General features: G+C 41.5%; 1 protein-coding gene across 5 annotated transcripts; it reads right to left on the reverse strand.

The window, feature by feature from the left end:
• Positions 1–31741: 31741 nt before the first annotated feature.
• wu:fa11c10 (protein FAM110A) lies at positions 31742–59847 on the reverse strand. Of its 5 annotated transcripts, none has more exons than XM_005938102.3 (4): positions 59707–59847; positions 58930–58999; positions 36595–36990; positions 31742–36306 (listed from the first exon to the last, which is right to left on the reverse strand). In XM_005938102.3, the coding sequence occupies exon 4, from the start codon at positions 36294–36296 to the stop codon at positions 34905–34907; it is 1392 nt and encodes a 463-aa protein (XP_005938164.1). In that variant the 5' UTR covers positions 36297–36306; positions 36595–36990; positions 58930–58999; positions 59707–59847; the 3' UTR covers positions 31742–34904. The 5 variants fall into 5 exon arrangements, with proteins under 5 accessions (XP_005938164.1, XP_005938166.1, XP_005938163.1 ...); XM_005938104.3 differs by having other exon boundaries at positions 58922–58999; XM_005938101.3 differs by lacking the exon at positions 58930–58999 and having other exon boundaries at positions 59707–59846.
• Between the last annotated feature and the right edge of the window lie 12242 nt (positions 59848–72089).

Raw genomic sequence — 72089 nt, forward strand, 5'->3', positions numbered from 1 at the left:
TTTTCTTTCCAAGCTCCTTTGACTACCACAATACTGCAAACTGCCCAGTTTATCCTGCACTCACTGTCCAATAAAACCTTGAACAACATGGTATTATCATCTTTGGTTTTTAAAATAATTTCAGAATATGAAATATACAGATACAATATCTGATTTAGTAGTGTTTGGTTGTGTTTTGGCCAAGAGAACATTTTTAAAAACTAACAGTTGTTTTGGGCTTATAGTTCTTCTCTCATGAGCTTTACTTATTTCATTGTTTCAAATAGTCAAAAAATGTTACACACAGTGAGATGTTAACCTAATCCCTCTGTTTACCATAAACTCTTCACTAGCAGCCTGCTGGATGTTAGGCTGTGTTTACAATACCAGTGAAAAAGGAAATGGCTACGAGTAATTGTTAAATGGAAAACAACAACCAAACAAACTCAAACGCACTATCTTTGGCTGCTGGACAGACATCATATGCTATGTCACACGCTAAGTATTATAGCTGAGCTGGCCTAAACAGTGAAGTGTGAAGTCATCATATGCTTCCATGTTTTCAAACACAACCAAACCCATTAAGAAACACTGCAACAGTGACTCAGCAACAATGTAATGCGTCATGACAGGCTGATTTGTAACTTTGACACTGGCGGTGTGAACACAGCACAAGAGTCCCACTCTGTCTGTCTCACAGAGACTGTCTCTCAGCCCCTTGCTTCCTGCTTCCTGCTTTCTTACTTGACCAAGTAGCAAAGCAGACAATGACATGGTGTAACTATAGAGCATGGTTACATTTCGTTCATTCCAATCTGAGTATTACTAAATTCTTCACAAGAACACACTCTCGTTTCTTTAGCAGAGACTTGAATGTATGCTCATAAAGAGTGCCAGGGCTTATCTCTAAAATCAATCGGGCCTTTACATGCTTAGTACGTTGGCATGTGTCATATTTTTAGGTGAGTTTTTACCAGTTCAGTCAGGAAGCAGAGTATGTGAAGAAGCAGTGATGTAAAATAGTATTTACAGAAACTGAGACGTCATACGTCTCATGCTCGCTCACAGAGAAGTGGGAATGTGGGAAAGGTACCACTGATGACTCACAGGACATTCCACAATATACCTGTGTGGAAATGCTGCTATGAATCAATGGACAGTGTTTGGGGTTTACATTAAGCCATGTGTACCATGTGGTGAAGGAGTTAACAGTTGAAAGCAGACTAAAGAGCAGACCTTCTGCGGAGACTGCTGCTTGATATATTTCAACTTTAAATTATATTTTTGTAAATCGGTTCCTGAATCGCAGATGTTCACAAGGTGTAATTCAAATCAGTGCAGCTCAAGTCATTTGAGTCAAAGCAGTCCAGTGGTGGAATATCATATACATTTATCAATGTTTTTATGTGGACATCAAACTGAGAAGTTTCTGAGCTGAGCTTGTGCCTGCTAGCAGTCTTGGTTCAATTTCCGAGCTCTAAGTGGCTTTGGTTTTGCTGCAGCAGGAAGCTATTATGTATAATATTACAGAAAACGTTTTACTCAGATTTAGACAAACTTAAAGACCAGTGTGCACAGTGCCACTGGTTCAGTTGTCGACTGGCTGACAGCTGGTGGATGTCTTCTATGACCCTATTTTTATTCTCCAGTTGCTGGTGTCCCTGTAATGAGAATAAAATGTGCTACATGAGTAGCCTAACATATAAGTCCTACATATAATGTGTGTTTTTCTCTGCCTTTTTCCACCCAATTTTGAACTCACCCAATGTAGTGCCAGCTGCTTGGTCTAGTATTCAAGTGCAGATTTATGGAACATGTTTGCGTAGCTCATGAGGTAGAGCAGGTCATTTACTAATCAGAAGGTTGGTCTGCATGCCAAAGTATTCTCAGACAAAATTCTAATGCCAAGTTTCTATCTGACGCATTCATCGGTGTGAGAATGTTAGTAAGTGCTTGGGTGAATGAGGCGAGTCGAGTGCTCAACTTGAGTAGAAACGAGCTACTTATAAACCAGACCATTTTCTGAGAACTGGCTTAGAAAAGGCACACCAAGTCCAGGAAGTTGTTATAGTGACTGCATTTTGAAGTTTAAAATTTATAAACTGGCATTTCTACATCGCTTTTTATAATAGCAGGTATCCCAGTGTACTCCTAAAACCAGCCCCAAATCCAGATAAATGGGAAGGGTTGTGTCAGAAAGGGCATCTAGTGTAACATTTCTGCCAAATCAGACAAGCAGATAATCATGAAAGAGATTTACTTATCAGATCAGACAGCTACTGTTCCCAAAGATTAAGGAAGAGGAGAGGGGGAAGGTATGTTAGGAGGCAGTGAGAGAGAAGGAACGGGAAGAGGGTGGAGGTGAGAGTAGAAACTTTAAATGTAGGGACTTTGACTGGTAGAGGAAGAAAGCTGGCTGATATGATGGAGAGAAGGAAGGTAGATATTTTGTTTGTGCAGGACACCAGAAGGAAGGGAAGCAAGGTCAGCAGCAGGTCAGTGGACTGAAGTTGTTCTACCATGGTGGAGATAAGGAAGAGAAATGGAGTTGGGGTAATCTTTAAGGAAGAGCATGTGAATAGTGTGAAGGTGAAGAGAGTATGAAACAGGATCATGAGTGTGAAGCTTGAAATCAAAGAGATGATGTTGAATGCTGTCAGTGCATGCCCCGTAGGTTGGATGTCAGTTGGAAGAGAAAGAGGAATTCTGAAGTAAGATGGATGAGCCGGTAGAGTATGTCCACAGGGGTGAGAGATGGTGATTGAAGCAGACTTTAACAGACATGTGCAGAAGATGAAGGGAACAAAGGTGATGAGCAGGTGTTGGGTAGGTAGGATTTTAAGGGGAGAAATGCAGAAGGACCATTAGCAGCGGACTTTGAGAAAAGGATGGAAATGATGTGCACATACTTTTTTTTTCAATCTAAAACAGGAAGTTAAGATGTTTTAATGTGCTGAAAATATTTTCAGGTAATAAGGCTGGTATGCAAAGATCACTCCTCCATCTCTTTTAGTCGACTACAGCACTAGAAGACAGTCCAACTATGAGAAATATAATTTTTTACTTTCTGATTAGACGAATAACCAAAACACAGCAAAAAGGACAGCATATGCTGCACTCACATCAGGTGAATAATTTGTATCATCACTTTCCCCTGTGACAGGTAGTGTAAAGGATTACAGTGGAGCGTCAGTCGGTGCCAGCCAGTGCAGGGTGGAGAACTGCTTCAGCGTTCCATGACTTTGTGCTACTGAATAAGAGGACACGGATTAGACGACTGCAGGTTGAGTACTTGTAAGAGGATTGGTCATGTGTCCTTTAGTCTGTGGGGGAAACAGATGAACAATAAACCAGCTGTAAGCCAGGAGTCAACAACAGTTTATCATAATCTGCCTTCATCTCTTCCTCGACCAACAAATTCATCTTCTTGCCCTCACATTACACTAAAAGAGTTTTGCAAAGAATATAATCATTGGTTTATCATAACATATGTTCTATCGCTCTTCGTTCTCTGTAACCTCCATGGTCTTCATCTCCTGTCTCCTAAATCTCCTTCTTTCTCCTATCCAATACTCCGTTTAACCCCTGTACCCCCCAACCCCCACAGTTCTCTGGTGTGCCCAGCAGACAATATGAAAGAGGTTTACTATAATCATTACTCTAATCACCCTTTCCCCTCTGAGTACCCCCATTTCTCTTCAGTATAATGAGGAAAATTGTAGGTCATCAGGCAGAAGCCTTTGTAAGCTGAACTGTTCAAGATAGGCATTGGCAAATAGAATCCCTGGAGTTTAATCCATAACATAAAAAGCACCACTATCGAGGTTTTAAACTAGAGAAATGGCAGTGTTTGCAGAGTGTAATAATAACATGACAACATCTTGAAGGGTAGAATTATTTGTTCTGCTTTTCATATTCTCATTAAAATGCAAAAATAAAAAAACAGAGAGAAAGAAAGAAATAAACACAGTGCTTTCTTCATTGTATTAAACTATGTCTCAAAAAAAAAAAAATACCAAAGACTGAGGGAATAAAAACAGACAAAATGCACAATAGACAGAGACATGTAATAGGGTACAGCTGAACTAAATTAGATACTATAAAAGGTGGGGGAAGTACAAAGGAGGCAAGTAAAACTAGAAAGCCACTGGAGAAACTAACTTTCAACATAAAGCAGGAAGTAAACTGAATGGGAGACCAAATATAAGCTGCCAAAAACAAAAACACCAAGGCAAAGACAGATGATGGGGTGGAAACACCTTCATGGACACAAAGAACAAGAAGGAAGAAAAAGGAAAAAGGAAAAGACTTATGAAAGAAACCGTGGACAACTAGAAAAACACACAGGGCTGAGATAGGTTTGATTAGGTAAAGAGGTTTGATCAAAAATAAACAGGTGCAAAATGACCACTAAGACACAAACCCCCCCCCTAAACAAAACAAATTCAGATGATCAAAATAACACCAAACGGCATCATTGTTCGTAGTGTGACTGAAAGCTAACTTAGAGAAACACAAAACAGCTGAACAGGGATTCAAAATGACCAAAAAGAGACACAAAACAGTCACAGAGACATAATCACACAGCATAAAGATTTCACTTGTTTGTGAACTCTGGTCTGAAAACCTCGAGATGTCCTGTCCCTTATCTTTGTTGTTTTAAAACTGAATGTGATGAGAGAGGGGTGGTTCTTACAGTGCAACTCCGCACTCATTGGTTAATGGCTCGTCCATCACAAGTCATTAGCCAGTGAACATAATATGGATAATCCTCCTTTCTGGCTCCAAAATGTATAAAATTAACCTTGTGTTTTATTTAGTACAACCCGAAATGAGTGACTGAGCCTGTACAGACATCAAGAAATTGTTTACTGAGGTCAGGAGCTGTTTGCCCATAGACTCCAGCAAGCATTTGAACAATGGATAACTGTTGGCTGGCAGTCTTTTCTCAAAGTCTAGTCATGGTTGAAAAATAGCTTCAGTGTTGTGACTTCAGTTCGAGTTACTTACAGTTAGGTCCATATATATTTAGATACTGACACGTTTTGTCTTTTTTACCTGTTTACTGAAACATATTGCAGTTATAGTTGTGTACTGGACGTGGACATAATGTGTACACTTTCATTTGCAGGTATCCACATTTAAATTGGATGAAGGGTTTAGGAGTTTCAGCTCCTCAGCATGTGCCACCCTCTTTTTAAAGGGATCAAAGGTAATTGGGCAATTGACTCAAAGGCTATTTCATGGGCAAGTGTGAGCAATTCCTTCGTTGTGTCATTATCAATTAAGCAGCTAACTTCAGGCTGTCATTGCCAGCAAAGGGTTTTTAACGAAGTGCTTGAAATGAACATTTTATTTTATTTTATTTTTAACTTGGCCAATTACTTTTGGGCCCCTGAAATGAAAGGAATGTGTTAAAAATGCTTTAGTTGCTCATGTTTATATCCAATCAATTTGTTCAACACTCTGAATTAAAGCTGAAAACCGGCACCTCCACTGCATCTGAGATGTTTCGTTTAAAATTCATTGGTACAGAAACAAAATGAGAAAAACACTGTCTCTGTCCAAATATTTATGGATCTAACTGTATTAAATGTCACCTCGTTGTTAGCCTTCCTACTAGGAGAATGCTTGTGTTTAAGAATTTCTCACTAAAACAAATAAATAAGAAGACATACCTCAGTTGTCTATGCTAATAGCCTGCCTTAGCTGCATAGGCTAATAAAGTTGCTAGAGTTAAGAGTCAACTAGCCGACTCGGTCCAGACTTCAACAATCCATTTCTTTAGTATTACACCTGCTTTGAAGCTTTATCAGAATCAGAATCAGAAAGGGTTTTATTGCCAAATGTTGAGCAGGTTTACAACATCAGGAAATTGCTGCGGTACTTAGTGCAAAACATACTGTCAGACAACACTTAAATAAACATAAAAATTAAAATTAAAAATGCTAAGTAGATAGATATATACATGAATGCAGGTGGTGATCAGTGCAAAAATGGAATGATGTAGTGAACACAGTGTAGGGTCATGTGTTTGTGATGCGAACAGTCACATGGTTATTGTTCATAAGTCCAACAGCAGAGGGGAAGAAACTGTTCTTATGGCGAGAGGTTCTGGTGCGAATGGAGCGGAGCCTCCTGCCTGAGGGGAGCAGGTCAAACAGACTGTGTCCAGGGTGAGAAGGGTCAGCTGTGAACCGAGCTGCACGCCCCAGAGTCCTGGAGGTGTACAGGTCCTGCAGAGTCCTTATGCTATGCTAAGCTGATCAGCTCCTGCCTGTAATGCCATGTTTAACAAACGGACATGCAAATGGGTTCAGTGTTTTAATGTCATTTTTGCCAGTAAAAATATGGATTTCCATTTTTAATATCAAAGAACTGCTTTGCAGACAAAAAAAAATGTAATAACGAGTAAAAATGATTCAAATTTCTATTCCAATTCCATATACTTGTAAGCGTTTGAAGTGACAGCTAGTAAATGAAAGTGGGTCTCATCTTGTCAACAAATCAAGCTTTTCTGTAATTCAAAGGAGATGTAGATGAGTGTGTGTTTTGCTGCTGTCCCCACAGACTGAAGCTCTGTGTTGATGTTGAAAGCTGCAGAGCTTCTGTCTGGACTTGGAATTTCATCTTGTAGCATCTTTCTTTCACTACTCAAAACTGCTACACCCTCACACAGGCATATACAGTACATTAAAGCCTTCCCCCATCTGACATGTTATGCATTAGCAGATATATTTCTTTTATGCTTATTCTCTGATATTGTTCAAACTTCTTTTCATTTTCACAACCTTCAATTTCTGGAAAAATGTTTGGGCAAAACCCTTTGACTGATAAAATCGCAGTCCTCCAAAGGCTTGACTTTCTATTTTCATGTAGCGCAAAGAAATTCACATTCTCATAAAATCCTTCCACATGGGACACATGTCCTTTTCTTTTTCTCTGTGATCCCCTCTTGTTTGACCCTCTTTGCCTGAGCCCCTACTCCTTTCCCATGCTAATATCCTCCCTTTCACACCCACAGTTTTATCTCTCTATCTTTTTTTGCCACTTTTGAAGCTGATAGTGGTAATATTTAAGAATCTTTTTTTTTACCTGAGCAGTGCATGCTTGGTTTTTTTGCTCTTTCCTTTGCCTTGTCTGTTGCTCAGTTTATCCTTTACATTAGAAAAGTGTTGTTTTATTTTGTGTTACTCATTTGTTAATCTATTGATTTTCTATTGTGTTAGAGGGGAAATAGTCTAAGCAAAGATGTCCTCTTCCCAGCCATCTCCTTCACTTTATTTAGAGGGATACCAGAGGTCACCTAGAAGGATGGAAAAACCATTTTACCTGGCTCCTTATGGGTGCTTTTTTTGCCTCCCACTGTCCAAATACATGCACATTGAGAAAATCAGTGATGATGTGAGATAAATCCCTCACACACAGAAAGTGATTTGTGTTGTAAAGTTGTAAAGTTTAAATATTTAAACAGTGGATCTAAATGCCAGTTCATTGCATTTTAGTCACAGCAGTGGATATTTCCCATGGTTATTGAGAGTTATATTTACATTCTTCACCACCCACCGTGCATCTTAAAATATTGCTCCATTATACTATGTAGGAAGGCTGTCAGATATTTTGAAAGTAGAAACACAGAGCTTGCTTACCACACGAAGAAATCATAATAAAATGGAGAAAAAGCATCATTACAGTAAATGTATGTAGTTGCAGACAGCACAGTGAACATATGGCAAAAACATCCCAGCTACAGGTGTACTGGTATGTGAATTCATAACAATCCAGTACATGACGTGTAGTTTAGGATGTGATTTTTTATGTTTTTGTCTTGGTTCAACAAGTCCTGTTAGCCAGTTCTCGATAAATTTCTGTTTATGACAACATAGCACACTGGGTAAGCAGTGCTTCTCTTGCTTGCCCTTCCTGACAGAATGCCACCCCTAATAATTCTTTGTGTATTAGTTGCTGCACCAGTTCTTTGCTTACTGTTGTGCTCAATCCCCCTGACAATCACAACAGTGTTGGATGGAAGAGATGCTAAACTGTGTGTCCAAAACTGAGGTACATAGCAAACTTTGATACTGGATAGCACTGTACATAGCAAGGGCTATACTAAATATTTGATGGTTTATAACATTTTTATTACAACATGCTGACATCAGCCTGTTTTTATTACAATATAATGACATCAGCTTAAAGGTCAAGGTCAGTTTCTTAGCCAAACAAGGTACCTAGGTACTAATGTCCCCAAGGACTAATTGAGTTTCACTAAGTTAAATCAGCTCGAGTTGTTATTGGTATTTACAGACAGACAAACAGAACTGATTACATTCTCCTTCCCTTGTGGGAGAGAATAAGTAGTCAACTAATGAATATTTTCAACATATTTTTTAGAGGATCCACCACTCACTTTCAGCTCTATATTTTGATTCTTGAGTCTGAAATAAGCTGTTTCAGCGCCTAATTCTTTAGAAACAGAAGGTTTGAAATCTAAAAGTAGACAAAAACTGTCTGAAACTAGATATTTAATCTGAAGCTTGAGTTTTGGTTCACGGGGGCACTGACCTCATTACTTGAGACCTTGGAGATGTTTACTTATGAGAATTCACTGAGATGTGGTTATTCTACTGCTACACCTACCATTTTTCAGACAGGCAGGTCACCCCAGTGAATGAAGAAAATACTAAAAAATACAAAGAAATAATATACTGAGTTTCATAGAAGCACATTCCCACCCCACTATCTCTTCCAAGTGCCTTTAATGCTTTCATTTTCCACCACTTTCATGCATCAGCTAAACAGCTGAAATGTGAGCTGACATCCAAGATTTTTTATTAACCAGTACTATTTGAGGCGTCTACTTTTCACATGAGAATCTTTTTTATGAGCAACCAAATTTGCCATTTTCTGCTTTTTTGATCCCCTCAGCCACATGTAAGGCCATGTGGGAAAATCATACTAATGGGGTACATACTTGTCCCTCTACTAGTGAATTCTGCAGAAAACCCACATGCATTTACTCAGTTAATATGCCAAATCTGAACAACCAGTTTCTGTTCTAAAGTCATGGGAGAGCTCGATCTTGCTAAGGGAATGCACTGTGTATTAACAACCATATTAGTGTGTCACAGTCCCTCAGCATGCATGCACAGTCAGGTCAAAGAATGTAAACAATGTTCATCAGCTGCTGCTACAGTTGCTACTCTTCTAAAAGCTGGTGCATCCATAATTCATCCACACATGCATCCAAACACACCCATGCATGTCTGAAGAAACACTTCCACACCTATCCAGATGCACAGACTCACACCGAGGGCCAGGGTTACAACCAAACTGCTTACGGCATCTCTGTTTACATATTTCATGAGTTCGCTGTGCAAGAGTGTGTCTTAAAGAGAAATGCTGCTAAATTATGAGCCCAAAGGTGGCATGTTTCAGAGATCACATGCTGAGAAAAAAACAGCCAAAAAGCCATGCATATATTATGTTGTCTGATTGATAGTAAGATACTGAAAGGCTCATGGGACCTTACCTCGTCAGATGTAAAAGCTTCTCAGGTCTGGCACTTAACAAGACTGTTATCTTCACATGCAAGAACCCCTGCTGTTTCATAGCATTAGCATTAGACACACATGCATACTTTTAGCCCCCTTAAAAGCCACAGTTAAGGGAAAAAAGGAAAGAGCCTCTAAAATTTTGACACCTTTTGCCAACAGGACACATCGATCAGACAAAAAGAGATATAGTGGGGGGCAAGGTAACATTCAGTCATTCCACCTCGTCTTCACAGGAGGCAGCTGTGCGATCGAATGCTATGGCACAAGACCACTTAGGTTAAAGGCATACCCATAATCTGTCCATCCTCTTTTCTTGCCATGTTTTAATCCCCATTTACCCTCAAATCTGCACAAAAAATTCCCAAAAAAGTGGCAAGGGAAAAAAGAATCCCATTACAGCATTTTTCCAGCAGCCACATTTTGATGGTGTTTCCCGAATAAACCAGAATCATGCAGTCAGGCCACAGCCAAAACACCTTAATAATGCACTGTTTTAGCCCCCTTCCACATATCCATGCACATACAATACACACAAACTTTCTTTCCTGTCTTGCAAAAATTCCTTGGCTCATTCTGGCGACCTAGTTTACAGCCCTCGCCTCTGAGCCACAGAGACTTGGTTCCTTTTGAAGATGCATTGAGCAGCACAGCATGACAAGCCCATTATAGAGCCGGAGGAGGAGAAACCGCTCAATTACCAACTGGCAAATCAGAAGGGAAAAGCAATGTGCGCTATTCACTTAGCCATATCAGTTTTTATGACTTAATAATAAATATTCTCAAGTGCTAGGTTACACACAATGAGTACAGTATTTTCTCTCAGCGAACGACAAACTCACACAATATTCACCAATCTCACTGGTTTGGACATTTGGACATATCATCCAGTGTGGAAACACTAGCTGATTTATCTGCTTCTGTATCAGATAAATGCACTTATGTCATTGTGTTATTGCATTTTAACTCTCACTATCAACACTCATACGCTGCAATTTCCCCAGCGCCTGATATGTTGCAAAAGTCAGCATTTGAGAGTAACAAATATGATATGATGAGTGCCAGAGTGGTTAGCCGCACACTATTGTGTCTAATTTTATACCCACAAATATGCAATCAATGCTACCATAGATAAAGAGGCGTTAGGAGTAACTTCTTTGCATAGTAGAACTGCTCTGACTTTATTCAGCACATATTAGACAATAAGCATTCAAAAACCATTTTTCTTTATAACCTTACGGAAACAATCACAATCTAACAGTCATTACTCCTTTGGAAAATTACTTTTGAAAGTAAAAACGAGCTTCAAGTCTCGTCGGGTTATCGCTTGGCCACACCAAAACATGACACAGTAAAATTACATGCACATCACAGTGATTGTCACAAAAATCAAAACAAAAATGCATGTAGCCACACTGAGCCGACCGGGTAGACACAGGGACTTGTCAGGATCTGGAGGTTTGACTGGAAAGTTCCATCAGGCACCTGAGTTCCTTGGTCTCCAGCCCATCAAACTTGCTCTGGAAGAATGGCGTCACCTATTAGAGGGAGTGGAGTACCCATTTGCTATCTTCACCGACTACAAGAACATTACCTACCTTAAGACAGCAAAACAACTGAACGACCCCCAGGTGGTCCTTGTTTTTTGATTCAGATTCTCAATCTCTTTCCGTCCAGGCTCCAAGAACACAAAGACCGACGCCCTCTCCCGGCAATACAGTCCAGATGAGGAACATCATGAACCGGCTCTGGTGCTGCCTGCTTCCTGCCAGGTGGGCTTCCTGTCTTGGAGTGTGGAAGAGACCATTCAGCAGGCCCTGCAGACAGAGCCCGACCCAGGAACGGGACCCCCGGATCGTCGTTTCATCCCTGCAGCTGCTCGCTCAGCAGTGATCAGGTGGGCCCATGCTTCTCGTTTCTCTTGTCACCCTGGAACAGGTCGCAGCATTGCTCTCCTTAAGCTCCATTTTTAGTGGAAGACCTTGGAACGGGATGTGAGGGAGTATGTTGCCGCATGTGAAATCTGTGCCTGAAGCAAGACCCGGACTCAGCGACCCTGTGGACTCCCACAACCTCTTGCCATACCTTCTCGCTCCTGGTCACACATCTCTTTGGACTTCATGACTGGGTTGCCCCCATCCGCAGGTAAAACTGTTGTGCTTTCTGTAATAGACAGATTTTCCAAGGCCGCACACTTCATTGCTCTAAACAAACTTCCCACCGCCACAGAAACTGCTAAGCTAATGGTTGATCATGTTTTCCGGCTTCATGGAATCCCTGTAGAAATCACATCAGACAGGGGACCTCAGTTCACTTCTCAGGTCTGGAGATTGTTTTGCTCTGCCATAGGTGCTCAAGTCAATCTCAGTTCCAGTTACCACCCGCAAACCAATGGTCAAACAGAGAGACTCAACCAGGAATTGGAATCCACTCTCCATTGTGTCACCCAGCCACCTGGTCTGCACACCTATCATGGGTGGAGTATGCACACAATTCTCATGTCTCAGCTTCAACTGCTCTGTCCTCATTTGAGGCTTCCCTAGGTTAACAATCTCAACTGTTTCCTACTGAGGAAGCCGAATTGGCTGTGCCCTCGGTCCAACACCATCTCCAGCGTTGCCGGAATGTGTGGACCCGAACACGTGAAGCCCTGAAAAAGGGCTGCCACTGCCAATACGAGGACCGCTTTCGAACTCCAGCACCCAGATACACCCCGGGGCAGAAGGTATGGTTGGCAGGTAAGGACATTGCTCTCAAGGTGTCATCTTGCAAACTGGCACCATGGTTCATAGGACCGTACACCATTTACTCCATTATCTCTCCCAGCGCTGTCAAACTCACTCTCCCGGCATCTCTACGGATACATCCAGTTTTTCATGTTTCCCAGTTTCAAGCGGTCCACTCTAGTCCTTTGTGCCCACCTTCTGACCCTCCTCCACCTGCCCGGCTCATCAATGGTCACCCAGCTCACACTGTCGGGAGGATCATTAATGTGTGCCAACGTGGTAGAGGTCGCCAGTTCCTGGTCGACTGGGAGGGCTACGGTCCCAAGGAGCGCTCATGGGTTCCTCGCTCTTTTATTCTTGATCCCGCTCTGATTTCTGATTTCTACAGGTCGCAACGGAGTCTACAGCCTGGTCGGTCGCCTGGAGGCATCCGTTGAGGGAGGGGTACTGTCTCTCCTACAGTCCTGCACACTTGAGGCTGATTCTGGGTAATCACGTTGAAGATTTAAGCTCCACTGAGACTCTCCTTCACCACCAGTTCGTCAACGACCTCACGTTGGTATCGGCTCTAAGGTTTTTTCATGCTCTTGCTACTTGGTTTGTAATTTACTCTCCTTGGATTATTCTCGCATTCCAGAACAATACGAAGGACCTCACCTGCCTGCCCTCCAGCCACCACTCACCACCTCGGACACAGCGGAACTCAGGTCAGCCAGCCTTTGCCACTACTCACCTGGATCCTCACCGCCTCTCCCTCAAAGCCAAGTTCACCCCGACTACCCACGCACCCGCTCCATCCCCGTCGCTACCTGCCAATTCCCCGTTCACCCCACTGACCCATGGCCACACCATTAGCAACACTTTGCCACAAATTCACCTGCTGACCTAATAAATGTAAATATACGAGCCGTCTCTGTTGTGTTTATCTGCGTTTGAGTCCAGTTTAGCTATCAGCCTGAGGCCATTGTGACAGGGACCCTGACAGACAGTTGGTTCTAGATGGCTGCTAGTGGCCAAACTAGTGACCATTCTTTAAGTGTGTTAGCTAAATATTAACAGACTTGGGAGCTGCAAATTTTATTATCATGAATTATTTTACTAGATGATCCTGCAAGTATTAAACACTCACAGTTAAAGTCAACGTTTGCTAGCCTGATTGTGTTTGACTGTCGGTTTCTATCCTCAGTGATGTAAAAGTAAGGATTATGTGTGATTATGCCAGATTTTTACACAGAGGCTCTCATTGGTTGGTCTGACTGATGTAAATTTCATCATCAGAGAGTGTGTGCAGAGGTCTGTGTGGATGTCCGCATGCCTGCCTTTTGTTTGTGACCATGAGGATTTATTCACAGATAATTTACATCACAATGCACCAGTGGACTTCAAAGAAGTACAACATGAATGACTACTCAGCTGTCGGGTCTCCAGCTGTCCCTGTCTGTGTCTGCAATCAGAGTATAATTAGGGCATGAGACCTGCTTGTTTTGGAGACAAGAAAATAATACTCTGTTGACACATATGAATACTTTTTAATGTGTGTCAGTTTTCTATTACTTTCTTTATCCCCTGATTGCAGCACTTGGGAGAACAATTTTAAAACAACAAAACAAAAATTATATATTCTGATAGCATAGGTCAAGACAATAATGACTTAGACCTTAGAGAATTAACCAAATTGTTCATTGTGGCACAGTTATTGTTGTAACCGGGTGCATCCTAACTAAAAGCATGGATTCCTAAACCAAACCAAGTAGGTCAAAGTACCTAAACTTAACTAGTAAGAGACGGGCACATACTCCAGTGTTTGTTTTTCTTAGGGCATATTAGTGCTACAGGGTCCACCAAACACTCTTAGATAAACAGCCCTTCAAAGAACTGTTTGGGTTTTTTTGCAATGTTGTGGGAAGTCACAAAGCTGGTCTTGACTACCCCCCCAACACCCACACCTCCAGTTGTGTAAAGCTCGGTCCTTGTTGCTTTTGCAGCTTTGCATCAATCCAGTTCGTGTTTTTTCCTGCATGTTTAGACATGTAATAGTAATTCCAGTTTTAATCCTTAAAGGTAGAAATCTGCTCTAAAACCAAGCACATGACATTACGTCTGACTTCAGTAAATAAATACTTAGAAGTTAATGTCTTGTTAAAAACTCTACATTCTACATCAGTTTTTATTTTTGTCATGTGAGGTAAAAATCGTTTGTGGCTAGCAAACAAACATCTCTCCTAAACGTGTGTTCCAACATTTACGGGGAAGATGTATTCGAAGCTGTATTAAATCAAAGCAACAAACTTGTACTGTGTAGTAAGCCATTCTCTGATGGACAGTTTATCAAAGATTGTTTGGTCACTGAACTGGGGCAAACTGTAAGGTTTATATTTATTTACATCTCACGCAGGTCGCTCAGGGGAAACAAACAGGGCTCATGTGGCCTGTAGAATATGCAGTGCCTAGGTCTAGTGAAGGGACATGTACTGCAGTGGTTATTAACCAGAAAGGACATAATGATAACCTTTGGCCTGAGAAACTGATGATAGCAAACATACATTGCATCCACACTTGAGCACACACCCACACAAGTGCACTGAAGAAATTCACTGAAGCACACAGTATTTTAGATGCAGCCACCTTGCACTGATGAAACTGCAAGCATACACACACGCACATAGAGTTAAGCCCCTGCACATACAGATCTAAATGCACGCATACACACATGAGATGAGTACTCATTCTCAAACACACACACACAAATCCATTGTACAACAATAGTGAAATATTAATCTGGGTTCACAGGCAGACTCTTCCTCAGTTAGATGAGCCGACGAGACGAGAAACAACATTCAACAGTAACCTACATATCATGCTGGTTCACCGGGTTACGTCACATTAAATCGCTCCAGTTATTTTACTGTCTTCCACAGCTCTGTGATAATTTAGCAGCAGTCTTTTGGCTGTGTAATGCTGACTTGGAAGGAGAAAAGAAGCATTAAAATAGAATAAAACCTGTGTGACAAACTGCTATGACTGCTCCTTTTTAATCAGTTTGTAATGCTGGTGAACTGACATTTGATGAAACTGAATCCTGAATATCTGGAGCCACTGCAGTGTGTGTTACTGCAGCTCTAGGTCACCACGCACAGCTTGGATGTGAAACCGTACATGATAGGATGCTGCTGCTCGTACTGTGTTTCATTCACCACAAAATCCTTCATTCTCTGCTTCAAATGCTCCATCATCATCAAAGCATTTTGTTGTGTGTTTCTGCACCATCAGAGATATTTTTATACATGTGTAATAAAAGGGTTTAGTGTCCAGGTGCATTGGGTATATGCGTTTGATGTAAGACACATGAAATTAGACTGCAGGAGAAAAAGCTAATGTGTTTGTGAGATGTTCTGCACGCTTAAGTGAAACAAAAGAGATTTAGCTTCATTGTGCAGCCTAGTATAAGCTGTGCAGCCTCATGCAGGCGGTTTTACAGACATAAACTCAAACATAGTCAAAAGTGGGTTAGCTTGTGCATGTGTAACTAGAAGAGGGTTTTTGCTTTGTCTTCTCAAAGGATGAAAACACAGCTGAAAGAAGTGAAATAAAAAGCTGTCACTGTTTGTATGTGTGTGTGTGCATTATTTACATGGTTTGAACACCCTGAGTGTGTTTCTGTCGCCGTGTGCGTCTATGCTCCAGGCTCTTCCTGTCTGGCTTTTTTGGTCCCAGCTGTTCTCAGATAGAGGGAACAATTCAAGCTCGCTGGATTACAAATTCTGGTCAATTTGTGAAATCGCAGTTTGACCCTTGAGAGGTTTCCAGACACTTTAATGTCTCGGCAGGGAAACGGCACCCAGATCAACTTGAATATTTTTACCCACTGGGAAAAGCTCCCCTGCGGGGGACATTGCTTAAAGTTGAGATGAAGCCATCAAGCTGGTTTTATCAGCACAAGTGTTTTTTTATCCACATCACATATAAAGTTTTTGCATTTTAATACAGACGCAACATCCTTAAGTAGGATTTTCTAATCCACAACATCATAGCTGGCATAAACACACTTGGCAAAGAAGACTTGGCTGGCGATCCTCTTTATTAAATGCTTTCCCATAGTTGAGTTCAAATGACAGCTGTACATGGGCGATTTACTGTATTGCTGAATACCAGCTGTGATCCAACGGTCAAAGACAGCTGGCATGCAGATATACATTTCCTGTGGCCATGAAGGCCCCATAACCAATCACCATAATGATTCTAGTAGCACACAAGGAGTCTCTGGAGGCACACGTGTCAAGCACTGGCACAGATATCTCAAAAAACAACCCTGCTCAAGTAACGCATTATCACTTCCAACTCGTCACAAACTGATGCTTAGTCAGGAACCCCACTCGCCATATTTTTACACATTTTTACTCATTTTCTGACTCACAACAACACTCCTTTATCACTGATGAGGAAGTCCCTAAATGCCAAGACTATTGAAGACCTTGCAAAAAACTTACATAATAAACATGAGCAGCAATACTGATGTTCCACGACATTATAGAGTCTGTGAAGACTCATAGAGGAGTTCGGTGCCTCCTGAAGATAGCATTCTGAGTAAATCCCATGCATATAACCACAATATTAAAAACCTCTGACCTCGAAGTGAAGAACGCTGATCATCTTGTACAGTGCAATCTAGTGAAACTTTGGAACTTGACATTCATGCAAATGTTGGATTATATTTAAATACATGTTAAATATTATGAAGAACATTAGTGTTTTAATATGTGAAATATAAGTTATGAATATAAATTATTTTGGTATGAAGTAATCTAAAATACTTTATTGAATATTATGAAATTTAATGTCTAATTGCATTATGAAATGAAAGCATATCACAACTAAGCAATTGGAGTTTTATTCTTTCTACAATAGAAATCAAATATTCTTCAGAAAGTTCTTCCCATATCTGTTTGCAGAAGTTCCCATGAACATGTGGCACTTGTAGGTTGCTTTGCTTCTGTCCATTTCATCCCAAACAAGTTAGATGGGGTTTAAGTCTGGAGACTGTGCTGCCACTCCATGTTTTCAAGCTTACAGTCTTGTTCTTTTTTCCTCAGGTAGCTCTAACATAGCTTGGACTTATGTTTTGGGTCATTATCTTGCTGTAGAATGAACCCCTGACCAACTAGGCGCATATCAGAGGGTACTGCATGGCGCTGCAGAATGCTGTGGTAGCCTTTTTGGTTCAGGGTGCCTCTCACTCTGTACAAGTTACTGACCCTGGATCCAGTAAAACCGCCCCAGACCATCACACTTCCTCCATGTTTGACAGTTGATGCCACACACTGTGGAACCATCCTTTCACCTACTCGAGATTTCACTTACACCTACATGATGGATCAAAGATTTACAATTTTAATTCATCAGTCCATAAAACCTTCAGTCTTCTGTAGTCCAATGGTGGTGTGGCCAAGGCAAGGCTCTTTGTCTTATTCTAGCTTCTTAGTAATGGCTTTCTTGCTGCAACTTGTCCCGTCAAACCTGCAGCTCGAAGCCTTCTCTTCACAGTTGAAACGGAGACTTGCTTACTATGACCACTATTAAGCTGTGCTTAAAGGTGTCGTCCTTTGAGCCACCTATCACACAAGCTGTTAACTCTCAGAAACTTGTCCTCTGATTCAGTTGTGCCTTTGCGTCTGCAGAAGGACAGACCTCGTCCTTTCAGTGTTTTCCCCAGTTCCTGAGTGGCTTTTGATGGTGAAGGAAACTGTACTCATTGACACCTTGACTTTTTTTGCAATTTCCCTGTAGGACAGAAATACGTTTTAAATGTTAGGATGGTCTTACTCTTTTCCATTGTTAATTGCCATTTTCTCGCCATTTTTGTAGCAACACACTACTTTCTGCAGTGCAATACTGTTCAAGTGATGCTCATGAGGGTATGGTACAACAGTGTGTTCCAACACTGCTTTTATGCCGACAGAGGGGGTGGAACACCTGTAGGAATTAGTAGCACCAGCTTTCAAGATTGATCAACCTCCGCTGCTGTCACAATCTGGCAGAAGCAGACTGTGTGGCGTGAGGAGGAGGATCCAAGTGCGGAAACATGAAAACAAAACTTTTATTAAGGCTGGATTAATGGACTTGAGATTTTTGTGAGCTTTTCATGATCCTTCTTCCTGATGTTGCTTTCACTTGGTATAGCTACATCATGTCACATACAGCTGTGTGGCAGGCATGGATGGACACACCCAGGGCTGGGTGATAGCAAGAATGAACTAAACGAGGCAGTTTAGAAAATTCTAAAAACATAACCTAGAGGATCTTAGCTTGGTCATTCTCAATTAACCTAGGTGATCATCGCATTTTGACCTTGGGATTTCCAGGTCATACTAGTCACAGATGTTTATGGCATTCCATATATGCCCTGGCTGCTAGCATCTGCACCCAGCTGTTATGTGCTGGATTGTCTGAGAGGCATTTTTGCACAGCCTGCACTGGCTGTGCTCTATCGCTCTTGTTCTTAGAGCGTGTTCCTGTGCTGCCATGATTAGTTCCTCTGTACTCCAGTTTTCTCCATCCATTGATAGGATTTTTTGATATCAGTCACTTTTTCTATCTGCCGGTGATACATGCCGTAGAGGGGCCTCCCCTTCCATGATGAATTCTTTTCTCTGGTTGCTGCTACCTGAGGTTTTCACTATAAGCACATGATCAGTCATGGCCATCTTCCTGGTGTACTCATGGATCTTTTTTGTTTCATCCCGGATAGTGGTTCTGACTCTTAGTAGTCCCCAGCCTCCTTCCTTTCTCTTAGGGTGCTGAGCTTGGAGTGAAACGCTCCATGCATGGCAAGGAGCTATCTAGTTTGATGTCAGTGGCTTCTATTTCCTTATTGGCCAGTGTAGTATCCCAGCAGGGTATCTGGTAGTCTGGCGAGGTGTTGACTGCCAGGATCTTGTTCTTACTCTTCACCTGACTCCTCAGGACATGCATTACTCTCTGCAGGTATTTGGTGCTTGTGGCTTTCCTAGCAGCTTCTTCATTGTTCCCATTTTCCTGTGGGATCCCAAGGTACTTGTAGCTATCCCCAATGGCTGCAATGGTAGTGCAATCCCCTCAGTTCTGATTGCTTTCCCTCTCTTAGTTACTATCTGACTACACTTATGCAGTCTGCTTGACATTTGAATATCACTGCTGTAGATCCTTGTGGTGTGGATGAGTAAGTCAATGTCTTGTTCACTCCAGCTCAACGTCATCCATGTAGAGGAGGTGACTGACAATTTCTCCATTCTGTAGTCCCTATGGTTCATAGGGAAGCTCCAGGCACTGATGGAGCTTCTTTAGCCAGTAGGCATGAATCATGTCAGGACTTAGTGCTGTCCAACTCTTCATACTTGAGACTCTTTCATGGATTTTCAGGGAGGTTTCTATTGTCTGCAAGTAGCTCCAGTAGCCGCTGACCATTGTTGTTATGAGTTGTGTCCTTCTTCCATATGCTCTTTCAGTATTGCTCTGTCTCCAGCCATGGTAGGGGTGTTTTCAGATTGTTGCTCTGCCACTGGGAGTAGACTTTGGATGGTTCAGTGGAAAACAGTTGGTTAATTCTCCTGTCTGTGAAGGTTCTCAGTTATCCAGGTCACTGAAGTCTAAGGAGCTTGGAAAGAAAAGCGTGTGTGTGTGTGTGTGTGTGTGTGTGTGTGTGTGTGTGTGTGTGTGTGTGTAACAGGAATCATCGTCTCATGTTATTTTAGTTCAGATTAAGCATTGTCCAAAACAAAATGCAGAAAACTGAACATAGAAGTTTGGTGACAGAATCCAACCAGTACTAAAAGGAGGTCATTAATGAATCATTATTGGGTCATTATAGTATATAATAACAAATATATATATATATAACTATATAACTATATATATAACTATATATATATATATAAAACTATATATATATATATAACTATATATATATATATAACTATATATATATATACGTTGGACACACAGTGTTGGGAAGGTTACTTTTAAAATGTATTCCACTACAGATTACAGAATACATGCCCCAAAATGTATTTTGTAACATATTCCGTTACAGTACTCAATGAGAGTAACGTATTCTGAATACTTTGGATTACTTAATATATTATCATGCTCTTTACAACTACATGAATGTTATTATTATATTTACATGCTTCCATCTCCCGCTTCTGGTCAGTACTTTTCGACTATCCTTTTTCTCCTCGTGCTCACAGACACATAACGAGTATGGCAGTCCATTCTTGCTGCAGCACAGACTACACTGCCCATGAGGCTACATTCTTTAAGGCTATGGCTGAAACACTCTGCCTATTGCCTTCATATTAAATAATTTTTTGAATAATAATTTTCAAAAATATTTCTTCATGTCATTATGCGGGCCACAAGTAGGGGTGACATGGGCCATGAGATTGAGATGCAGGCATTAGAGCCATCGGCGTAACTTTGTGCTGAACATTGGGGCGTCAAGATCTCTGTCTAAATAAATAAATAAATCTGGGTAAATTCCCAGATGATTAAACATGCAACTATTTTGCTGGTAATACCTGAAATGAGTAAAGAAAATCAACAGCCTATTTATGCAAGATAATTCATAATTTATTGGGGGGGGGGGGGGTTATATTGGTTGGGTCTCATTATTGGGGGGGGGGGGGGGGGGGGGGGGGGGGGTCATACCCGTTAACCCCTGGAAATTTCACCCCTCAGTAGAGCCTCTTAATGGGTGTTTTATTTGGGTTTCCACCAGAATTACCAAAAGAGGGCATAGCCAAACATTTAAAACAGGGAAAAACTGCCATGTAATCCATTTATTTCAACAAAGTAACTGTATTCTGAATACCACCTTTTTAAACGGTAACTGTAACAGAATACAGTTACTCATATTTTGTATTTATATGTATATATATGGTCTATTAATATCTCAGAATGTCATCACAGAATTTTTTCCACGTACACATCTGGCCCTGCAACAAGCCTCTCTGTTTTGGATTTGCATGTTCATCCATTAATAAATGGGTTCTCTGCAGGTGCTCTGTCTTCCTCCCTCAATCCCACAATTAATTCTAAATTGGCCTTTGTTGTGCATGTGAGAATGAGTGGTTGTCTGTTTCTTCGTGTTAGCCCTGCAGGGTCAAGTGACCAGGATGTACCCTGCTTCTCGCACTATGACACCTGGGACAGTTTTCAGCTCTCCTGTGACCCTGAACTGGAAAGAGGGTAGCCAGCAAACATGTTTTCTTAATTGTTACTATTAATTGTTTAATTTGCCACCCACAGCGGAAGACCTGAACAGTTGAAGTAACAGCAAGTTGGAAAATTAACTATAATGCAGTTGTGTCAAAAACTGGGATTTTTCATTCAGTCAGAGGTTAGGTAAACATTAAGCCTCTGGAGATCAGCCTACTTTCTCTTTGCCTCACACACACTTGCCAGGCACATTTGTGTGCGTCTGGCAGTTTTTCAGAGGCGGGTACACTCCATGCATCCGCTGATTACTGCTGAGGGGAAAAGGAAGAGAGATTTTGTTTTGGCTGCAGGAAAAAATTCTGTCCAATTATTTAAAAAAAAAAAATTGTCACAGTGCTTTTAAGCTTTGCAATGACGTATATTCAAATCAAAGTTTCCTTGGTTGTACTTTGCTCTTTTCTTTGAATGTTCTTTTAGGAGTACAGTTATTTGTTAACTGTGTCCTCCCTCTAAGGCACTGGCTGCTGTACGAAAGATAATTTACATGAGAGCAAAATGACTGCAAAGGATCCAAATCCACGTCTGTTTGGTGTTTGCATGTTGTTGTCTTAAAGCTCAGCAGATTTGTTCACAGATTACTTGGCTGAGTCTGAGACCTCAGGTCAGACCAAATTCTTGTCGGAATGTCAGCACATAAAATCCAAGAGGCATGAGTCATAAAAATGCCAGGGCAAGGAATAACATTGACAGAAAGAGAAAGATTAAACAGATAACAGAGGAAAAAAGACAAAATACTGGCGTCAAGACATTTTTTTTGAAACTGTAATGAAACAATCGAGGCATTTATATGGGTACTTTTCATGTTCAATACTTCAAATTTGACCTTTTCTATTTGGTTCCCTCACTACCTTTACAGCTCCATTGGAAAAATTAGGTACTTTTCAGATTGTCCTTTGTTTCCTTTAACTCTGGCAAGGTGTTTCAGACTGTTTTCAAACTTTCCACATCTGTCTCCGCCATGTCCAGCCAAGACTCCTAAGGCTCCAGCCACATAATCCTTGTTTACTTATAACGACAGACCGTCCAGACAACCATTTGAGTATTTGAAACAATCTAATTCTGACATGCCTGTAAATATATATCACATGACGTTTATACTTGGCAGGTATGCTTGTGGAACAGTGGTGGTAAAAACTATATACATTGTTACTACAACATTGCTGGCCCTGTAGAGGAACACGTGTAGATCAACAAAGTTCACGTAACCATTAGGTTTTTATGGCAGCGCAATGCAGAACCATATAGCTACTAGGCAATGTGAATCAAATGGACTTGACTAACTGATTATCAGCAAGTGTGAGCACCTCTATAAAACAAGAGGTTTTGGCAGTTTGCTAGTCTGGAGCATTCAGGTATCGGGAGGAAATATATCAGCAAATATGTGAGAAAGAAGCAATTGTTTCTGCCAGTCAATCTGGGAAACCCATTTCCAAACAACTTGAAGGCCATCCTTCTACAATGAGAAAGATTATCAACAAGTTGAGTAGACCTCCCAGCAAATTCACCTTAGACTGTGTGATACTCACAGAAACTGCAAAAAACCCAGGAGCTACATATCAGACTCTACCAGTTAGCATGTTAAATATTAAGGTTCATGCGAATGAACTTGAAAACATGAAACATCTCATACCAGCTGTCAAGCACGGTGGTGGAGAGGTGATGATTCCAACTGCAGGACCGGAACGCCTCTGTATACAAATGTAAGGCATCTGAAGTGTGGTTGAAACTGGGTCATTTAACAGGTCAATGTTCCCAAAGAGCAGCAAATCTACAACAGAATGAAAAGAAAAGAATCATGCTGGTCCAATGGGCCAATCAAATCTCAGACCTGCACGGCGTCAACGCATTAGCGTGGTTAGCTCATTAACACGTTAGCGCCGTCCAGACCCACACACACGGTGCAATCCACGATAACTCACTAACGGAGATTTGCCGCGATAATGTGGTTATGGTGTTAACGTCCTTTTAACGAGATTAACGCTGACAGCACTATAAATAATATTAGAACATACTAGACTAGACTAGATTATTTTTAATTATGTCCCATAATTTACTTTCCTTTTCACAACTGCACTTCTTGAATCAATGTAAAGAACATAAGGGTAAAGATACCATCACACTAAATTCAAAACGCGACAACTGTGAGACTAAGACCAATTTATTTATAATCACTTATGTAGGCTTTTACACAACACTTGATAAGCAAGCTTAATTACTGGCATCTTCCCTTTGTACAGACATGAGTGTGTATTTCAGATGTGGCTTTGCTGCTCTGCAACTCTGTGCTGTCCCGTCTGAGTGTGTCTTGTGTGTGTTATAAACTGCTGATCTTTGCTGTGGTCTGTGAGTGCGTCAGTATTATGAAATATCCACAATCCACCTCATTTAATCACACGCATCCTAAACACACTCTTAATCACACCATGCTTTCTAGATCAGCCTCCCACGTCTTCTGTTTCTAGTGGGAAAACATGGGAGTAAAATTGTGCCTGTCAGTAAACACTTGGAATCCTATCTTGCACAATGCAGACACACTGTAACATCATTATGGGTGATTCTTACCTCACCTTAGTAGTAAAGTGCTTATATTTTTAACCTATTACTGTAGTTATTCATGGTTAAAATGGGCTAAACTATGTGGTAAAAATGTGTACTTTAAACCTGATAGTGAAAATGACCACAGCAGCACCAATTCATCTCTAGTCGGAAAAATGAAAACTTTGACTTACTGATGGCATTAGGTGAAGGGCACTCATTCTTTACTGTTTTAGAAAATATCTTTAGTGATCATATGTGATTTCAGGGTGGCCAGAAATAACTGTCAACCCAAATTGTGATAAAAATTCTATTTATTTACATTTTATGGTTTGACCAGGGTTACGGTTAGAGTTACAAAAGATGACATGACACCTACAACCCCCAAAAGTCTCAAAAACACTGGGACACTGTGTAAATTATAAATAAAAGCAGACTGTAATCATTTGAAATTTTCATAAATGCATATTTGACCGTGTCCTTCTGAATGCCCTGTGGGGGTTGCTCCGGGAGTGTGGGGTGTTTGGCCCATTGCTACAGGCCAATCGATCCTTACACAACTGTTGCAAGAGCTTGGTTCGCATAGCTGGCAATACGTCGGACTCGTTCCTGGTGGGTGATGTGCTCCACTAGGGCTACCCTTTGTCACCAATTCTGTTCATAATTTCTATGCATAGCCAAGTAGCAGAAGGCTTTCACTTGGATGGTCTCAGAATCTCATCTCTGCTTTTCGCTGATTATGTGGTTCTGTTGGCTTCATTGCGTGATGGCCTCCTGCTCACATTGGAATGGTTGGCAGCCAAGTGTGAAGTGGTGGGAATGAGACTTGGCACCTCCAAATCTGAGGCCATGAAAAGGGTGGAGTGCCCACTCTGGGTCAGGGATGAATTCCTGCCCCAAGTGGAAGAGTTTAAGTATCTCGGGGTCTTGTTCACAAGTGACGGGAGAAGGGAGCGGGAGATCGACAGACAGATTGGTGCTGTGGCTACAGTGATGTAGACACGACACCGGTCTGTTGTGGTGAAGAGAGAGCTAAGTGTAAAAGCAAAGCTACATCCCTACCCTAACCCTATGGTCATGAGCTGTGTGTAGTGACCGAAAGAAGGACATTGCAGATACAAGTGGCAGAAATGGACTTCCTCAGAAGGGTGGCTGGCCTCTCTCTTAGAGATAGGGTGAGAAGTTCATCCATCCGGGAGGGGCTCAGACTCCTCCACATCGAAAGGAGGCAATTTAGGTGGTTTGGGCACCTGACAAGGATGTGTCCTGGGCACCTGCTGGGTGAGGTGTTCCAGTCATGTCCCACCGGGAGGAGGCCCCGGGGCAGACCCAGGGAATGCTGGAGAGATTATATCTCTTGGCTGGCGTGGGAACGCCTTGGTGTTCCCCCAGATAAGCAAGAGAAGGTGGCTGGGGAGAGGGAGGTCTTGGCTTCTCTTCTTAGGCTGCTGCCCCCTTGACCCGAATGGATGGATGGCGTATTTTATACAGAGTATAACACAGAAAACAAATCAAATGTTTAAACTGAAAGTCCAAAGCCTAAAGCCAAAATGAATACATGACTGTGCTGGACTTGTGTTTGCCTAAAATGCACCATTTTTATGTAGATTCTTAGTCATCCAGGTCATGGTAGACGTAGGAGCTTAAAAAGGCAACTGGAGTTCATGAAAAGTTCAACTAAAGCAGGCGTTTGGAAGAGAGGAGTAGCGTCTAGAGCAAACATAAAGATGTCCAGTCACCTTCTTTTTAAGTTTCTTAGTCTACCATTTTAAGAAAAATATTCGTTCACTTGAAATGTGATGGCAGCAACATATTTCCAGAAAGTTGGGACAGGACCATGTTTACCAAAATGTAGCAGCAGTCCATAAACATTTGGGAACTGAAGGGACTGGTTGCTGGTCTTCTTTGTGGTAATTTTCATTTCATAATGCACCAAATGTTCTCAGTTGGTGAAAGGTCAACTAAGAACATCATTATATACAGACAGACATAGATACTGTCATAACATTGTCTTGATGAAACATTTCTTAGATAGTCTGGATGGAAGCATATGTTGCTTTTAGCATTGATGTTTGAGATGTTTAAGCTGCTAGTTTCAGAAGCCCTCCCATACCTTCAGAAAACATTGCACTGAATCCTGATAACAAACTCCTGTTTAGCCTGCTGGCGGACACAGCACACGTGTTATCAGAAAAGAATTAAAATGTTCTCTTGTCTGATCACAGAGCAGTTTTATACTTTACTTTTGTCCATTTTAAATATGTTTGGCTCAGACAAGACTGCAGTGTTTCTGGACTATGTTCACATATGGCTTCTTCTTTGCATGGTGGAGCTTTAAACTGCATTTGTGGATGCCACACTGAACTGTGTTCACAGGCAGATTTCTGAAAGTGAACATGATTTCTATTTTTAATGCAGTGCCACCTCAAGGTCCAAAGTTCAGTATTGATTTTGAGCCTTATCATTTGAGTACAGATTCTCCAGATTCTCATAAACTCTTGATGATGTCATGTACAGCAGATAATTAAATATTCAAGGTCGATACAATTTTATGTTAAGGATCATTATTCTGAAATTTTACCACACTTTGTAGACATTGTGTTCAGCTTTCTGAGCCTCTGTCCATCTTTACTTGTAAGAAACTCTGCCTGTCTAGATGCTCTTCTTAGACCCAGTCGTGTTAATGACCTGTTGCCAACCTAACTATTACTACATCTTTTTCTTGAAATAGCTGTAGTTATGTCTGTAGTTGTGTTAAAATCAAACAGGCGGTGGTAGCAAACACACAATGGCACTGCAACCATGTAACAAGCAATTGTGGTGTCTAGACACATTATATTTACAAAGTTTTCATTTCTACCATAATTCCCCAGTGAAGCTCTCAATCACTACCAAATCCTTCATCATTCTAGTTCATAAAACATTTTTTAAACCATTTCATTCAAAATAACACCTGCCGCTGTTTTTGCTAGCACTAATGCTGTTCAAATACTTATGGCTTATGGCCATACCACCCTGAGCACAGCTGATCTCATAAGCTACGCATGGGCAGGTCTGGTTAGTAGTTGGCTGGAAGACAGCCTGTGAATACTAGATGCTGTAAGCTTGGGTGGCAGTGGTCAGCACCATTGCTTCGCAGCAAGAAGGTTCCTAGCTCAAACCCTTGCTGGGGCCTTTCTGTGTGGAGTGTTTCCATGTTCTCCCTGTGCCTGTGTAGGTTTCTTCATGATACTCCAGCTTCTGCTCAAAAACATGCATGTAAGGCTTATTGATGATTCTACAGTGGCCATGGATGTGATGCAGACAAAAATGGATGGTTGTATGGTAAAAATGCGATTTAGTCTAAAGTGCTTTGCGCAGTCAGTGAGACTAGAAATGTGCTATTTATACATTACATTAAACATGCTTTGTGAAACACAAGCAGCCTCATATGAGCAACATTGTGACTATCACAGTAACTATGACTAAACACGCTGATACTGATGTTGCTAAATTTAAATACTGAATCATTAAACTTGGTAATTACATTTGAAAAAGTTTGATGCAGCCCAGTCAGCAAGATTACAAATCAGCAGGTAATTAAAAGTACAATGACGAATTCTTGTCAGTTGAAATTCAGCATTCAATTAAATCTCATTTATATGGCGCCAAATCACAACAGCAGTCGCCTCAAGGTGGTTTATATTGTAAGGTAGACTATAACAGGGGTAGGCAACTCCAGGCCTCAAGGGCCGGTGTCCTGCAGGTTTTGGATCTCACCCTGGTTCAACACACCTGAATCAAATGATTAGTTCATTACCAGGCCTCTGGATAACTTCAAGACGTGTTGAGGAGGTCATTTAACAATTTGAATCAGCTGTGTTGGATCAAGGACGCGTCTAAAACCTGCAGGACACCAGCACTGGAGGCCTAGAGTTGCCTACCCCTGCTCTATAACATTGTTGCCACATCGAACATTATGATGTTGCCCCTTACTAAGGTTTTTCTATCTAGGATAACACATTACATATAAGTGTAAATTTACGCTGAAAAAAAGATTGCTAATCTTTTATTTTAATTCTAATTTTAATTCATTCTAATTATTTGTGAGCACAACATAAAAAATGTCACCTTGTGATTATTTATTTGCTCCATGGAGCCAACAAAGGACTCCCAATCTGAAGAAAAGGACTTTTCTTTGTGACTGATATAAATAGCCACCCAATCCTGGACTGTAATCAACGCTGACTACTGTACATGGCACCATAGACAGTATAAAAGATGGACAACCGAATCCTGGTTTAGCTCAGTGGGATGAGCCATATGAGCAGAGAGGAGTAGGCCTGAGTTTGAGTCTGGAGCCCTTTGCTGCATGCCTTCTCCCCTCTCTCTCTTCCTGCTTTACTGTCTCTATTGGATAAAAGCTAAAAAAAATTTAAAATGATGAATAACGAGTTGCAGTAGATCACTGCCGCTCCCTGAGAGTTTTTCCTTCCCACTGTTACCAAGTGTTTGCTCAGTGGGTCATGTGATTGTTGCAGTCTATTATAGTAGGGTCTTTACCTTACAGTATACATTGAATTGAGATGACTTTGTTATGATTCGCCTCACCAGCAGTTATTTGATCTGTGATTACTTGAAGTTGCTGAATGTAATTGAATGTCAGTGATCGTTCTGGTCACCGCATTGGTGTTAGTTGCTGTTTAGACTCTCTTACGCTACACAGGAGTGCTGAACAGCTCCATTTTCAGAGGGGAAAAAATCTGTCACCACAGTCTCATGTCTTGAAGACAACCTGCAGTGAATTCTTTGTTCGGAATAAATAAGATTTGAATATTGGTTCTAGTGGATATTCAAATATTTTGGACTGTTTTTCAATGCACTTTTCCAGCATATTCACAGTTTAATATGCCAAATAGTCAAACCACAGCAGGAACTAAGTATCAGGTCTGTCTGAGGCCAGCTGAATGACAAAAGCTGCTTCGTGTATAGAGGAATGTAAACAAAGCATAATGCTCCATGTGATTAGGAAGCATCCAGAGGCTGGTATGATTTAGATGAACAGATAAATGCTCAGAGTCTTTAGACGGAGCATGGAAAATTGGGAGATGGGTGTCGAGAGATAAGGGAAGCAGCACAGCACTCTGCAACAACATGTAAAGCTAACACAGACAGCCCAGTTTTGCTTTCCCACGGGATGTACAGTAGGTCCCACTGAAAGACACACACACACACACAAATATAGTCAAAAACACAGAGATCCCATCTGCCCCAGCGTTTTAATCAGCTTATCACTCCCAGGGCCATTCAGAACGACTATATCAAGCTCTGACATACATTAGCGGTACTACAGGGATCAAGCGATATACAATCGCTTGATCCCTGCAATACTCCTCACGTCACACACGTAGTCACACACGCAGTCACACAAGTCCAGCACAGTTGTGCATTCATTTGGCCTTAAGTATGCGTGCAATGAAAACATGGATCCCAAAAGGATTGAAAACATCATCTGTGTGTAAGCGCCACAAAAGTCATCAAACATGCTAACGCACTCACACAAATACAAACTCTGTGCGTGTGCTTGTGTATTCTGACATAGTGCCAAAGCCCAGCTGATCTCTCAGTAAATATGGACATATGGTCAGCCAGAGTGGGGAGAGAGGTAGCATGAGGATGACACAGAGATGGTTCTTCGTGTGTTTTCATTTGTCTGTGGGGAGACCACAGCAGGGGGAGACATCTTATCCTCTCGAGACATGTGTTGCTCTCCCAAAGCTGAAGTGCTTAGCCTTTTTGGACTCTTTACATCAGCCCATACCACCAAACCCTACCTCACACAGAGGAACAGGTCAGAGGTGTCCGCTCTTGGTTACGTAACTACTCTATTATGGAATGAAAACAAGGGAATTGTTGTGCCAGACTGAGGGGCTTGTTATGTAAGGCCCAGAAGATGTGATGCAAGATGATCAGCTTGGAATACTTCCTGGCAGCTGAAGTCAACCTGTGACCTCTGTCTTTCTTTCTCTATATTTGTCAAAAACCCAGGGCTGCTGCCCTGTTGTCCTTTTTATTAAAGAAAATTAATCAGTGTAGTTAACTTTTCAGATCTTTTATCTAGCTCTTCTCGTAAAAAAGTGCAAACACAGTGACAACTAATTTTGAAAAATAAAGTAAAACAGACTTAGAGTGGCACTCACGTGTGACCTAAAAGTCAATTTAGCAGAAGAACAGATTAAAGTTACAGAAATGACTTAGTTCTTCTTTCACAATGCTATAATGGCACCACATAGAGAAATTAGCAGCACTAGCTTGACAAACCGACCAACTGCTAATATCCTTGTGAATGTAGAGGGCAGAAAAGCATGCTCAATCACATTACTCTCTGTTGATTTGATCAAAATTTGGCTAAAATTAGCACTGAATTTGGATGACAAATGCAATCCAGTAACATCCACCTCCCAGTAATCCTGTCCCTACTCTTCAGAAGATCCATCCATCCATCTTCTTCTGGTTATCAGGGGCCAGGTCACAGGGGCAGCAGCCTAAGCAGAGAAGCCCAGATCTCGCTCTCCCAGCTTGTCCAGGGGATCATCAAGGTGTTCCCAGGCCAGCAGAGAGATATAATCTCTCCAGCATGTCCTGGGTCTGCTCCAGGGCCTCCTCTCGGTGGGACATGCTCGGTACACCTCGCCAAGGAGTTGCCCACGAGGCATCTTGTCAGATGCCCAAACCACCTCGACTGGCTCCTTTCGATGTGGAGGGGTCCTGGGTGAGGGACCAGACAAAGAGCGACTCAGAAGACCCCCTATGAGCAGAACACCAGGGGAGCAGTTCACCCTGGATAGGGTTACTGGGCCCTGCCTTGGAGCCAGGCCCAGGGAGGATGAGCCCATGTCCCCAAATACGGGACATGGGCTCATCCTCCTGCAGGCCCACCACCAGCATTGTGAGCCGGGCGGCGACCAGGAGTGGAGGCCCTGGCAGACCGAACCCCGGCTACCAACACTGGCAATTGGCACATGGAATGTCACCTCTTCAGAATATGATGTACGTACTGGACCTGTGGCATCTACAAACCAAGTTGTATTTTGCTAATATTATATCACTGAAAGTACTATTAGCTAATATTGTAAGTAGTAACAAAGTAGCTGGGCAAACCATAACCAAGCTAGCATAACTAGCTAAAATAACTAACATTATTGGGATGGAAGAAGCATTTGTAACAATGTGGCATTACTTCAGTGTTTATAGGCATTCTGTAACATTAGGCACATCATTAATTAAGGCTATCGGCTATCTTATTTTTTATTTCAGATGTCTGTTCAACTGAAATAATTACATTTTGATGGTGTCAACTAAGCCTGTCATACAGTATCAACAGCAATTGGTCAATGGGTTTGTTTTTCATTTTAAAGAGCTGGTTGTTGAAAACTAACAATGTGCTGACCAAATGTTGACTAAGTTAGCCTCGGGCTAGTTTTCTCTAATTTAGCATGAATGATCACCTGGATTCAAGATAAACTGATGAAAATTTGTTGTTTAAAGGTCAAAGTCGGTTTAAGTTAAGACTTGCCCCACTCTTATTTCAGAAAATAAGATCACAGAACATCTGATACAACCAAATACTTACAAAATGAAGACTCAAATAATAACAGAATTTCAAGCAGATGTCAAACAAGTGTTGACATTATATCCAATGATATGGTTCCCAAAGTTCTGCAAAAACACTTCTGGTCATTCAGCAAAAAATAAATAAAGGTTTTTATGATTGCATTTCATATTTGGTTGGTGCTCACCTTTCTTCTACACTATAATGGCACACATGACTAGTTGCTGGAAACATTACCCGATTCCTCGGTAGTAACATTTTCATTGTAAGTTAACTTACTGCGATTTAAAGGAATACCCAGCTGTTTTGACCAAGTTACCGTATGCTCAGAAGTCCATTCAATTCTCGCACAAGTCTTTACCCCAATTTTCTTTCTTGTTATTTAGCTCCATTCACAGGCTTCACAGGCCATTGGTCAGTTAGATTTTCTACTTCTCTCCTTCCAGCTCAGTGTTGCTGACTGTTCATCAGAGCTGCTTGGGAGATGAAGCAGGCTGCTGTCGTGATGCCCAAACCCAGGTTCCAGGCAGCAATATTTATCATTTGCAACAAAGTTCCCCACTTCATCACACTTCAACTCTCTAGCCACCCACACACTAAAAACCAGTCAAGAGAATGTCAATCAAAGCTATGTTTTGGCAGACATAATGAATGAGACCATACCAGGGTTTGAAAGTACTGGTTTCAGGCATGAAACAAGAACCTCAGTCCAGCTGTTTGAAAATGCCATAACACAGACATTAGAAACCAGAACTACTCATCTGAAGTGGTGTTTGATCTGAAGAGTTGGTCTGGAGGGGTGATGAAATTATAGTTTACAGTGAACTGGATCCCAGACTGTTCAAAAACCCAGGATGGTTGAGTTGAAACTAAATGTTATTCCTTACAAAACATATTAAAGTAAGTTTATTCATCATTAGTACAAAATATTCTTACACTTCCGGGCTTTGACACTGCATCTTGCCTGAATTGTTGAGTATATTTAATATGTTCTGGAAACTCTCTGCAGCTTTAGGATCAAACACTTATGTGATAAAATAAATCTATCAATTACAAATACCCTAACAAGTCCACAACTGAGTTCTTAGTCTTTAAAGCGCACAACTCTCGAGAACTAGCATACATCTTGCACCACATGCATGTTTATTTCAAGTCAGTTGCAGTGGAATCAAACAATAACAGAATCACTGAGGAGTGTTTCAGGCTACTCCAGCATGAGCCACTTCTCTGCACGTGTCCTTTGATCCATAAAGCACTAAGCTTTTCGGTCACCTTCCAAACCCCAAAAGCAGAGATTCTGGAGTTAGATGGAGTTTCAGCTTTTGATTGCAAAGCTGCTGCTAGAAATGGGCCCCTTTCACACTGCCTCCCCTTAAATAAAGCAGTTTAAAGACCTAAAAGGTCCAGATCTCTGAAAAAGGTGTCACAAATGGCACAGTGAAGGAAAGTCAGACTTTATCTACACTGCAGTTCGTTCCGTCTCACTAAATATCCGTTTCAGTACTTTTGAGTAAAAACATAACAGTAGCTCCTAACCTGGTGTTACTGATTACAACTTGCTCAGCAATTTTGTGCTGATGTCAGATTGCCATGTGTCAATTATTCATGTTGAAATATAATTTAAAGCAGACCTGCTTCAAATGAACTGAGCTGGACTCGGCAGCAGCCTATCATAAACACCAAATAAATCAGAGGAGTGACTGTTTGGAGCCATATGCTGGAAGCACCACCATCTGCCTTAATATTTAGAGAGAAATAAAGAAAAACCACGAAGAGTAACGTAATTGAACTTTTTTTTTTTTTTATTAACTGCTCAGAATACACCATGGTAAAGCATTTTCCATCTCTCATCTCTTGAAGATTCTTTGGGCATTGAGTGATGGACTCAACAGCATACTTTGTTCACCACCGTCACAGCTCCTGTGTTCTCCGGCCCTCTCGTCTGAGGAAACGTGACCGCCACTCACACTGCTGGATAGCTTACGAAGGCAGTAGATGCAGAGGAGAACTCGAGAGAACTCACACAGGGTGAGGGAGGAGACAGACCTCTTGTTCCCAGACAAACAGGAAGTTGAATAAATACACAACAGTCTCACTTTCTGTGCTCCCCACAGAGAGACAGGTGCAACATTCACACTTTGCATTTGTCTCCTTCCTGGATTTAACTGTCATCCTACATATACTGTGATTCTAGTAAACACCATCAGATTGCACTTAAGAACAGAGATTGAATTCTGTACACAAAGTCATCCAATATTAAAAAATACATTAAATTACATTTTCCAAATAAATATTGGTCCATTTTGTTAGTATGCCATCTTCCTGAGACACTTTCAGAGCTGCAGACATATTCATACAGCAAAGATAGCTTTTCTTTTGATCCATGAGTATTCTCTTTTCAGTCTTCCTTTCATCCATCTTTTCGTTTTTCCCTCCAATTTTTTCCCACCCTGGAGGCTAAATATCTTTGTCATGTTACACGTACTTCAACCATCTACATGTGAGCTCATCCTTCATCATATGACTTGCTCTCATACGTGCAGGGACATACACAGCAAACTGATTTCTCGGGCTGCACCAGCACAGCGTGAGCCACGATGTGAGAAAGTGTTGCGGATGCGCACAATTAGAAGACGTTGCACTCCGATATACAGACAGCACTAACTGTAATTGACCTGAACGTGAGTCAGTGCAGCAAACTTCTGTGCAAGGAAGACGTGTGCTTGATGACATACCCTAAAATATAATGTATACAAATGATTCACTTGCATGCTGACACAAACGTGTATAATAACAGTCCAACAGCCTAAAAGGTTTTTGAAAACAAAAAACAGGAATATGATCGTAGAAGCTTTTTGTGTGAAAAAGTTTCACAGTATCAACGTGGTTTTCTTCCTGGCTTGCTCAGTGGCAGTCTGCCTTTGTGCCAAAACACACACACGCACACACACAGACACACACACACACACAGAGTACCTTTACATAAGGAGACCCTATCGCAATCATCCTCTGCCTTCATCCTCACCATTCTCTGACTATTATTGCTTTCAATACCAATATTGTTATACAAGACCTACAAAAGGGAGAGGGGGGGGGTGCATCTTCCGCTGCAAGTACTGACTTGCAGCCCATTTCTAGACATCTGATGTGAAATTCCGAGAACAAAAAAGAAAGTCTTTACAGGAAACACATCAACTGCAGGATTATCCGTATCTGTAACGTAAGGCAGCAAAAGATGAACAAACAGGAGTCCGAGTCCCTGACGGTCTATACGTTAGAGACGGCGTTGTTAGAATCTCTCGCCTGTCGGATGCCGTACAGCCACTTGATGACTCGAGCGTTCCTCTCAATGACAGAGATGCCATACGGGACCCGCTCGTTGGCCCTTGACGGACCGTCGTCTTCGTCGTCCTCGTCCTCCCTGACCCGGTCGTCCCCACACTCCGAGCTGGGCGTGCTAACGCTTCGGAGCTTGGAGACTGACACAATGTCTGAGTTGGCCCTCGTGAAGCGCTCCACCCCGCCCATTCCCTCCACCTCCTCGGGGTCTAACCCGCAGTAGTTAAAGAAACGCTCCAGGTCGGCTGTGGCACGGGAGTAGCGGTCGCTCAGGTCCGACTTGGAGCGGTGCAGTGATGGGTGCTTGCGGGCAGACCCTTTGGAGCTGGCGTTTGAGATGCGGGTGAAAGCGGGTGAGGCTGGAGGGATCATGCCTGCTCGGACTAGCATTGGACTGGGTGGCAGGTAGGCTGAAGGAGCAGGGATGGCTTGGGATGACTGAGGGAGGGGTTGCGGTTGATTCTGAGAGGGGGGAGGGGGTGACGGGGGTGGGACTTGGGGGTGTGCGACTTGGCCCTGGGGTGTCTGTCTGGGCCTGAGCTGTGGCTGCAGCTGAGCTCTCTGGGGCTTCCGTATCTCAGCATGAGGCCGAACGTCCACCCTGCGTACTGTCACCGAGTTAGGGGAGCTGTAGGGAACTGGAACGCCAAAGCGGGGGGCGCGAGCTGGCACAGGGGGTGGACGTCGAGTCACTTCTGCTGCCGCCGTCCGAAGATGATTGTTGAGTGGAGAGGAGGTGCAGGAGGAGGTGGACGATGAGTTGGCGAGGGCGTGATTCAAAGGTTTGAGGTTGTTGGAGAGTCGGCTGCTCCTCTCCTGCTCTCCTGAAAGACTGCTACTGATGCTCTTAGCTCCCGATGACGGAGATGACGAGGAAGGGGAGGTGGAGGAAGAGGACTGGGAACAATGTGATGGTCCATCACATACGTCATTGATTAGGTTATTTAGAATATCCAAGTTTAGAGCAGGTCGTCTCCTGTCTCCTGCTCCCTGCCTGCCTGCAGCGTTCTCCCCCTCAGCCGGCGATCGGTTAACTTTCCGGGCTGGAGGGGTGTTGATCATCATCCCCGAAGGGACGAGGGGCTTGCGGATGATTGGAGGCTGGATGGGGGCCTGGCGGGTGAGTGCCACCTGCTGGCTTTTAACATACTTGGCCTTGTCGGCCTCCAGGCGCTCCACGGCGCTCAGTTTGCGGGCCCCGGGCTCGGCCTGTCGGCGGAAATAATCCGGACCCTTATTGAGTATCCTGAAAGGCATGGCAGAGGTAAAGGGGACCCCGGCCAGACGGCCATCTGAGGGCCGCAGGGTCTCCACTGGCATTCTGCACGAGCTGGACAGAGAAAATAGAGATTTTCCATGAGTTACAAGTAATTGGAACATAAAATAATTCACTTGTATGTGAAAACAGTTTTACAGCTTCATGGTCAGACACTAGCTGACAGGAGGAGAGGCAGGCAAGCACCTGGCTTTAGTGGTCAGTGAACATCCTTTTAGAGCTCCCACACATCCTCTCTAAGCTTAAGGGAAACAAAAAAAAAAGGGCTCTTTTGTACTCTTTTTCTCCCCACTCCTCCCCCTCTCACACCCGTGCTCTCAGAACCCCATTTAACTTCCTTACCGGTCGCTGTGCTGCTCCTCTGCCTTTCGTCTGTCCTCCACGACACCTCTCTTGCACTTTTATTTGTCCCTTTTCCCAGTCCGGGCTCAGTGAAAGGCTACTTGCGAGACAGGGTCAGTTGGGGTCAGATCCTCCACACCAGCCTTGTGCAGACCACCTCTATTAACTCAGCTGTGATCCAGAACAGTGAGAGACTGTGGGTCAGGGTCAGTCTTTTTCTTTTTTTTTGTTTCTTTAAATCCAAAAGGCAAGTCTTGTAGATCAGTCGTCAGTTACTCAGACAACACCACAGTCTCTCTGATCCTCTTTACAATCCTGTTTAGCCCCAGCCCGCCTGTCCAGTTGTGATCAGATCCAAAAAGCCGGCCGGCAACTCAGCAGGAGCGCCCTGTAGTCCTGGAGAGGGTTAGAAAGAAACAAGTCCAAGTCAGATAAACCTCCACTTTCTTTCCACCGCTTAATACCATAACGCATCCACACATACTCTCTCTTTTTCACACATGCACGCACACTTCTCTGGCTGACAGACGGGGACTCTCTTTAACACTGAAGTGGAGCAGACGGGACAGGCTTTAATACAGAGTCTGGCTCCTCCCAGCCAGCCAATCGCATGTCGCCGGGAGACTCGGAGGGGTACAAGGGGCGGGCTGGGAGGCGAGAGGTGTGCTCGCATTGGCTAGGCTCAAAGGAGATCCTGACCAATTGGGCCCCTCCCCCTGCCTTTCAAGCACAACAAAACTGAGGCAGGGCTTTCATTCAAATGAAAATTCTTTGAAAGGGAGAAAGGGGGGAGAGAAAGGGGACGGTGGGGGAAAAGAGGGGCACCGCAGATGCAATTTTTACATTGACTTGCATCAAGCTCAGTGGGGTGCTATGAAAACATGTGAAAAAAAAAAACAAAAAAAAAAACTCTGAAAGCCTGCACAACTGTTCCTGCTGCTGAGCTCTTTGTGTGGCTGTTTGTGTGTTTGCATTTTAGCCTAATGAAGACAAAGTAGATGAAGATCACCGAAACCAAACCTGATTCAGCTTTACAAAAAAAAAGAAAGAAAGAAAAGAAAAATAGTGTAAGAACAAAGTTTAAACAAAGAGCTGGGACAAAGTTTTTCCTCTGCCGGAGCACAATTAACTTGTGGATTATTTCTCTCAGTTTCAGGGCTTTAAAACACTGCTAACACACATGCTGTTCATTTATTTCCCCCTTCAATTCCACAGAAAAAAAAACAAAAAAAAAAAAAAAACAATCCCACTCTCCCCCTCCTCCACACCTCTTCCCTGCTGCATGTTATCATTTACAGCCTTACACTCCAGGGTTACATCACATCCAGATAGACGGCACGGTGCGTCCCCTCCCCCACCTCCACCTCTTCTCCAGCACGTCTATCCACACATTTTTAATTAATCTTTTTATAGCCGTCTTCCTTCCCTGTCTCCCTCAACATGTGACCCTGTTTTTCCCCCAACATCTCGCCCCGTCTGACTCCCTCTTCACGCTCACATCCACAAACAGCAGACCAGCAGCAGACGAGAGAGAAAAACTGACAGCTTACACTTAAAAAGAAAAACGCACACACACGCTTAGCTTTCATCTTGTAACAGACCAAAGAAGAGTTTAAAATAGCCTACCTCAAACTACTCAAACTAAACACTTTTGCAGCACAAAAATAAAAACAGAAAAAAAAAAAAAAAAAAAAAAAAAAGATTCCCAAGCATGAGTGAGACGACCTGAAGCTTCTGCACAAAGCCTTTGGGAATATATGCATTCAGGGGATGGAACAAAAAAAATAATAAAATAAAGAGTCTTTCATGAAAAACACAATACAGAGAAAGCTTGAAGTGAGCGCAACGTAGGAAAAGAAAGGAGAGGTGGATTAGCGGACAGAAAGTCACGAGATGACGTCAGCACAGACTTGTCTTGGTGTCCTAAAAAAGTTCAAACCACTGCAGGGAAGCAGCTCTACTGTATTTTTTCCACATGTTCATCCTTATCATAACTTATCATAACGCTCAATGCAACTTAACACGGTTAAGCTTTAACGCACAACACGTCCAGTTATGTGACACTATGGTGGCGCTCCACCCGCTAATGCAAATGCCTGCAGCGCACAACAGTAAATACACTGAAGACCACAACCCACCTGGAGCCACTCACACACTCCCCGTCACTGTGCTGATTAGCACTTTCATCTGACTGTGTAAGTTGAGGAATTCGCCATAAAACATATGTAAAACATCACTGATCTGCTGCTGCATGTGGATCTCTTTCTTTCACATTGTTGTTTTCCTACACTCATCATCCTCACGACAAACTAACTAGTAGTTTAACAGCTAAAAGGTTAAAAGGTTTCAGGTAATTATAGAATTTCTTGTCCCTGAATCTACTCAAAGAAACTCATCTTAGAGAAAATGCTTTAACAGAAACGGTGAAGACAAACGTTGGGTCACAGAAACCTCAGCCACCTCGGTTTTAGTATGCTGTGGCCTTGTCATTACACTTACACAGCCCTCTGCCAAGAGGAGGAAAAAACACACCTCTTTTGCTCCAGATTTAGAGTCTTTTCAAGTCTTTAAAAACACTAATTTCTGTAAGAACTGCCAACCTTTGCTGGAGTATTTGTTCTATTTCACTGTGTCCCAAAATGTCCAGCCAAACAGCTTGTGATCCAAAGTCTACACATTTTGTCTTTTTAAAGCGTGGTTATTGATTTCTATTACTCCTAATGACTAACATACACTTATACACAATTACTGGTGTGAACAAATCCCACAGACACAAAGGGGGCAGGAGATCCCTGTCACACCAGCATAAACCCACCTCTGCTGATAACTCTAATCCCCTGATCCACCCTTTATTCAGTCTTTTTGTTATCATACTGCGCTCAACAGTTTGTGCATTGATATTGTTAGTGAAGGAGAACGAGTTCCAACAACTGACAACAATTATCGTCAAGCTGCTAAATGAATTCCCTCTTCATGGAGATTAGATTTGCTTTAACTATGTAAATGTTAACCCAGTTACCCTCCTTCCTTTGAGCCTGCCAATGAGAAGAGTCGTCCACATGCAAATACTGCGAGCCTGGATAGTCACTACTTTAAAAACAGCAGCTATTGTCATTCATCTTCTCCAGTGAAAGGGGTCAGATGGCTAAAAGCCGCTTTGCTAATGGGACTAATGTGTGTGCAAACGGCACCATTAAGCCTCTCGTCCCCACCGGTCCACGAGTTGAGCGTTGCAGCAGCGCTCAGTCTCGTTTCTCTTAACTTTTCTGCCTCTCGGTTTCCGTTCATGTTCTGTAACTGCAGTTGATGATGTCTCCAAAAAGGCAAAGGGCCGAGGAATGATATTCCTATTCCTCAATGGAAACTTGCGCATTGTGATTATCATCACAAAACTATGCAAACCGCTGAGTTGTTATGAATCGGACTGTTTTTACGTTCAGTTTTCTAACCACCATATAAGTGGCCAACAACATGGTTTATGATGTCTGCATGAGAGAGAGAGAGAGACTGCGTTTCATGGCGTGTGAGTGACTGTGGGGGGTGAATAACAGAATGTTTGAAATCAAAGAGAGAAGCCCAAAATGTCTGCGTGCACAAATGTTGTAAAGCAGCTGAAAGGAAACAGTGACTGGCATTTTACCACAGCTGACTTGACCGTGCCGCCGGCTTAAGTGTAATTACAGAGAGAGCCCATGAATGGGAGCAATTTGCTTCGCCAATATTTTCTAGCAAGTTACTGAATAAGTAGCAGCTCGTGAGGAAACGGGTTGCAGTAGGAGGGTGGGGGAGGAGGAAAAAGGAAAAGGTGAGAATAGGCAAGATTAGAAAATATATAATAGCAGAGAAAACAAGAGAAAGCCCAAATAAGAGAGATAGTGTCAACCTCCCATCCAGGGTGAGCCTCACAATAAGAATGAATCATACTGAGTCTTAAACAGTTCCTGATGCTGACTCAAAGCCAGAGTGCAGCTCCATGCAATACTATTCAAATCCTTCCGTTTTTGAGCCTGTCAGCTTTACCCCAGCATGGAAGGAAAGAGGTGGTGAGTTCATCAACAGTGACTACTCAGCTGCTTCACCCACTGGAGGGATGAGCAGGAAGCCGGGATTTATTTCACAACAGAACGTGAGTGGGAAAGAGAAAACCAAACAAACGTCCTCGGCTGGAGTGTGGGCAATTCCCGCAAGTTGACCCTGTTTCGCGGTGAACTTAGCTCATCTATTTCTGGACACTTTGAGTTTCCCGATTTGCTCCTGAAGCCTGTGAACACCCGACTGTCAACTGCAGGGAAGCCCACATGGAAATGCTGCACTACAATCCAAAGTGTTCAGGAAGGGGGAAAAAAGAAAAAAGCAAAACAAACAATGCTCCATGCTCATAGAAACAAATAATGAAGTCAGTGAGTGGGTAAGTGATCTAGTGAGCCAAAAGTCACATGCTTCAGACTGCTCAGGCAGTTTTTTTTCTGCTCCTAGCTCTGTAGATGACTGAGCGCACTTATCCCTGATTTAGTTATAACTAAATCATTCACCTGCTGTGCAAACCTGTTTGCAAGTTAAGCCAAAGGAAGGTCTACAGAGTTATAGTTTATCTATTTGGACCAGACCTGAATTTATCTGTACCAAAACCCAGTTCAACAAAAGGTCAAGAAACGGGACAGTAAGCAAGATGGATCGTATTAACAAATCTCTCATCTCAGTGCAGGGTTCAGCTGGTGTCCTCCCTGTGGCTTCCAGATGAACGATAACCTGATGAGAATCAGACCAAGCTTGGACAGAAACTAATGCAACACAAGCCCCTGCCCATTATCCCACTGGGACACTCAGCTTCAGTTTTTAAAAATCAATAGAGAGCTTAAAAGAAGGGTTCAAAAAGTTATCAACCACTCCCCTTAGGGCTGATTTAGGGAGCTCCAAAGAATGATAATGAAGACAGACAGTTGGTCGTGACAGCGTCAGACCTTGCTGTTATTCTGTTGAGCGGCTATCAGCTTCAGCCACGTTGCTTGTTTCCAACTGAAAAACAGCTCCTGGCTGGATGGACTGACATGCATGACTGAAGTGTCTGGACAAGGTTATGCAACTGTTTTTATACGGACAGAAGTCGAGTCGACTGCAAAAACAACCACTGAACCATAAACCGACAGTTATTATAGCATCCAGCTCGTCTTTTTTCCCCTGGATCTCCCCGCTTCTGTCAATCCATCCATCCGTCTCCCCTTAAACCCCCTCCTCCACCTCTGCCCATATCTGTCTGTGGCCCCAGGAAACGCACACATCCATGTACAATTACACCAGAGGGGGGAAAATGGAGGTCAAACCAATGAACTCTTGTGTCTGTGTGCCTGTGTGTTCACGTCAGGAAGAGAGTTTTGACTGAGTAGGTAATCACAGGAGAGCAGGTGGCTGAGTCCTCCCTTGGGAAAACTAAGCCAAGCAGTGAAGACAAATACAGAACATCTGTGATGTGGCCACATTTGTAAAATAAAGGGAAAAAATAGATATAGGGATCATTTGAGTGCAGTAAGTAGTAAGAACAGTGTGTAAAGTGTATGCAAAGAAGATGATAAGAACATCTAACGGGTATGTAAATGAAACATCTGCCTTTTACTCCAACTTCCTTTTAAGCTGACATCAAGTTAAGATGTGCCAGACATAGAAGACTACATAAACAGTGCATACAGACACAACATTAACATAAACAGATTCTTATAGTGAGTCAGGTTAGCAACACAACCAAGTTAGCTAAATTGTTATAATGCCTTAACTAATTCAACTCTTAACCCGAATTTGCACTGTAATATGGTGAACAGAGGTGGCGGACGTTAGCAGGCAGCAGTGCAAACAACACTGTTGAGTTTATGGATTTATTGATTTAGCTAGTTCTGACCACAATTAGTTTATTAGAATGTAATTAAAATTGCTGCCCGAGTTCTAGTGTATTTTTGCTAAAGGTCTGATACCCATGAAGTTTAGGTTTTAAAACTAAGAACTATTCCTGAGCTCGAGTGCAAAAGGTACGTAGGTATATAAATTAGACTGCCTGATATTTGCATATCATTAGCCATTTTTCACCCTTTCAACCACTGATAGAAAATGCATATTTTGTTAACAACTGTGATCCTAAACTACATATTGTCAAGAGGCACTTCACACTTATTGGTGTGACTCTCTTGAGTGGGGGGTAAACTATACCTATGACCCCCCCTCAGGAGGGTCCCATGAGGCTCACACCCTTCAGTGGTATGTAAATTACTTGTGTGCTGTGCTTCTATTTTCACTTTAGAGCTCATTAGAGTTACACGGCTCAATTGTAATCTCAGAGCGCCACCCTCCAATCGTCCGAAATGTTAAATATCTGTGAGATTTATATAGTTTAAGCACACTGTAACTGCTTGAGGTAGAGCATCAGAATTTATAATGACCCTTGATTTCCTTTACACGTGCAATGAGTCTCACCACAGCCACTTTAGACTTCTGTACAGAATGTATGTAGGGTGTACAACAGGGTACCCCAGTCCTCGAGGGCCGGTGTCCCAGTAGGTTTTAGATCTCACCCTGGGTCAACACACCTGAATCACATGATTAGTTCATTACCAGGAGAACTTCAAGACATGTTGAGGAGGTCATTTATCCATTTAAATCAGCTGTGATGGATCAAGGACACATCTAAAACCTGCAGGGACACTGGCCCTCGTGGACTGGGATTGGGGACCCCTGGTCTACAACATAGCCTATACAAGTGCCCACTGCCAACCTTTATATGCCTGTGAAGGCTTAAATTTATGATGCAGAAAAAAGATTCAGCACTGTCATTTTTATTATAATTTTCCCCCCAGAAATATAACAAACTGTAAGAACTTCGACAATTCTTTTCCCTCCTATTCTGGGTACTAACATGCAGGGCTACCACTCATTGACTTTACAATGCCTGAAGACATTCTGCCATTGCTGCATCTCCAGAGGATAAAATAACTCTGATCCAGCAAAGATTTTTTGCTGATTACAGAATCCACTATGATATACCCACTCCCCATCTGATCGGAGTTTGCATCAGTGGCTGGGGGCAACTACTCCCACCTCAGTCAGCTGGAGCTAATCTATTAGACAACGCACACTCACACCTTGGGGTATTAAAGCATTAAAGTAAATATACATACTAATGCAATTACATGGTAGCTGCATACTAAAAGGACATAACTGTGTTAAGCACAGTCATCTGCTGCCATAAAGAGACACACACACACACACACACACCTCTGCTGTAATGGGAGAGTCTGAAAGCAACCAAAAATAAACAAATAAAATAAAAGAAGAAGAAAAGGGAGGAGACTGAAAATATCCCCCCTTCAACACGGTGATGAACACATTCCAGACACAATCACCCATCGCTGTCCTTAGTCAGATAAAGAACACACACACACACACACACACACACACACACACACACACACACACACACACACACACACACACACACACACACGAGGGAGAGCGGTCACTGGAGTCGCCTCAGTGGCTAGGCCTCAGAGTTGGCTTGGATACAAGGAGTGTTTTGCTCATACATGTACAGACACACTCACACAGGACACATTCTTCTGCCTTTAACCCTTTGTGTAATCCTTGATTAGCTCTCACACTGGTGCTGAAAGCCTAAAAATCATTCATGAAAAAAAAAGAGTGGGGAAAAGTCAACTTGTTTAAAGAGAGATATTATGTGGGAGATAAAATGAAGCACCTCTGGAGTGACAACAGTCAGCACAACACGCTGCTCTACAACAAGAATTTAAATTCAGTTTTAGGGAGGGTATATTGTTGGCTCTGCCAGTACACGTGAAGCTTCGCAGCCCCTTACAGCTGAGAGAATGAAAATAGTCCTGGAGCAGAGCTGCCAAAAGTTATAATCAAGACCAGTATTTTTAGGTTTGGCACCCAACTCAAGGACAAGGAAGTACCAGCAGTGACAGAGAAACAGACAATAGTACCCGCTGTGATAATGCAGGATTTCATCCAGAACTGAATGTCATTTTAATAAAACAGGGAAAAGAAAACCAAATCGTTCCATAAACTGACAACTTTGAAGCGTGACCTGTCCTGTGGATACCTGCCAGAGGAACAAGCCCTCCCCTCCGTTTAGATAAACAACCCCCACGTGTACACACTGCTGACTGTGCTCAAACAGGAGAAAAAGCAAAGTTTACTTACGTTCTTTCAGCTGTTAGCCGGCTCTAGGAAACCCAAAAAGAAATACTGAACGTGTCAGGCTGAAGGAAGCAGGCAGCAGCTCCGAGCGTGCAAAGCTGTTCTCAGCTGCTGCGAGTTGCCAGTGAGCCAGTACTTGTGTATGAGCCAAATGAACACTAACCTGGAGGGAGTCTCTGCTCTTCAAGCTATAAGACTCTCCCCCGTCTCCTCCCACATCCAAGAGAAGACTCCACCTCAGGAAAAGACCGGAGGAGGAAAAAAACCCAACACTAAGTGAACAGGAAGCCTGAGTTTTTCCAAGCAGTGACACAAACCTTCCTGACACTTTAACTCTTTGAAATTGTCCCGTCAGTTACCCAGAACCGTGGCACCGTTAATACCAGAAAAGGTAAGGGGCTTTGTGTATCGCATCCGGATGCTGAGGTATTGCCAGTCACTATAAGGGAAAAATACATTGTAGGTCATTGAAACGCTTCGGCAATCAGCATCTAGTGGAAGCAGTATGTAAACTGTATGTGTTGCACTCGAAGCAGATTTCTTTGCAAACACTGAATTACTAGTTTTTACCTCTTGACCCTCTCGTCCCCATGAAGACTTTTCAGAGCAAATAAATAAATAAATCTAAACTTAACTCTGTGGATTCTATTTTATCATCTCATCTTAACACTGTAGAGATAAACAGCCAGTCCCTCTGGAGGAGAGATGCACTGATCTAACATGTGGACTGTACAGAATTCTGATCTTGACTTAAAAAGCTGCAGCAGATATGAGTGACAACAGCTGATGGGACAGCAGCAGCTAGCAGGAGAGCTAATGTACTCCCAAAAATGCCTGCGACACAGTCTCCCTTTACTTAAATGTAAAGTTAGTCAACTGTGGTCACACCAAGTTGGTTCGACTGGAAAGTTCCAGCAAGAAGATGCCTTGGCCTCCATCTCTTATCTACTTTCACTTGTTATCTTTATTCAGAGAGACATTATATAAAGGTAGAAACTAGCAGGGCATTTGTTTGTGTAACACTTAAGTGTTGTCATCAACTCAATTATTGTTATTTCACTTCCTGCCGTTTTTTGCAGCTCTACAGACGGGTGGAGGGCGGGTGGGGGCGAGGGTCGGGAAAAGGAGAAACTAAACTGTAAATAACAGTTTCATGCAGCAGAGTAATGACTCTCACGCAGAGCTTAAATTAGATTTGTGCCTTAGATAAATATTGCCCATCTCAGGCCTAATTTGATTTGACATTTTCCTAAATGTTAAATACAGATTTAGTACATTTATATTACTGGATTTATTTGCAAAGTTAAAGCAAAGTCCACCCTGATGTTGACTTTCTAATAAAAAATAAAAAAAAGATTAGGTGCTAGGTCAGTGTTCAGTATCGGTACCCAAAGCCAACATGTGCATCTAATCCCAAATGGAAACGTGGCATCCCTAATCATAAGGGCTTTGTTTGGTGTCAACCTCCAAACCATTTTAATGGTAGAGTTGAGAGGACTACAATTTTCCAGGTGGGTTCCATTTAATTTACCATCTGTGACAACGTCCAAATAAAAACACTCGTGGCTTTCTTCAAGTGAAATATTATCCTTTTCCTCTCCAACAGATCCAGAGATAACGATGTATGCTAGTAAGTGAGAAAGTCGGGAAGGGGAGTGGCTTAACAGACAGTGGGCGAATTCAAGAAAGCAAATATTATTATCAAAGAGGTGTGGCTGAGGATATCCTGGCTGAGGAAAACAGCAGTTCAGGAGAAGCCTTACCACTGGAATACTTCGACAGGATTCCTGGAATACTATATATAAAGCTCTTTGTACTATATTTAAAGAACACAAAAAAGCAAAACAAACTTGTCTTCTACATTCAATATTTTTTTTTGTTAACATCTTCCACACTGTGGCTGAGCTGCTCTTGCTCATTACAGTCTGAACACACAGCAGCGCTTGTTTAAAGGAGCAGTCAGGGCAGGCTGCACCAGACCAACAAACACATACACAGATTCAGGTGCTCACAGTCACAGGTCTGAGTCCGACACACATGAACACAGCGGTCAGTCATTCTTCTGAGGCAGCAGCAGTAGGAGGGGACTTTCACTCCATGCTGCAGAGGAAACGCTGTCGACGGCTCTGCATTAACACAACGGGAGTAGGTTAGATAGGACAATAAATAGTTCAGCTGGGTTGACACATTCCAACACCTTCTCTACCTCCACTTAGGCTCTCCTCCCTCCCTTCCTTCCTCTCCTCCCTTCCACTTCATCACAAAAACTTCTCTATTCCCCCTGCGCATAATCTGCTAACTTTTATCCTGTGTCAAAAATTTTCCCCTTTTAGCCTCTCCCTTTCTGTTCCACATTCTCTCGTCACGCATGTAGAGCTACATGATCTCTGACCAGTATGACATATTAGCCTCTTTTCCCCCACTACTACCTTCTCGGCTTGACCAGACCATTAGGGTTTTCAATTAGGTGGTAGGACAGGTACCAGGTACTTTTTAGTACCTACTTGACGTAAGCAGGTCGAGATGAAGGGGGGAGTGACATCAATGGATGAGTCATGACAGCAACTCCTTCACAAGAATCAAACCCGCCATTTTTGAAACCCACAACAAGTGAAATGGCTAAACACAAACTGACACCATGGTCCAATAATGAGGTGTTTACTATTGGTTTAGCAGCAGGTATATATAACGACACCCCACGCGCATTATGTTGGTTCTCAAATGTAATGGAAAAATGACCGAAACCCAGTAGAGTAGAGGCAGTGCTAGTGAACAAGAAGCAATTGTGAACACCCTCCAGGCAGAAAAAAAGAAACCAGAGATGTGACAAAAACTGCAATTTCTTTCATGGTCACTTGAGTTTGGCTTTAAAAGGTGAGTCAATCTCAGAGGGATCCCATTTTAAAATACCCAGCTTAAGAGAATTATTACTTTATATATAAGCAGTTATCCAGTTCTCTGTAATGCACCTGTATAGTTTATTTGGCTAACTGATGCTAGCAAGATTGCTAACCCAGCTTGCTAGCATTAGCTAATAACTTCTGTGCATTTATTTGGGAAGTTAAGCTAAATCATTACATTTATTTTTATGATTGCCACACCATAAAACTGCAGATCAGCTGAGCAAAAACAACAACAAAAGTTTACTATTTTAGGGTAGAGTCAGCAATTGGCTACTTCAGACTGACATCATTAGCCATCTCAAGCCCAAAAAAACCCCCCAAACAAACAAATATAATGATCAATGATGAGATGAGAGATGATGATGATGAGATAGCCTTTATTTGTCAGTTGCAGGTCTTTTGCCCACAACCGAGCATCACATTGGGGAGACAGGTCAAATATCCCAGCATTTACAGAAAAGATAATTTAGAAGATTTAGTGGAGTTACAAGCCAGCCATAAAATCTAGAGCTGACATATTTCAGAACGATACCTCTGTAACTCTGAACCTAAACAACGATGTAAAACTAAATACCAGATTTTATTATGAAATTATATTATGATCCTATAAGGACAGGACTATATCGTGTAAAAAGGATGCTGAAGCACCAAGACAGGATCATACTTCTTTGCAAATGCGGAATTTTCTCATATATTTAAATTCATGACTGAGACAGAGACATGGTGCTCTAAGTATCTGAAGCAGTCAGAGAGCGTTCCCTGAACATCTTCCATTAACACACATGACTGTGCTCTGAGACTCAGAGGAGGCAGGTGGATTAAATGTATTAGTGTGAATGTGTGGTGCCTTCTCATTTGGCAAATACTCTGATCTATGATACACAGATGCAGACACAGGCTCTCATACAATGTTGAGTCAATATTGACAACCTACTGGAAGTCCCCCCTCCCCTACACACACACACACACACACACACACACACACACACACACACTTTTTGATTCCGAGACCACCGAAAGAGTGTGAGGGGGGATAAAGTTACAGCTCCACCCACTTTCTCTCATACCACAACTATAATCTCTGTCACTTGATGCACACACCCAGATACACTTCACAAATGCAGGGACTTGCTGGGCTAACATGTCACATTACTCTTCCCGTTACATGCTGGCATGTCCAAGCAGGCCCAGTGTCTGTCATCCTGCAGGAATCAAACTGAGGTAACAGAGTAGGAGTGTTCACATAACTCACAGAAAACTTCTCAAAAGCACTGCTGTAAGAGCTTGGATGAAAAGCACAAGAAGTTACGTTCCTGTGGTCCAAGTTTCTCTATAGATACTCCTGCTAGTTCGCACAGTGAAGGGCATTTGCATTCAGAGACCACAGAATTTCAGTGACACTGGACAACTTTAAACTTCTTGTTTCCAGCAGTTATTTAAGTGGGCAGGTCCCAAGTTAAACTGAAGCAATTACCAAAGAGCGAAGGTTACCATTGATTGACATATGACAGGGCGGTAAATGGACATCCCCATACACAACAAAGTGCTGCACAAAGAGCAAACTGCTTTCTGTGTGGATGCACCTAAAGTGTTGACCAACACAGAGCAACATGATACTCAAGGACTCTTCACCACACAGTTCTTACTGAGGCAGTTACTCATTGAACATTTCAGGTTTCATTAGATTTTTGCAGGCACTGCTGTAAATGAAATTGTACGTCCCCACTAACCCAGGAAGAGGATTTTATTCATACTGCCCACTTCTACTCTACTCTATTAAAAAGGTACTCCAGAGATTCAGTAATGCAGTTTAAGTAGGAGAATTCACAGGAGGCAGATTTTAAAGCAGTCCTGTTCTGTTCACGTGCACATCCACATTTTAAATTCCAGGACTTGACTGTGACTGTGACACATGAATTGTGTTAAAAGGTACTCAAGTGAACTTTCTTCTGATTGCCTCCCTCACCCCCAGCATATACAAAACACACAGTAAGGAAACATATGATTGGTCACTGGTTGAAATAGGTATACACTGGATTCTACACTTCCCTCAAAGGTTCATCTCATGAATACTTTTTCATCGTTTGGTTATTTATTTAAACAATTGTACATTCAACTATTTCCCAGGCATAAATACTCCTGAATAGCTATATTGGTGGGATATAAAATCTAAATCAGAATCCTTTAATAATCCCTAAGCAAATTATTTAAACAAATTGTAAACAAAACAAATAAATGCAGCTAATTTTTTATATCTGAACACCTGAGAAAAAGGTTGAAGCTCCAGCAACAATATGAGTGTTACAAAACTAAACCAACAAGTGGCCTTTAACATCCAAACTCCTCAGTGCAAATCCTGTGATGTCAGAATCAAACTATGATCTCAAATTCTTAAAGAGAGAGAGCGAGAGAGAGAGAGAAAAAAAATGGCAGCATAAAGAAGAATGATGCCGCTATGAATTCTTTGCTGGTTAATTACATTTTTACTTGACCTGCAACCACTCAAGCTCTAAAAACCCAGCAACACAACACGTACCAATGCTGTGCCTCAAAGCAAGGCTACTCACTACAACCCTGCACATTACTTTGCTAATGGTGCATCACGCCTTGTTTAACAACAGTAACTGGATGCTACAGGTCCATTATGGAATTAGTTGGAAGAACACTAATGACTGTGTACCAGATTACATCTGTGCTCATTAAGAACACCGTTTACTTAAGCTTACATCAATCCGCACACTGTTTCAGCGAGCTGGGAAAGGCGGCTCAGGAGTAAACCTGCATTTATTTGCTCTTAGGAGAGCCCCTCCTACAGAGTTGGAAAGTCATTTTCTGACTTGTTTTGAAGTCAGAAACAAAATTGCCCTTAAAAGACCGTGTGCTTTGTTCAAACAACATGTGGATAACAGTTTCCCAGAATATAGCTCATTTACCCGTCTTACTCACGTATGCTGATAATAACTATGTTTTCCCACTATGGTAAGCTACCCCTAGCAATATAACCACAAATCTAACAATATGACATAAGTAACCCGACAACCTGCTTGTACTTATTTTAAAGCACCATGTTAAGTAACTTTACTTTCAGTAGTCACCAGTGAATAAAACTGCATTTATAGAATAAACAGTCAAATCTGACACTTTCTTAAACTTCCCTTCAAATATCAACTTCTCATTGAATTCTTTGACTGCCATTTATCGTCTCACGTATGCATTTCTTTCCAACTCAAAAACTAACTGATAATCACGATCGGTCCTTCCTCATGAAATGGACTCTGTACAACACTACAAACAATTTGCATCTACATGAAGACAGCATTGCAAAAGTGATACTAACATGACACAGCAGCAGAGATTTATAGCATAGCGACATGTTAAAAACTGTTTATTTAGTTAGTAGGTCAGTAGCCCCTGTGTAGAGGGGGCAGGGTAAATAATGGTTAACCAGAAGCCCGTTTCCAAATAATGACCTCAAAACAGCCAGAGGCACCGATGACAAGCAAGAGGCAGAGTGTCCCACACATGCAGTGATGAAGCGTAGACTTCTGAGAATAAAGAAAAGGATGGGTGGCATCCAGACATCAGTCAGTTGTGTCAGCAGGGTGGAGCACATGGAAGATCCTCGCAAAATAAAAAAAAAATAAATACAGAAGCGCGAACACACCGCATCTCACACACACACACGTAAATGCTTTCCAACAGGCGCAGTCATGTGTGTAGAATCCAAGAACTGATGAGCAAGCAGTCAGTGACACGTCAAAGCTAAGCACAGACTCACCAAACCAGATATTTCTACTTCTGTCGTTGCAACTACTTCAGTGTTAACTGTCTAGATCCCAGTATCTGATCCAACTATGATTAATGGCCCTGTGTGTGTGCGCGTGTGTGTTCCTGTCTAGCTATCTTTGTGAGGACTGAAATCTGCATTCTACTATACTTGTGAGAACCAAGAGTCACTTGTGAGGACACACTCACCGGTTCTCACAAGTTTGAAGGCCTTTTTGAGTCTCAAAATGTGGTTCTGTGTGTGTGCGCGCGTGTGTGTGTGGGGGCTGCTTGTATATAATAGCGCCAAACAAAAACACCATTAACTGTAGATACTGGGAACAAAATACCTTTTTTAGTAAATAAATGCTTGCGTAACACTTTCAGAAACTTGTTTTCCTCTTGTGGAGGCTCGCTCAGCTACAACTCCACGTCGAATAATAAAAATAAAAATATAAAAAAAAACAAAACTGAAAATAACAGTGAGTTAGTACAAAGAGCAGAGCTACAGCCGTTATAACAAAGATCCCCATGGTGCTCTACCTTGTATGGGCTGCTCGATTATGGCAAAAATGATAATCACGATTATTTTCACTGAAATTGAGATCTCGATTATTTGACGATATTTATTTAACCCTTTAAGACCTACTATAGAACCAAGTCCGCCAGAGCTTATATTATATTTTTTACATGCTGTAGTGCCATTTGTGGGAGCATTTCAAGTTGCTATACAATCTGACATTATAGCCCATGATTTTAATAATATGTATGCATTAAGTCATAGTAACTACATTAAATTGCAAAAAAGTGCAATAAACTACAAAAAAAATTGAAAATCGTTTTTTTTCATATATTTCTAGATAGAATTAGATTATCCTAAATAATACATAATAAATTGCAAAAATATACAACTACATAAAAAATTTATTGTTTTTTTGTTTATTTTATATATTCTACTTGGAGAAATTTAAGAGGTTTATCCCTCAAAACTTAAATACAAAAAAGTTGCAAAAAATAGTTTACAACAACAGGAAATTTATTTTGAGTGTCTTCATAGTTTTATTTTGGAGATACACCAATTTTTATATACTGCAGGAAAAACAAAAAACAATCCTATGATGCAAATTTGCAAAGAAAACAGCAGGTGCATCAAAATAAACTATTTCCAGCAGTGCAATTCGAGTTCTAAGCATCCCAGAAACTATTCAGAAAAGTCAAACATGACTACACCAGTATAGGCTTTTAAGGCCTACAAGTAAAAACTACATTTTCCGCGAAAATGACGTCACTTCCGGTTTTCGGGCAGGAAATGGCGGACATGCGATAGTTCGCGCTGACGTCTGTTCACTGTGGGAAGTGTTACGAACAGCTGATCGGATCGGCAAAGCGTGTTTCTGGAATATTATGTTTTTGTTCCTGCAAGGCTTTTTATGCAATTTTTGCAAAGCTTTATGTGGAAGGAAACCGTGACCGAGGACAAGCTGATGGCATACAGATGTAAGTACAACTCCTCCGGTTTCATATGCAAAACAAATTATTGCGCTAGCTTACGCGGTTCAGGTTCTACAGGGATTTAAAAATAGTTACACAAAACGGAGCGTGCTGCTCTGACCGGCTTTAAAGGGTTAACAATAACAATGTATTGAATAATGACTTTAAAAAATAATATAAAATAGTGTGCAACACCACTGAAGTTTTTTTTTTAACCTCTCTTTTCAACCAACGGCAGTCACTCTCCTCTCCAAATAACTTCTGCTTAGCTTTCCGAGCTTCCCTCGGGTCCTCTTAATCAGCGGTCTCCAACCTTTTTTGCGCCACGGACCGGTTTATGCCCGACAATATTTTCACGGACCGGCCTTTAAGGTGTCGCGGATAAATGAGGGAGGGGCTAATAATCGGCTCAGTCATTTTTAATGATCGTTGAAAGCCCAGATCGTAATCGTGATTAAAATTCGATTAATTGAGCAGCCCTATCTCTTAGTCACTACACCAACATGAGAGCCCCAAGCTGCTGACCTCGAGAAGTCAGGAGATACAGAGGCACAGATTGCCGGGACCAGAAGTCACACTGACCTCATTTCTTAGGAGGAGACTTGACTAAACTGCAAGTACGGCCGCATGACTCCTACCATCTGGGATATTTGGACCAGAGAGGGCTTAACCTGACCGGGAAATTCAAAGAATTCTCTCTGTAAAAAACAAACAAAAAAAAACAGCATGAACACGAAAAAACAAACAAACATGTAAAAATGGTTTTTTTGATCAGTTTTTAGAGCCTTTGGTTCTAAATAACACTTCTCAGACACTGGGGGCAGAAAATCTGCTTTGCTCAGCTATTCAAAAATAATAATTGGAAAAGACAAAAAAGAATGAGCAATCTGCAACTGAAAGGAGACAGTAAACAATCTCTGCAAGTATTTTCTTATATAATGAAGCATTATAACCAGCTCCTCCTCTGGTGAGTGCAGCTGGGAGTCACTGCAGCCCAGTAAGCCCATCGTAGAGACACATAAAGCAATTCTCCACTTGCTTTAGGCTCAAGTGTCCTTAAAGCCTTCAGCTGATCCTCACCACCATAGCCAGCTGCAGTACACTGAAATGAATCTTAAATATTCCCCTATTAACACTTTATGAAGGTTGTTGAATAAGTTAATATATCCACTAGACCATAAAAATTCAACAACCTCACATTAACCTTCACTTACGAGTTCCTGCTTTTATCTCATGACATTAAAATATTGCAATGAAGGACTTTCTTAAAGTAGACCTATAATTGTTCCGTAGATATACTGAATACTAGAGGTGGGACTCACCATACATCCCACGATACGATATTATTGCAATTTTTTTAAAAATATTTTGCGATATTCAGATTCTGTACATAAAGTTAAACTTTATCAATATTCATTTTATCTAATATCAAAGTCTCGCACTCGGTCTTTCTCTCATTTCAGTCAGTTTTATTGTTTGTATTACAGTCTAGTCCAACTTAACTGAATGCAATCATCTGGTACAATTATAGCTATTCTAAACTATGCAATTTGTGAAAACTATGCAGCCCCTTCAGCAACTGAAGAATTTGAAAGTAAATTAAAACAAAATATAATTTTACATTAAATAAAAAAGTTTTAAACTTAATTAAAATAAAACATGTCTTAAATTAAAATAAGTAAACTGTCATGTTTATTGCTGCCAAAAAAAAGTTAAACACATTTGGACAGTGAAGGAATGTCAGGATTCTTGCTCAGAAAAAGGATCAACATGCTCTGAAGTCAGAGCATGTTCCAGTCCACAAAAACTTTTTTTGTAACAAAATATCGATTTCTGCTGTCCCTGTATCGATACATTATTAGCAAACAAAATATCACGATACTACACAGTATCGATTTTTTCCCCCCACCCCTACTGAATATATAAAATATATTTAATATAAAATATTAAAACATGATCAATGTCTAAAAGCTCATCAAGATCAGTGAGTGCATGTAATCTCTGCAAGCATAAAAAGCTCAGACTTCAGACTGCTCCTCATGTTTTGCTTTAGGGCTAGGGGTGTCCAACTCCAGGTCTCGAGGGCCAGTGTCCTGCAGGTTTTAGGCGCGTCCTTGATCCAACACAGCTGATTAAATGGCTAAATTACCTCATCAACATGTCTTGAAATTTTCCAGAGGCCTGAATCATTTGATTCAGGTGTGTTGACCCAGGATGATATCTAAACTGCAGGACACTGCCTTGAGGCCTGGAGTTGACACCTTTGCTTTAAGGCAGTCCCACCTGTGAACACAGCAGTCCTGCATACTACATTTCAAGTCTACTGTAATGGACAGCCAATCATAAAAAAAAAAAAAAGTTGCCTCAAAGGGAGCAGAGCTCGTTTCTGAAAGAGGAACTGAAGAGCTACACGAAGACCTAGTAACAATAAGTAAGGATTATTTTTTAACTGTCCGGGAGTTGAAAACAAGCAGAATAGGTTTCTTTTTATGGCCAAGGAATGAGTTCAGTAAACTCATTTCAATGTACAGTATTGTGCAAACACATTAAGTCACCCCTCATTTGATTTATTTTGCTTCCAAGGAGGACTTTGTCATTTTTAAAGTGGTCTTGAGCAATAGTTAACCAGGCTTTTCTGAAAGGCTTTCAAAGTTTAAACATTGGCTGTTCTTTTCACTCATTTTCAGTCCACACTTTGTACCTGATCGTTTTCAGAGGAATGCTTTCTTTGCTAACCCACTTAACACAGACCCGTGAGTCATTCAAGCATAAAAACACACATAACTAAAGGGGTAAACCAGTGTTGTGTCTACACAACAGAGAATTTAGCAAAGAAGCAATTTCAAATTTCTTTAGTTGAATCTATGAAAAGATGGTTACACAGTGTGAACGGTATCCGAAAGCCATGTGCGTAAAAAACAAGAAACAAGGTCATTCTGAGGACCAGGACTGGACTCTGGGTGATCGATCCAAATGAAATATAATGAAATATTTGGTTCAAACTGTCATTAATTGGAGATGAGAGATGTACAACAGTGTCTACAGCCGTTAGTGAAAAATGGTTGAGGCTCTGTCAACCATTTTAACAGAGAGCCCAGGTCGATCCCCAGGCTCTCCATCCTGGTCGTTGTGTCCTTGGGCAAGACACTTTACCCTACTGCCTACTGGTGTTGGCCAGAGGGGCCGATGGCACGATATGGCAGCCTCGCTTCTGTCAGTCTGCCCCAGGGCAGCTGTGGCTACAACCGTAGCTTGCCTCCACCAGAAAAGCGCTATATAAATCCAATCCATTATTATTATTATTATTATTATTATTATTATTATTGTCTGGGGCTGCATTTCAGCCAGTGCACACTCTGCACCCATTTCCCATTTTCTTAGCAAAAATATCAGGAAATAATGGGTGGGTCAAGACTTTTGCACAGTACTGTATATATGGGCACAAGAAAAGATGCTTGACCTCTAATCACCAGCACATTTGGATGGCTGTGACTCAGCAGACGACAGGGAGTCTGTGTGATCGTTAGAAAGTGCTATGAAAAAGTGCTTTGAGGGCTTAGACTCAAAAAGCCCTTCACAAGTCCATTTATCATTTACTTGCAATGAAAATGAACATCATATTTAGTGACATGTGAGTAAATAAATGTGATACTAATCTGGTTCATCCAACGTAAAGTAGTTCGTGGAACAGTGTTGCATAACGCCCAACTGTAGCTGTGGCTGCGCTGTATACTCTGGCCAAATGGAGCAGATTACCCTCCCCAGTCTGAATAACAGTGTCAGTGTAAGATGACCTCATCGCCATGTCAGTGCAGATAAACTGCAGGACAGGACGAAGATAAAATTCAAAACACAGGTGGCACCATGGAACAGATGAGAGCCAGAGACAAGTCAGGAAGCTACAAATACACAAAAGAGGAGAAGAAGAGAAAGAGACAACAAGCAGGACTTGGCAAACTCAGCAAAACAACGCAACGCTGACAGCTTCCAGGCAGCAAGTGTGAAAACGCAAGCCTCTGAGTCAGTCCATGTGACACGATGAATAATACCGACTGTTGCAACAAGCGTAGTGGGAGTCTTTGTGCCTCCTACGAACACACCACTCCAAACTCTCCCTTTGTTAATCTCGGCTAAACTCGACTAAAACAGAACTCATTGTAGTTTCTCTCAAAGATGAGTGTTTACATGTAAACACACACACATACACACACGGAAACCCAGCGTGCACTCTGCAAAGAAAAACATTTTCCCTTGTTGTTGGCTATATTACAGTCTACAGCTAGTGGAGCATTACATAGCTTAAGCTACACTATTATTTTGGTGGCTATTTGTTGTGATGGATTTTGTGTAGGTTTCAATGGAAAATATGATATTTTGCAGCTAATCACAGGCTTGCTGCCACATAAACAGTGTGGATAAGCTGAGAGAAAACGGAACACGACTAGACTCCAGCGGTGAGCCAAACTATTATGAGCGCCATCTGGGGTAACTTTTCAGATGAGATGTTCCAGCATGTGTGTGTCTGTGTGGCAGCTATGTTGGGCACAAACTGTGACATTACAGTCACTGACTAAAAAGGATTGCTCCCCCCCCCCCTTCCCAGAAAGGCTAAAATTAAGAGGAGGCACCACCAGAAGGACCAAAATACTGAAAAGTAAACAACAAGAAAGATTTTTTTGTTCTTAAAAAGATGCTCTGAGAGATTCTGGGTCAGCAAAGCATCATTCTGGGTTTCTGCTGGTTCAGAATGACACACATCCCCTCCTCTTACATTAAAGTCCATGAGTCTGATACTTTACTGTGACAAATATATCCATCGTCTTATCTTTTCACACCTGACATTTTGATGATCAAACATGTCTTTTATATTTGGGCAAATATTATGAAATATGTTGTGCAAAAAGAATTTTTTTAAACAAGAAAAACCTTGCTCATTTAAAGCAGATTTATAAAGATTTACAGTCCCGTGTTAATCGCTACTACACAACTGGCCACTTTGTTAGGTACACCTGTTTAATTGTTCGCCAACATAGACACCTAATCAACCAGTCACATAGCTGCAGCCCAGTCCATTTATCCAAGTCAACATGGTCAACACAACCTGCTGAAGTTCAAAGCGAGCATTTATATTATTTGTTTTATTTATACGAGCACAAAATCATAACTACAGTCATCTACAATATTAGATATACACTTCTGCTTCAGGATGCATCAGATAACCTAAAAGACCGAGTCAACACGTCTTTAGAGGTGAGAGGAAGTTCATAAGAAAACAATGGATTGCTACGTCTAACCATGCACCCTTACACACAAGCACGGTTTCCGCGAGTGCTATTCAGTGACACGCTCTTCAATGAATTAAAACAAAACCAAACAGCCCTTTGTTATTTCCACCACTATTTTGGCTCTGCTGGTACCAAGTAGCATGCAAAGTTTCTGAACTAGACAAAAGGCTGTTATCAATGTTAACGCAACATCTTCCAATCACATTAGAAGAGCAGGATCTCGTCTATTGCTTCAAAAACAGTGAAAGTACACCCTCGGGCTGCGGTGGGTCTCCGTCTAAAAGCCCCATAAGCTTCTTTCCAGACAACACTAACCCACACTCCTGCTACTATTTGATGTTTCCTCTCTTCAGAAACAAAGTCTTTGCAAATTCTTCAGCAGTCAAATGCGAATACCAGTAGGCCAGAGCTTCACCACTGCTAAAAACATGTTTGAATAGTAGTAATGTTTTTCCAGTATAGATGTAAGAAGCAGTCCCATCTACATTAGCTCAATTACAAGCCACAGCAACAACAAAAAAAGTGGCAAGTGAGTGACTTTTCTAGGCTGCAAGACACACATTCCTATCCTGGAAATTATTAAGAATGGAAATTACAAGGGTGTGTTTGTGACTGTTGCCCCAGGTGAAAAGTGTTGCAAGGCATTTACCTCACCTCGTGCCCATTACTGCAATCTTTTACCTGCCTACCTCACGCGCAGAATTTTGTAATCAGGTCCCATTGTGGTATCTTAAAGATAACTCAGCGGACCTTTTGACCCTGGAGGAGTGGACAGAGAAATTACCCAACATGATTCATTCATGATTACATCACATACAAAACAACTCACTTTGTCTAGACATGCGTTTGACATAGATAGATTAGATAAAATAGACTATATAGATTGAAAGGTTTGAAAAAACAAACAAACAAAAAAAACCCACAACTTAATCAGCTGAAGAGAAGGCTGCTAGTGTCAATACAGGAAGGGACCTCCAATTCAACAGCAATGCATTTAGGGCAGTAACTTCCTCCTTTGACACAGAAAAGGGAACCGTTTTCCTCCCCCCTGGCAAAAACCTGAGCTTCAATACATCAACATCCCGAGCACAGTGAAGCTCTGCATGACCTTTAAACCAGACTCACATCCTTTTACACGACTTCCTCTTCTTATGCAACACTTCTTTTGTGCACGTTTCCAGTTAAAGAGCACATTTTCCAGCATGGTGTTCTCCGCAACATTTGAGGCCTGCTGCAAGCTCAGTGGGCCAGTTCAGACTCTACAATCGCGAACCTACAGATCCACAGTCAATATCTGCAATAGTAAAACTAACTCGTATCTTAAGGTCCCCTTAACACAATGCAAAAAGATGTCCATCTTCCTTAGATGCGACTCCACTAGCCAATACACTGTGGCAAAGGTGTATTTCTCATACAGGTGCGTAACATTAACCTATACAAATGAGCAGTTCAAAAAGATTACTCACCTGCAAAACCAACTCTGAGTAAAGCAAATACAGTTCGACGTTCAAACAGCTGTGTCAAAGCATTTAAACACAAGTAAACCAACAGCAAGCTAACGGAATTGGAGTTCACTTTCACGAAACTTTCAATGTTGGCGCGGACGAATCCATTAATTAACTCTGAACACACGGTTACATTTGGGCTTTTGTAAAAGGGCACATTTAAAGCTTTGCAGTCTCTCCAATAGCACTGTAATAATGCGTTTACACTGTTGTCCCTTTAATGTTGTGAAATTCCAAGTTCCTTTAATATTGCCAAGTTTCTTTGAGAAAGCTTTAAGGAGCACCCCTAAACCGGTTCCCACTTTGGTACGGTCCGAGCTCCCCTCATTGGCTAGCCGGAGGCATTTGCAATTTTTGGAGGACGCTGCGTGCCCGGTACCTTGGTAACCCCATTGTTCTCGCGAGAATAAAAAACAGGCTCAGAACCGAATTTTGAGGCAGAGGCAGAGCAGATTTTCCAGCAGCCGTTGTGTTCCTTTATATTCATGAGCAATATTGTGGAAATACGCATTTTTGCTATTCTATATATTAAAAACGGAATATGTATGAGAAATGTCGAACATGCCTGAAAATAGAAATGTTTTTCTAAGGGCTCTGTAATCAAGCAGCTGTACAATCCCCAAATATATCATTATATTCTATATATTTTAAGGGATAATATGCTTAATCCTACACTAACATGGAATCAAAATGACAGGATTGCTATAACCGCTAGTGTGACTATATGCAAGAACAAAACAATTTGTAGGTTGTAATAACGTAAAGTCGGGGGGAGTTGAAAGTTGGACATTAGTAAGGTTACAACTAGCAGCTCTCTCCCACTGGAAACACAAACTGTCCTTCATGTTCTTCCCACTGAGAGGAGACTAGTGCAGGGACACAAGTTCAGCTAATGACAAAACAAGCTGGGGGATGATCTAATGTTTTGGCAACAAACTGCTTTAATTAACTAATTTAGGATGACCTCAGCTTCAAGAAGAGAGGAGTCCTTCTCTTGCCTCTCTCCTCACATGCGTGCAGAGGAGGATGTATCACTTACCGCACCGGTTCCCACGAGGAGAATCTTTGTTTTCTTCTCCTCATTTTATTCCTCCCTGCATCATCCTTTGAGTTAAAGAGGCAAGGCTAAACGTCTGGATAAGTGTTGATAAGAATGAGAGTGATGCAATGATTATACTTAGCACACATCAAAGAGCAGCCAAGAGCTAAATGTGAGGCGATCATAGCTCAATCACAATATAAGTGAGGGTGTATGATGGTGAATGGTTAGTTTCCATGAAATGTTTCTAGAAATGTGGTGATGTGAAAAACAGGATTTCTTCTTGTTCTCTTTATTTTAAAAAATAAAGGGGTGGAGAAAGAGAGTAACACTTGATGGGCAGCATGACCTTTCCTTTCCCGACCTAACAGCACACATCATTACACACAACATTACACCACCTGTTTCAGTGTGTAAGCTTGTTTTATCATTAAAGCCATCACCTGTTAGTGGGTGGGATATATTAGGGAGCAAGTGAACATTTTGTCCTTAAAGTTGATGTGTTAGAAGCAGGAAAAATGGGTAAGTGTAAGGATTTGAGCTCATTTAACAAGGACCAAATGGTGATGGCTTGACAACTGGGTCAGAGCATCTCCAAAATTGCAGTTCTTGTGGCGTGTTTCCAGTCTGCTGTAGCCAGTATCTATCACCATTGGCGCACGAGGAGGCATGTTTGGCACATGTGGTCTGATCCAACAGACAAGCTACTGTAGTTCAACTTGCCAAAAAAGGTAATGCTGATTCTGATAGAAAGGTGTCAGAATACACAGTGACTTGCAGTTTGTTGTGTATGTGGGTGCGCATGCTGACCCCTGTCCACTGCTGAAAGTATCAACAATGGGAATGTGAGTGTCAGAACTAGACCACGGAGCAATGGAAGAAGGTGTTCTGGACTGAAGAATTACATTTTCTTTTACAGCATGTGGCTGGCCAGATCCACTTATCTGTGGAACACCTACCATCAGGATGCTCCGAATAAAGAAGGCAAGCTGGCGGAGGCAGTGTGATACTTTGGCAAATTCTCTGCTGGAAAACCTTGGGCTCTGCCAAACCATGTGGATGCTACTTTGAAAAGTACTACTTAGCTAAGTGTTGTTGCAGACCATGTACACCCTTTCATGGAATCGAAATTCCCTGATGGCGTGAGGTACCATTGACCTTTACCCTGCAGACCTAAAAACTTTCATATAACACTATTACACCCAAATGACTTGCATACACCCATACAGATGATGTGAAAACAACACAACTTTTCTTTTTTATGGTTAAAAAACAAAAACACTTGGGAGAGTCAGAGCCAGGAGGTGCTGTTATGTCTTGAAATAACTTTATTCAGTTCAAATTAACTGATAAAAGACATCAAATAAATAGATACAAAGTCAGTAGAGCGTCTTTGAGGTTTTGTATATAAATATGGCCAAAGGGGTTAAAATGAAAGCTCCAGAACTGTTTTGCTTTTCTAGTGATAGAAGGAGTGTTGTGTGAGTTTGATATCAGACATGTCATGAAATCTTTTTCTGTGACTCTTTATTTTTCATAAACAGGAGTTTTGGTATCAGGTTGTGTGATTGTGCCTTTATTTATTAGAGGCTTTTCTGATTATATAACTGTTTTATATTTGCCACCTGAGGCCTGCATCAAAATACACCACTATATACCCACTCCTGAAAAAACAACTATCAGACCACACACATTCATAAAGTGAGCTTCCCAATTCATATAAATAGTATATATTTTCTAATCATTTGCCAGAACACTTACATTAGTTTTATATATAAGACTGTTTCAAATCTTATGTAACACAAGAACCATTTCCTCCATGGAGCAACAGTGACAACGTTAGATAGAAAGATCCAGTTAAACAGCAGGATGACTATTGTTTTCAGCCTATTATGCTGGCTGATTGTATTTTCAATGACTTCCAGGGAATAATCAGGAAGCTCATGAGGACTCACGCTCCTTACCTTTTAGGAGAGTTTCCTGAAAGGTATTTCATCGCCATTGGTGGTGTCTGTTTTTGGTCACATGGGGTGTAGCAGGGTGTTGAGATCTTTTAGCCTTCTTCCCTTCCCATAAGTGATTTCTTGATTCCAAAGATCTGTCAGTAATTTTGCTTGGGTAAACTGAATTCTGTAACTGAAACCTCCAAGTTTGACAAATATGCAAAAATAAGAAATCAGAAAGGAGCAAATACTTTTCCACAGCACTGTATAAGCCTGTATCAACTAACAGCCTGTGCAGGGTATACACCCTGTTTGACAGCTGTGACAGGACCCAGCCCCTCAGTGGCTATGGACTGGCACAGTGGTTAAAAAACATGGATAGATGAATGTTAGAGAATGAATTAAAATTTCTGTTCACATAAACTCTTTTAAAGGGGACCTGGCATGCTTTTCTTTAATTTTGTATATTAGATATTGTCAGTAAGAGTCGATCTAAAAACCATCTTGTTTATGAGAGGCAGCTACTCAGTGGAAAGCTGGCTTAAGGAAGTAGCTAAAAAAGCTTTTTTTTAGGCAGTCAGGGGCTACAGCAAGGTTATGTATAATATAGATAATGAATAGTTCCTATTGTTACATCTTTCACAAAGTAACACTTTATATGACAATAGGAGAAAATACCTCAAGTTATAAAGTCTCGTTGTCTCTATTGTGAGGGGGGAAGCATGCAGGCTCGCAAAAACTCAAATGTACTCGGAAGCAGGAAAAGTTTCATTCAGATTTATAGTATAAAAGGGCTAAAGTGTATCTTATTCCAAAATGCAGCAGTTAATACTGCCAAAATCACGATACTTAAACAAGTGGTTATTGTGGGGGGAAAGCTGGTAAATATAGATAATAAGATGTTAATAAGTGCTTTATAATAGCTAATATGTATCCAACATCCTACTGATATAAGCTAAAAATAAATATAGTTAATGGTTAACTTAATGGTTAATATGTATAACCTAAGATAAAGTGTTTTATCCTTTAAACGGGAAATACACTTAAAAATCAGCCTCCTCTACAATTCCTAATCAAATAGAGCAACTGACATTAGTGTGTGCCAACAAAAGGAAGTTCATACAGTCGACGTGCCACTCCCCCACCCAATAGTTTTGTTGTTTGTCAGGAACAATGATGTCGTGGTCTTCACTGCAACATACTACTTGCTCTGGAAGTTCCTTGGAAAACCTTTACTCCCACTTGTAAATTCCTTCGAGTCAGGAATGACATGATTTTGCTGAGTGGGCTGGAGCCTGATAAGCATCTTTTTCCAGAGAAGTTGGCCCAGATGCACATTTTTTCCTGCAGTACAAGTAAAATCAGTCTGTGTTTATGTAAACATCAGGATCAAAAGAAAAAAAATGAAGATTATTCACATCATGTTGGGGTTTTTTTTTCCATTGTACCTGGAAATGTTCAGATTGTTTTCCCTCTCACTTTGAGCATTTATGTTGATTTGTGTTGCTTCAGCTCCCTCCATCAACTGTAGCTGTTTATATGGCCAGTTTCCTGCTATTCAGAGGCAGAGAGGCTACTGCTGAAGAAAGGCTTGGCTCATATACAGGTAGTCCATCACTGCTGACAGCTTCTCTCTTTAAAGTTTTCCGCTCAATTCATCCAACCAGTTATGTCACTTCTCATCGACACTTCACAGTTTCCATCACAAAGCTATTTATGGAGCTGCAAAGGAAGTAGGTGTTTAAAAATAAAATTCTTCTGTTTACTTATCAGAACTCTAATAATTATTTTATTTTAATTTTTGGCACTGGCCTGTTGTTGTTTCTCCGACACACCATCAATCACGCACAGACTAGGGTAATTATCTGACATGGATTTCTACTCCTTTGGCTGCTTAACTTCAAGCCAAGTACGACAGTGAGCCCAAAAGGTGGAGAAAATATCACTAAACAGACAGCAAAAGCGGGGAAACAGAGAAGCTCGATGGGGTGAAGTCTCGAGCAGCAGCAAGCAGGAGTCTGATTTGCCTTGGCGCTCTGGTTAAAACGTGAGTTGTGGACAGAGCAATTGCCCCGGCAGCAGACAAGACTTCCAGCAGGGCCAACCACAGCGTTCCTCCTGGTTTTATAATGGCAGTGTACAGCTGTGTTACCCCCACCAAGAGGAATGTGAGAAAAACGGAAAAACTGACACATGCATATAAAACACCAGTTGCTAAACTACATTCAGCCCCTCTGTGAGCTCATGGTAAAGTCAACAAATTTCTACACAGATGTGGCAGCAGCCGCTAACACGTGCTCACACGGTTGCCATTATTTGTTCACTGTAAACAGCACACAGGATGAAGACGTCGTTACAAGTCAAAGTCGCTCAAAGCGAACTTTCTTTCAGTGCGTTTCGTCCAGACCGTGACTGCAAAATGCCTCTGTCTCTCTTACTTTTTGTGGTATCTCGCTGTGCAGATAGTTTTGGGTTTTATTGGCCCTGTGTCTGAGATACCACTAGAAGACAGTGAAAAATGACAAAAACAAAATGTGCCTTTTCTGAAGGGTATAATTTCCACTGGGGATGCAGGAACACTGCAATCTCTTTGTGTCGTCTTACCTAAAGTCCAGATGAGAGAAGATAAACATGTTGATACAATCATCTCAATTATTGCTTTGTACTCTAGGCAATAAGCTTCAACACAGCACTTTGTTTTGGAGACTTTATGCCCCTGAGCCAATATTACAAGCTGCCCTGTCTTCTTGGCTGGAACTGTATGCGGTCTGAAAGACAGACACGCAACACTGGGTTGTTACATAAATGACCATCAACATATTCCGCATGTTTTCTGTAAATACAAACCTGGATCACAGCAGTTTGTGATACAGACACAAACTTTATTGTATGGCAATAAATAACAGTAAAACGACTGTAAGGAGACTATTGCATACAGCCAACTGTAACTTCCTTTTACACTTGTAAGAGTTGGTGAAGATGCATTCGAAAGCAAAAAGGCAACTCTTTAGTTTCAGTTTGTCTTTTAGTGTCATCTCTCTGCGTTTAGTTTGTTGGGAATGGGTCACCCTTTTTAAGTCCCATGTTTGTGTCTCAGAGGGTCAGATTATAATATAAGGTGTAGAAAAGAAAATGAAGGAAACTAAGCAGAGTTAGAATAATATTGTTGCATAAACTTGGATTTATCTACACTGTACAGATTAGTTAGACTTGTAATAACAGAATACTGCTCATTTCCTCCTCCATTTAAATAATTTCAGGAAATTATTTAATTTTGTTGTCCTGGGACTTTTTCTCCATCGTGTTCCCAGTCACTAAAAATATGATGGAAACCTCCTCATAACAAAAAAACAAAAAAAAAAAACAAATGGTGGTTGCCAGGTTATTACACAGATTTTTTTTTTTCACATTTGGAAACTAGTTGCAAGTATTTACAGCGATCTCAGCAGCTGAGGGTGTGTTGCACACTCAAATCATGGGCAACCACTTTGCAATCAATTGCAAGGTGATTGCACAGGAATCACCTTGCAATCACCTCTGACATTTGCAAATAATTGCTGTCTAATTTATAAACACAGGCAGACTGCTAACACATTGCAATAAATAAGTTCTGATGAGTTCTGAATCTGAGTTAATTTTGTTTCTGGAACCAGCAAATTTAATTTGCAGTCATAAGGTCTGTCTTGATGTAACAAATATGTCATTATTTGTGATTCTGAAGTTACATTAACTACTTAAGCAAGTAAGTAGTTAATGTAAATTTCAGTTTAATGTAAGATTCTCTGTATGTAGATCCCATAAGAAATTTTTGCAGATTTTATCATAGTTTGTTGCATATTATCACAAAAGAACGCATGACATTGCTAACTTGACCCCATTCAATCGCAACCTGATAGCAGACTGATTCTGTTTTATCTGCATTTTATCGTCATTTTTTTGCAACAAAGTCACTTTCATTATGGCAACTGACTACAAGTGTTCGCAGATCTTGTCCCCATGGAAGCAACCATTTAAAAATCAATAAAATACTAATTCCTTGCACATGATTATAATAATTTTGATTTCGAACTGTTTCCTCCAGTGTGACTGTAGCAAAACAGACATTGACTGTTATTATAAGATTGACTGTTTTTTACATTCATTGGGTTACAAGTGCACATCTTTTTCATTCCGATTTAAAATCTTCTAATTGAAGTGAGATGATTTGATACAATCTGGTGTTTGCATCCACATCCTTTGTGCTGCACTTTCAAGTTCACTGAGTTAAATGACACAGTTAGGTAGTTCTTGTGTGTGTGCAGGCTCAGCAGGCACGTGTGAAGGAGTGGAGGGGTAAAGGTCAAGGTTGACCATTTCAGGTCAGGTGATCCAAGACAGATGGTGATTTCCTAGGGTTAGGGTGGCAGATTCCTTCTGGGACATCACAGATGCCCAGGGGGTCCCATATGCTTAAAGACAGAATGCTGAATGACTGTATGAATGAGTTATAGTTAGATTGGTGACGGTTAACACAAGCAAGATATTTATACATTATTGTAAACAGCATAGAGTATAACGTGGAAGTAGACCTGGTTCAAAAACTTGAAGGTTTAATGTGTCCCTGAGAATGTGTTGTCTAACATAGTATAACTTTATATGTAGTGTATCTGACTACACTCCAGTTCACTGGGATCAGCCTGAGTCGTCTCTACCTAAAGGGTCTTAAGGTGATTGCTCGAGTCCACACCAAACTATCTTCTGGCAGCTGGATAGTGTAGTGGTAAGACTACATGTCTTGGAACAGGAGTCACAAGTTTGATTCCCACCCAGTATCCAGTAAGGGTCCTGGCTAGATCCCTCATGCTAACCACAAAAAAAAAATAAAATCCCTGGGACGGCGCAGCTATGTCTGCAGCCTGTCCACAGCACGGACACAAGAGCATTTCACTACACATTGTACCCTGTATGATAATACTGTATGTGACAAATAATAAAGTTTGTTTGTTGTTCTAAAACGAGTCACACAGAACAACAATACAAACTAATGCAGGTTTGAATGTGACCTAAAACTTACTAATGATTCCCTTATATGTCACTGTAAAATGAACATTTGGTGTAATAGGGAGTTATAAGGTAATGGAAATGTTTTATTTAAAAGCCTTTCCTTCCTGGAGTTATGAAGAACAGGTGGGCACACAACCACAACTTGCTGTTTTTTTATGCCTCAGCTTCAGAACGGATCACACAAACAAGAAGTCATCTTTCAAACCGCTGGTTTGATGATTTTTCTTTTCCTGTGCTTGGTTATTCATTTCTCCATTTCCACTCTTTGGTTAAAGATAATTTAACCAGGGTTGCTCCTTAGCTAGTTAAAAACAAATTACCCCAAAACGTGACGACTATTCCTGTAAGTAAGAGAACTTTGATGATTCCTAAAGATTATCCCTGTTTTCGATTATTAAAAACAGCATTTCACATTTGAAGCAAATGGTAGTAAATCTATAACTAATTTGCTATAGGGGCTATTGAAGTCAAGGATATCTGACAACAATGCAATCTGTGCCAAAGGTTACTGAAAACTCATAAATAAGATCAATTTTTCTATTATTCTTTGCTCCCCTCCTTCTCCCATATATCTATCCCTTGACCAGCTCCACTTAACTCTTCTTTGCAGACAAACAGCTGCTGCTCGACACCTCCACCAGAGCGAGGAATCATCCCCAGAGAGGAAAAGAGGAGAGGGTGGAAGGATGAGCAGGATAGAGGGAGGGAATGGGTGGGTGAGACTAGACGCTCTGGGTTATAGGTCAGGCCTGCATGTGCTTGTGTGCTGACACATGTCCTGAAGACCCACACACATCTCTGGAGGTCTGACACACACGCACACGCACACGCACACACACACACACACACACACACACACACACACACACACACACACACACACACACACACACAGGCTTCTAAAGGCTTTATGGGGATCCACATTCAACAGACCTCCCCACTTGCACACTTGGGGATTTTTAACCCTGGATGCAGGATACGGGGTTTAGCTTAACAGCAGATTGAGGGTCAGAGCCCAGGGGAGTCGAGGGAGATTTCCTAACCCCATCCACCACCTTTAAGACAAATACACACACCCTGAAGAGATAAGTCATAATCACTCCAATATTTCATCTCCCTCTTTCTCCAGTCACCTTCCACCTGGAATAATACTCATTCTCTGCCTTTGCTGTCACCTCTTTAAAAGTTTTGAAGAAAAGTGCTGCCTCAAACACCTTTTTCTTAATTAAAGAAAATCAGGTCACACAACTTCAATTGGTTTCTACTCGGCAGCCAGGCGGCTGCCATTAGCAAACACTAAAAATGCAAAATGCTTGACACACTTTCTAAAAATTTCCATAACACTGCAATAAACTTGTACTTCTGGGAAAAGGGTAATGGAGCAAGATTGCTGTTTGGTGGGACAAAAAGAGGGCTTAGGGTAGAAGTGTGAACGCTCTTTGAGGTGTGTAATTGCCTTTAAAAGAGGCCAAGTTTTTATTCTCAAGGGAACTTTGGCTGGATGACAAATGTCTGATGATGGACACATTGCAGGCAAATGAGAACAGGAAACCTCAGCCATCACCAATGTGCCAGTCATGCTCCATCTGTTACTCCATCATTCCCATCCAAGTTAATACCTCATCATGTTTGTTTGCTAGATATGAAGCAAGCAGTGTATTTCTCAACAGTCAGACCTTTTCAAACAGGCTTGAGTACAAAAAAAAAAAAGCATGTGTAAGCAGCACTGAGCATGGAAGTGCAGGTTACTCATTGTAATCTCAGGAAAACATGTACACCTGCACATTCATGAACTTATCCAATCATGCTGCAGCAGCACAGAAGAAGAAATACTGTGGCTACAGGTCAGCAACATCGACGTTCCCATTAAGTATCGGAAACCAAACAAAATCCTGTTTAGATTCGACATTAAGATGCTTCTGGGTGATCTCACCATAAGTGTGAATGAGTCCAAGTTGGGTCAAAGATTTTCTGGCCTGAGTGATCAGATGTCTGTTAGCGGTGTGTATGCAGATGTGTGTTTGGCCAGATTGAAGCCGAACAGAAGCACACTCCTATTCTAACACATTTGGAAAACACAAATTTGGAAACACAGATAATGTGAGTTGGTTTGTTTTGTTTGTTTGTTCAAAACCAAATGAGCATTCATTGTATTCATTGTGTCAGAGGCCCGCACCTGCATCCCAAAGACTCAAAAGTATCTGCAGCCAATGTTCTGAAGTCAATAAACCATAGGACACCTAAGAAGACCTCTATTTTGGGGGGCACAATGAAGACTTAAACAAATACTTTGGCTGACAGATATAGACTCGGGCTGTGAGAGCTAATGACAGATGTGAACTGATCTACTATGAATTGCTCACTTATGATCGGATTCCTCGAGAGGCATGTAATGCTAGTCGTTAACAAGGCCTCTGGGATTTTGCCATGTTTGTCGGTTGGCAGACAGTTTGGCTTATTTCTGGACCTTCTGATCTACTGGATACGTCTTCACAACTCTTAAAAGCAGAAAAGTATGTCAGGATCGAGTAGAAATAGGCTTAAACAGCAGAAAACCATGCGCTTTCCTTCCTTGCTAACCGAGAACAGAAAACAAAGGCACTGACTTGCAGATTCACCAAAACTGGACAAATGTAGCCTTGTTTGATAAATCCTGACACAATATTAATATTGTGTTCCCATTGAGCTACACTGGGCTTGTTTCTTTAGGCTGTCTTCTGCTAGTCTCTACCTTCCCCCATATCATCATCCATTCCACAGCCATTACCCTATCATAGTGCATTTTCTTCAATTGTAGACCCTCCACTCTGCCTCCCTGTTAATCTAGGACATACGATGTGGAGTGTGTGGCACGTGCTACACTGCAGCAGAAGCATGGACACCCCCCCTGCAGACTCTCAGCTGCGTGCATATAGAGTCACTTCAACAAGACATGAATTATGGATCATATGAAAATGAATAATGAAAAGAAAATGATATGCGTAGCTGGTGGGAGAAGTTGTGCAACTACGAATAAAAAGCTTGCAAGGTCCCAATGTTTGTGGTTCATATGGCAACATATTATTTTTCATTTATAATAGTCAGATTCACAGAGATTAAGCCACTAGTTAGAAGGGGGGGAAAAAAAACATTAAAAAAATTAAATGCTGCTAAAACGAAGTGAAAACTCCTCCAGTTTTCTGTATTTTGGATGTGTATTTTACATTGCTACAGTGACTGCAGAGCAAACAAGCCACCATTGAAAATAACTGGGCAAGTGCAAAAAAAGGGAAAAAGAATGAGGGAAAAAATGACAGAAGCAGGAATGAATTTAAATAAAGCACCAGGTCACTGAAAGTCAAAACATGGGAAAACCGAAGACAACAAACTATTTTTATAATCAAAAGTCCAGTTACATTCTCTGTTATACCTATTCTCATTTCCTTTAGTCTTAAAAGAAATTTTATAACACACAGTGGTACAACACACTTCAGAGCTACACGATATCTGGCACGCTATCTGTATGTATCCATAATGTATGATATACGTATCGTATATGAGTCAAAAACCCTGCAACATCCTCAAACGACCTCAGGCCCAGTTCACATTAGCATCTCTCCAGGTCACCTGCTTGGCAACCTGGATACAAAAGCATTTCTTTTTAGAGACTAACCAGCCACGGAGGCTGCAAGCCAGTGTACTACTAGTGCCGGTCCCAAGCCCAAATAATGGGGAGTGTTGTTTCAGGAAGGGCATTCAGCATAAAATTTCTGCCAAATCAAACATTCAGCTCATCGAGAATGAGATTTTCATACTGGATTGGATGGACGGATGTTAATAAAACCACTTCCAGTACTGTTGACCAACAGGGTGCCAGTGGAAACTGTGCTACTGCTGGCTGAAGACAAAGGCAAAGGAAGGGGGGGGGGGGGGGGGGGAGTGTTAGGAGGTGAGAGCAGGGACTTTAAATGAAAGAACTAGGAAGTGAGAGCAGGTACGATGGAGAGTGGAAATCCAGTTGGTCCAGTTGGTTTTGAGAAACTGTTTATGTAGAGTGCTACACATGACTGGCTGTGCTAAACAAAAAAACCCAAAAAAACCACTTGAACAGGAACTTTATCTTATTGAGTGTTCGTGGCATATTCAAATGATTTGACAGTGACTTGTAAACATGCAAAAACACGAAAGATGAAGTGATTGCATGCCACACTGCTGTGATTGTGCTAGTTATTTGAAAGTGTATTCATGGTGGAATATTTCAAACTGTGTTAACAAACAAATTCTTTAATTTATTTGTTCCACAATCATATCCCTGGAAGCATGTCAAGGTGTTCTTATAC

Source organism: Haplochromis burtoni, unplaced genomic scaffold (genome assembly GCF_018398535.1).
Source record: "Haplochromis burtoni strain Fernald_Lab_line unplaced genomic scaffold, NCSU_Asbu1 Contig_246, whole genome shotgun sequence".
NCBI classification, from domain to species: Eukaryota; Metazoa; Chordata; class Actinopteri; order Cichliformes; family Cichlidae; genus Haplochromis; species Haplochromis burtoni.

Bases quoted from the DNA above. Each gene is read 5' to 3' on its own strand.
- wu:fa11c10 (XM_005938102.3), bottom strand. From the start codon at position 36,296: ATGCCAGTGGAGACCCTGCGGCCCTCAGATGGCCGTCTGGCCGGGGTC.